General features: G+C 42.5%; 1 protein-coding gene across 3 annotated transcripts; it reads right to left on the reverse strand.

Moving 5' to 3' along the window:
• Positions 1-19,690: 19,690 nt before the first annotated feature.
• Positions 19,691-35,109, reverse strand: KRR1 (KRR1 small subunit processome component homolog). 3 transcript variants are annotated; one of them, XM_036300369.1, is made up of 11 exons: positions 34,963-35,108; positions 30,574-30,746; positions 28,889-29,023; positions 28,537-28,662; positions 28,358-28,441; positions 27,269-27,325; positions 25,044-25,214; positions 22,825-22,902; positions 22,623-22,716; positions 21,411-21,549; positions 19,691-19,882 (listed from the first exon to the last, which is right to left on the reverse strand). In XM_036300369.1, the coding sequence occupies exons 1-11, from the start codon at positions 35,045-35,047 to the stop codon at positions 19,879-19,881; spliced, it is 1,146 nt and encodes a 381-aa protein (XP_036156262.1). In that variant the 5' UTR covers positions 35,048-35,108; the 3' UTR covers positions 19,691-19,878. The 3 variants fall into 3 exon arrangements, with proteins under 3 accessions (XP_036156262.1, XP_036156261.1, XP_036156263.1); XM_036300368.1 differs by lacking the exon at positions 19,691-19,882 and having other exon boundaries at positions 21,222-21,549; XM_036300370.1 differs by lacking the exons at positions 19,691-19,882; positions 28,358-28,441 and having other exon boundaries at positions 21,222-21,549; positions 34,963-35,109.
• Positions 35,110-72,089: the final 36,980 nt, after the last annotated feature.

Consider the following 72,089-nt stretch of genomic DNA (forward strand, 5'->3'; position numbering starts at 1 on the left):
TATATGTTGCCACGCAAAATGAATAAAGAACAATCACCCTTGAGAGAAGACATAAACTCCAATGAAAGGTTGGGTTCAGAGAGGTGATCTTAATGGAGAATTTTTTGACGGACTTGAACTCTGGATCTACTAGATGTATGCTATAATTTAGCTAAAATTTTAGAAAGTTTCAGTCTTAAGTCATATATTTTTCGTCTCTCATAAAATTGCTTTCAATGGTTGCACTATGGGACATGCCTCACGTTTCATGGTATAAGACACAGCTTTAGAAAAGCCCGATTGAATTAGTTGTAACAATATCATTGAGGACATTACACATCACTCAATGTCTCAGATATAAAGCTCTGCATCAGCTCAGCTGGTGTGGTTCGGTGGTTGAGCATCGACCCATGAACCAAGAGGTCATTGATTCAATTCCTGATCATGGCACATGCCTGGGTTTTGGGCTTGATCCCCAGTAGGGGGCATGAATGAGGAAGCCAATTGAGACTTCCATCTTTCCCTTCTTCCTCTCTCTCCAAAAATAAATAAAAATATATTAAAAAATATGAAGGTGATAATGCTCTATGAATGAGTCCATAAAAAAAAAGTGAGTCCATAAACAAAAATGTGGGAAAAAAGTAAATAATGACACAGTCAGCTTTATCTTTTTTTTTAATTAAATCTTTATTGTTCAGATTATTACATTTGTTCCTCTTTTTTCCCCCCATAACTCCCCTCCTCCCAGTTCCCACCCCACCCTCCGCCCTCACTCCCTACCCACTGTCCTCATCCATAGGTGCACGATTTTTGTCCAGTCTCTTCCCGCATCTCCCACACCCCTTCCCCCCCCAAGAATAGTCAGTCCATTCCCTTTCTATGTCCCTGATTCTATTATGATCACCAGATTATTTGTTCACTTGATTCTTAGATTCACTTGTTGATAGATGCATATTTGTTGTTCATAATTTGTATCTTTACCTTTTTTTCTTCTTCCTCTTCTTAAAGGATACCTTTCAGCATTTCATATAATACTGGTTTGGTGGTGATGAACTCCTTTAGCTTTTCCTTATCTGTGAAGCTCTTTATCTGACTTTCAATTCTGAATGATAGCTTTGCTGGATAAAGTAATCTTGGTTGTAGGTTCTTGGTATTCATCACTTTGAATATTTCTTGCCATTCCCTTCTGGCCTGCAAAGTTTCTGTTGAGAAATCAGCTGACAGTCGTATGGGTATTCCCTTGTAGGTAACTGAGTTTCTTTCTCTTGCTGCTTTTAAGATTCTCTCTTTGTCTTTTGCTCTTGGAATTTAAATATGATGTGTCTTGGTGTGATCCTCTTTGGATTCCTTTTGTTTGGGGTTCTCTGCGCTTCCTGGACCTGTAAGTCTATTTCTTTCACCAGGTGGGGGAAGTTTTCTGTCATTATTTCTTCAAATAGGTTTTCAATATCTTGCTCTCTCTCATCTTCTGGCACCTCTATAATTCTGATGTTGGTACGCTTGAAGCTGTCCCAGAGGCTCCTTACACTATTTTCGTATTCTTTTTTCATTTTGCTTTTCCAGTTGGGTGTTTTTTGCTTCTTCGCATTTCGAATCTTTGACTTGATTCTTGCGCTCCTCTGGTCTGCTGTTGGGTGTCTGTATAATATTCTTTATTTCAGTCAGTGTATGCTTAATTTCTAGTTGGTTCTTTATCACAACATTGAGGTTCTCATTAGATTTCTTGAGGATCTCACTACATTTATCAGCAGTTTCTAGAAAATTATTGAAAGACCTTAAAATTGCGGTTTTTAGCTCTATATCCTCCATTTCTGTCATGTTCCTTTGTCTCCGCATTTTTTATGCTTTCTTGGTGCACCACCTTGTGGTCTTTGTGTGCAGTCTTGTTGTAGTTAAGCCTTGATTGTTGTCGGCAATACTGGGGGTGATTTGACCTCCAGGCCAACTGGCTATGAGAGTCAGCTGTGTCTGCAGTGGGAGAGCTTCTGTGCTGGATCTCTAGGGCGGTGCTAATCTAGCGTTTGCCTGAGGCTATCCAGCAAATGGCTCTGCGCAGGGCTTGGGCGGGGCGGGTCCCTGGGGATCTACAGGGCAGGCGGAGGGAGCAGTTATGGCTGCTCTCAGTTCTGTCCCCAGAGGCTCTGCCTCTCAGAGTCCCAGCAACCACTGCAAACCTCAGAGAGAAAGCTGCCTTCGAGTTCTGACTGAAGCCAGACAGTCCCGCTTCTCCCGTTTGAGTCTGGGTCCCTAGAGACTCGCCCGGATCTGGAGCTCAGAGTCTGAAACTCCCTCCCGATTGAAAACAACAACCGCGCCCTCCGCTGCCAGCCTGCTCCGCGCGCACTCCGCACCTTAGTATTTCACTTCAGCACTGTGCCTCCTCTGAGTCTGGGTATGATATTCTCTTTCCTCCTAGTTGTAGAATTTCCACTCAGCCAGCCTTCCTGTGGTTCTGGATGATGTCCATTCCGTCTTTTAGTTGTATTTTTGATTGGTTGTTCAAGGCAGCAATCTCTGGAGTTAACCTATGCCGCCATCTTGGTTTCTCCAGTCAGCTTTATCTTAAGGACAGATTCTGACCCAGTGTGTGGTGGGCAATGTGACTGAGGGCAGAGAAGGCAGTCAGATTGAGAGCTGCTCTCCTTATTGACTCCCGGAGTAAACTGCAGAGGCAGGCTCTGTGAACAGCTGCTGTAATCACAGACCAAAAGACAGTACTTCAATGAGACCTAATATAGAAAACCATTGGTCGCGCACCAGTTGTTTCAGCAACACCTGCACCTCCATGGCCTTTGAGCACAAATTTTAATTCAGGCATCAATGTTATTTACATAAACTGCTCTACAAACATGAGAAGATCAGAGGGAGATGCAGAAGTTATAGTTTATGATCCCCACGTATCGTTTATTACTTTTTTGAAGAAACCAGAAGAGGGACGATCATGTGTGTGTGTGTGTGTGTGTGTGTGTGTGTGCAGGGAGAAAGGGATCCTATCTCTGTATAAGAATTTCTTTTAAATTATGTTATCAAGATAACTCATTGTATAAACCTTAGTTCTTGAAAATCTGTCTTTCCTTTTAAAAAAAAAATAGAGATAGAGTCGATACCCCACACCCCACATCACTGATGCAGTTCAACCCAGAAGTAAACAGTCTGATTGCATCGCTGATGCCATCCCACTAGCTTCTCAACTGAGATCTGCCAAGGTGTTAATTGCAGTTGTGAATTAATCATTATTCTAACTGAGCCAGACTCTTAATTTCCTCTTGAAGCTTCTCATTATTAAGTTTTCTTGAAGTGGTTAATGTGAGGACATCACTAATGCAAATTATCATTTAGCAATACACTATAAACTTGCAGGATTGTTTTTATTATGCACTTTATAGTGTGGAATTTTATATGTGGAAAAGTCATAATCAACCACTTATTCTAAAATTCTGTTTTCATTTTTTACTATAGTTCATTTTTGTGAGATCAGGATTTTTATCAGGATCCCCTTTCCCTTTTACACCCTGAAACCTGAAATGAAAGCCACAGTGGTTTCAGGCTTTTCAGAAAGTCGCCTATTTCAGAAAAGAATATAAATAAATATTTTGTACAAGTGCTTTTCAGAAGTAATTCTCTCCTCTGCCTTCATGTACATTAATAAAGCTATTTTAACAGTCTCATTATGGTAAAAACAATTCAGCAAAACTGGTCATTAGTCTGTCAAGAGGAGGATGTATAATTCCTCTATTTTCCAGGATTGGAACCAATATGCTTAGCAGGTACCCACTTTTTCAAAGAGGTAAAATCCAAAAAGAGTCAGAAATCTGAGCAGGATGTCAGCATCTAGCTGATTTATGAATGAGTCACCAACCTGGGATACAAGGGTCAGGGCTCAGTCTTTAAAGGCCAGGTTCCAGGCCCAGCAGAGAATTCTAGAACCTCTGCTCGGTACACTCACACTCATAGGACTCCACGCCCGCCTATTGTACTTGCCCCAGCTGTGAATGCAAACTTTGTGTCTTCCCTGTAAGCTCCACGAAGGTAGAGACTCAGCCCGTCATGTTTAGCTCTGTCACCCTCTGTCACATTCTGCACTGGGTTGTGCACTGTCACCACCCCAGTCCAAGCTATTATCAGCTCTTGCTTGGATCATGGCAATAGCCTCCAGACTAGTCTCCCCATTTCTACTCTTCCCAGACTCTGCCACCTCCTCCCCATCCTCCCCTTCCTCTAGCTAATTCCTTCTCACTCTTCAGCTCTCTCCTTAACTGTCATTTTCTTGGGAAATCCTTCCTTGAAACACTGGTGTTCCTGGTATTCACACCAATAGCACCTTGTGCTTCTTTATCGTAGCACTTTTCCTAGCTTGTTATTTGTCCATTATTATCATTATTTGGTTAATGTTGGCTTCTCTAATATGACTTGTAAATTCTATGAGTACAGGGAATGCACACATTTTGCTCAGTGCCTGGAACATACTGGGAACTCTAAATATATGTTGAATTAGCTCATAAATACTTGATGAATCCTTAATTCGAAGAGAATTAAAGCTAGGAGAGGACTTAGAAGTGGAGGGCCTTGGGGTAGTGAACAGGGAAGAGAGTAGTTATCAGAATTGGGGGAGGATGGAATTAGAGCAGCTGGCATGAAGCCACCGAGAAGTGGCCTGGAAGGGTGCAAACACCTCCTGCCTCAGCTCTGGAGGGGTCTCACTGAACTCTCCCAGCAACCCTGATAGTACAGACTGTCAACTGAAGGTCCTTGGTACCAATTCAACAAACAGGAATCCCCAACATGGGGTGCAACGAAGAAGGAAACATCAGTGCAAACAGCTCAGATGTGAAAAAAAGCACCGCTGTTAGGAAGCCCTGGGGCTAGGCCCCTCTCTGACTAGACAGCTCTGCACCAGTCTGCTCTGCCCTGCACTGCGCTGCTCCAGTGAGACATCTTCAGGCCGGGAAATATACTCTTCAGTCTTTGGTGGAAAGGTAAAGTGAGCTCACAGGGCTGGAGGGAGCTGATATAAAGACAGACTCCTCCGAGCTGTGTGGGACCCTAAACAAGAAGACTGTATCATCGTGGGCAGCATGGCCTATCCACGGCAGGTGGAAATCTTCCACGAGACAGGAAAACGGGTGCATTCTTTTCTCGGTGGAGAATGCCTAGTTTCTGTGTGCTCCATCAATGCTATGCATCCGACTCGGTATATTTTGGCCGGAGGTAATTCCAGTGGAAAGATACATGTTTTTATGAATTAAGAAAGTTGCTGGGTTTTTGCTTTAGCAATATTAATTTGTTCAAATTAATTAGTGTCTATTTAGCAAAAATAAATTGCTTTATTAATAGGAAAAAAAAAAAAAAAAAAAAAGACAGACTCCTCACCTCTGGTCCCTGATTGGTTTATTCTCATGCAAATGAGGACTACAAACCCTCAAAGTTTGATTGGTCCAAAAGGCACTGTCCTGATTGGCCAGAATGCTCTTGTTGGTTGGAGCTGCACAGCTCCAGTTAGATGGGGAAAGCCTCAGTCCTACTGGTTGAAATAGGATTCCAGGAACGCCTTTATAAAAGGGCTGGCTCAGATGTCATGAACGCAGTGCAGGCAGGCAGTTCAGTGCAGGCTTCTCCCTGAAGTGCAATTTGCATAAGAGGTCCCTGTATAGAAATGGCTGCTAGGCTCTGTTTTTAAAATTTGAGCCAAGTTAGCCACCAGGATCTCTTCTTAGTAGGTGTCTTCTTTTTCAGCATCCACAAGATGAATAAATTACACCTTGACCAAGATCACGTAGTTGGCCAACGGAAGACCCAATATTCAAACGAGCTCTAAATTCAGGTGACCCCTTTTACACCAAAGAGCTACTTTTCTTTTGTGTAAGAACGAGCAGGTAGCAGATATATTATTACTAAAGTGTTTGCCTGGGAGTTCTCCTGTCTTGCTTCTGCCTGTTTCACGCCTGGTAACAGCAGCATTTGTGTTACTCATTTATTCTTCAGTGATGTCCACTTTGGGGACCAAATTATGATAGATATTACCTAGAGGTTTGTGCAGAACATCTGTATTCCAGGCTTTGCTGGTTCCTGTGGGCTCTGTCATGGCCAGGATGCTGATGGAGCTGCTCAGAGCCAGATGGAAGCTTGGTCACACTGTGGAGCTGCCAGTGGCAGATATGGCAGAACAAGATAGCAAGCAAGCTGGAGTATGCATGCTCCTGTCTTGGGAAAGGCTTCAGATAGGAGCAAAGAAGCAGGCTCAGATGACATCCTTCATGTTTTAAGACAGCATAGCATTGGTTGCCTATCGCACATGCCCCAACGGGGGTCAGGGATTGATCCTGCAACCCAGATATGTACCCTTGACAGGAAAATTGAACCCTTGACCAGTCAGTACATGGGTGATGGTACACTGGATAGGGCTTATTTTATTTTTTAAAATTGAATTTACTGGGGTGACACTGGTTAATAAAATTATACAGATTTCGGGTGTACAATTCTATAATACATCAACGATATATTGCATTGTGTGTTCAACACCCCAAGTTGATAACATTTATTACCTTTTAAAAATTTACCTAGAATTCTTATTTCTGTTTATGCAAAAATGAGTTTTTGCACTTTTGTTCCTCTCAAACAATTCTAAAAACTTTATTTCAAATATCTTTGCTAAATTTTTCTCTTATTTATGAGGTTTTGTACTAAATGACCCACTCAGACAAATGCCTTAAATGAAAAATGTAAATGACTATAGGAAGATAAAGATAAATTATCTCTTAATTTATAGGCTGTAGAATATTCTTCATGTGTCCTTGGTGTGCTTTTTTTTTATTTGTTAATCCTCACCTAAGGATATTTTTTCCATTGAATCTTAGAGAGAGTGGAAGGGAGGGGGAGAGACAGAGAGAAACATTGATGTGAAAGAGACACATAGATTGGTTGCCTCCTGAACGCGCCCTGACTGGGGCCGGGGATTGAGCCTGCCACTGAAGTACATGCCCTTGACCATAATGGAACCAGAGGCCCTTCAGTCTGTGGGCCGTTGCTCTAACCACTTAGAAAACTGGCTAGGGCTTTGATATTCTTTAGTGACGTTTGTCTTTATATCTATGTAGGCAACATCTGAAATGATATGTGAATGTGTTTAGAATCAATCTTTAAAATTTTGAACCATTGACTTTATTTTTAAAATATATTTTTATTGATTTCAGAGAAGAAGGGAGAGAGAGATAGAAACAGCAATGATGAGAATCATTGATCAGCTGCTTTCTGCACACCCCTTACTGAGAATCAAGCCCTCAACTCAGGCATGTACCCTAGACTGGAATCGAACCTGGGACCCTTCAATCCGCAGGCTGACACTCTATCCACTCAGCCAAACTAGCTAGGGCAAATCACTGACTATTTTAAATACTAAATCAATCACATATTTGAGCTATTTTAGAAATGAGGGTTGTATAACACACAAATTCCTACCTACTATGTTTTTGGAAGCTATTACACACTTAAAATGTTCTTTGCATAAGGCATTATATTATTCCTACCTACTATGTTTTTGGAAGCTATTACACACTTAAAATGTTCTTTGCATAAGGCATTATATTTACCATTCATCTCAAGACATTTTTCCCCTTAGCTGTGCACATTCTTGAAGCATGAAATTTACAAACATAACATCGGTTCACTGATTTGGGGTTTTATTCCTGAAATGAAAGCTTGTACTTTCTCAGTCTTTCCAATTTTTTGAACTGATAGTTGCTATTTAAATATGTGTTATAGAATCTCAGGGTACAAAGCGCCCTTTTGGAAGTTGCCTGGACAGCATACAAGCCTTAACACCCTCCCTGCTCAGGAACTTGGCCTTGGGCATCAGTGAAAGGCTCTCAGTTCTGGGAATGGAAACTCTTTAAGCCTCCCTCTGAACTTGCTTCTTGTATTTGTCTTGCAAACCCAGACTACTATTGTTCTCTCTCTGGTCTCCAGGATTTGAAGCTTTAGACCTCTCTTTGGCTTCCCAGCAGGCCTCTCCAAATGTGTTTCAAAAGTGGGACCCTGGCCGCACCAGACCTTCCCAGGTGGCTGTGGAGAGAGGAGTGTTGGTGACCTTGTGTAAAGATATGGTCTTGCATGGACAAGGGGGCTTAGAGCTCAGGAGTTGGGAGGACTATTTGGATACCTGTGATTTGAGGATCAGGCTCAAGAAAGGAACTTCAGGAAGTGAAGTCACTTCCTTGGTGACTGACCCCAATAGAACTTGGAACCCCTGTTACCAGGCAACCCACATTCTAGTAACAGCCTCATAGCCAGCTTGCTTGGCAAGAGACACTAGGTAGTGAAAGATGTTGTCTTGCTGTTTTCAGAATTCCCAGGACTCTGGCTTTTGGAAACTCCAACATTAGAGCCTTCCCAGATGCTGAAGAATTGGCTGGACTCTTGTCCTCCAAATCTCTGGCCATTTTCCAGGCAGTCCCTAAAGTAACACCAGGCAACCAAGGAGTAGAACCCACAAGTTTGGTGGACAGGGACTGAACCCACAGCCCATAACCTGGGCATGTTCCCTGACTGGGTACCAAACTGAGCCACACTGGCCAGGGCCAATTTTGTGGATTTTAAATCACTATTTAATTTATTGTCTCAGCAGATATATGGGGGAAGGGAGAAGAAAATACACCAAAATTCTCCCACTGCTTAAAGTAGGATAGTGAGTTTATGGATGCGTCTTCCTTTTTCTTCTTCCTTTTATTTCTCCTTCAAATGTTTAATAATATGCTCATATTACTTTCAAAAGGGAAAATGTTTTAAAGATAACAAAGGTATAGCTTGCAAGGGAGGCAATCAGTCAATATTTCTCTCTCTTCATCTCCCTCTAAAATTAAACATATTAAAAATAAAATCTACAAAATGTTTTTATACAAATTATATATATTGTGTAATATATATCACATAAATTATATATTTTTTGGATTGAGAAAACACTCTTGAATCCTGTGACCAACTCATGCTCCATCTCCCTCTCGCCAGTTCAACACAGATTCCTATCTTAGCACTTGGTCAAGAATTGCTCTCTGGCTTGAAGCCATAACACTCGGCTTGGTCAAGGTCATGATGACCTCCTGCCAAACTCATACTCTTCAGTCCCCATTTAACTGCTCTCTGCAGCATTTGTCACAGTTGAACACTATCCCCTACTTGAAGCCATTATCTCTTGAGTTCTGGAACACCATTTCCTACCCTATTTTTTCCTCTTTCTTGGAAAACGGGGATTTGGTGGCTGAAGAAAGATGGCAGCAGGAATCGTGGAAGCAGGTCACTTGTATAAGATTATAATGGATACTATGCAGCTATAAAACATTTATATGAGAACTCAATAGGAATGGGATAATTGCTTATATGACGTGAAAAAAATGACTGGGGATGTAGGATAATCCCATTTAAAAAAACAACTCTCAATTTAGATGGTATTATAGAGATATGTGGAGTTGTAATCTTCCAATTAAAGGTATTTTCTTGTTGATATGATTGGGAAGATTTCATAAATATGCTTTGGTTGTTATACTAATATACTTTTAAAATCAAGCACACTGTGTGGTATGGTAGACAAGTCATTTCCAACACTTTCTTTTTCTATTTGCTGTGGCGGGACTCCGGGTATGACCCAGGTGCCCAATGAACACTCGCAAAAATACTGCACTTGAGAAATGGCCTCTGTTTTTTATAGAGAGAAATGTTAAGACAATGAGTTGCACTGGAATTCAGTAAACACTGAATCTTACAGAATGTAATTCTGTCTAAAGGCAAGCCTGAAAGATGTCTCAGTTTGGGGATGGCTTCTATTGCTGACAGAACCATGAGCCCTGCAGCACTCCATTCTCACTGAGCCACCAGGGAGCAGTGTCTGTTTGGAACAATGACACTGCTGTGGCTGAAGGTACTTTTATTAGCTAACCCTTATCGGAATGTGATATTGGACAACAGAGAATTTCTCAAAGGAATATTTATGTGCTTTTCTTCACCAATTTCACTTGGAAGCTCATGGAAATCCACTACCAGTAACACATATAGGTTGAGGCACTTGAGAGGAAAACAGATATAAAGTGCAATGCCCTACCCCTGTCTATGTCCACCTCCATCCTTTTCACTATCTCTTTGGTCATGTGTAAACCTCTGAGCAAAATAAAATTGACCCTCTGTGTAAACTACTAACTATTATGTGACCACTTCTTTGTGATATGAACCTTTGAGTAGCAAGCAGCCCACTCATAAGATTGTGGAAATGTTGCTGAAATTTGAAGAGAAACAATGAATGTGTTGGCAGGAAATCTCAGCAGAAGTCTGTCCAAGTGGGAGGTCTTTTCAGCACAGTCAAGGGTGGGTCCATACTATCTACTCTCCCAGCGCTGAGTCTGCTTTGCCCTGAGGAACATGAATTAAGTCCTTAATATCCCCAAACAGCATCAGGGTGAGAAGAGTAAAAAAATGGTTATAATTGTGCAAGAAAGAGGTTATTGTTTAATAACCAGGCATCCTGCCTACAGCAGGTCTCCACACTATACAATATTTTCATCACTGCTCAGCCATTTGTGAGTCCACACCTTGGTTCTGGAATATTTCAGGCCCTAGCCCAGCACCTGAGAGTGAAGATGTGGCACACACCTTACAGTGAGTCAATTGGGGACGCAGGGTCACAGGTTGAGAATGTATATGGAATTTAGACACTCCAGAGTTGTTCAGAGGTGAGGTGATAAAGAGGAGGCTCTTTTATAAAGACTGTCCTTCCCAGTGCACCTCAGGCCAGGACAGACCTGGGCCCAGGGGTTTCCCAGAATCACCACTCTGCGTTGCCTTCTCTTGCTTATTCTGGCCTTCCTGATTGTCCTGATCCTCCTCAGCTCTAAGGGTGCACCTCTGATTCTCTTGAAGAGTCCTCTGTGTCTGTCACCTCTGGTTGACCTACTGTCACCATGTTTGTGGTTCTGGTGCTGTTGTGATTGCCGAGTCACCCACAACTCCAGGAAAGACACAGGCCCTGCTCTCTGGCAGTAAACACACACACACACACACACACACACACACTCGAAGTGTTGGCTCAGACGTCCACTAAAGTGGGAAGAGACAGGACAGATTCAGGGCCTTGCAAGTGCATTACTACAGAGAAGAGGCCCATCAGTAACCCCCATTTCCACTCTGCAAACCCTGTCCTGGGATGTAATTCGGACAGGACCACCAGGTTATATACCTGTTCTTGCTCAAGGCAGGCCCTATCTTTATGTCCCTCTCTGTGGCACATACAAGGGATTCTATGGGAGCTGCCCAGAAAGGACTCACAAAGGCAGCATGGTCTGAATTGGCCTGTTCATGGTCACCCAGTGCTACCTTAGGATCTCCTGGGAAATGGGCAGATATTTTGAGAGGGTCCAGCCAATCTGCAGCATCAGGGAAGGCTCTCACGCTGGGGTTTCCAAAAGCCAGGGCCTTGGGAATTCTGAAAACAGCAAAACAACATCTTTCACTACCTAGTGGCTCTTTCCAAGTGAACTGGCTGTTACTGGAATGTAGGTGCCTGGTGACAGGGGTTCCAAGTTCTGTTGGGGTCAGTTACTAAATACCAAGGAAGTGACTTCACTTCCTCAAGTTCCTTTCTTGAGTCTGATCCTCAAATCATAGGTATCCAAATAGTTCTCTCAACTCCTGACTTCTAAGCCCCTTGTCCATGCAAAACCATCTCTCTACCGAGTATCAACACTCCTCTGTCCACAGCCACCTGGGAAGGTCTGGCGCAGCCAGGTCCAGTTTTGAAACAGACTTGTGTTCAGATTCAACCTTGAATTCTTACCTCTTTGGATTCTGGATAAGCCATTGTGTATCTCATGGCTTGTCTGTCTCCTGTCTGCACAATGGAGATTATTCTAGATGCACTCTTTAGGGTCATATGTTAAGTAATACCTATAAAATTGAAGGAGAGCTATCACATGTACGTAGTTCTTCCAACCTTTCATTTCTTCTTCTTGTTAATGTGGGTGTATGCTCCTCCTCATGTGTGTGTGTGTGTGTGTGTGTGTGTGTGTGTATGTTTCGAGGCCAATGATCTGGATGCCCAAGGAAAACAGCCCCACCTAAGGAGGAATAGGCAATGGCTTCCTCAAACATTCAGATTTCTGATTTTTAATGCCAAACCAATGGTAGGGTACAGAGCCTGAACTTGGCAGGTTGGAGCACACTCTTATCTGGAGTCTGCATGTCATATACCCTGTCCAGTCGCAAACTCTATGTGGGATTCGATTACTTAATTATGGAATAAGGAATAAGATTCAGAACTGCATAAGTGTGAGCTCAGCATAAAGGTGTCACGACTGGATTTACACTGGTGAGGTGCTAGCAAGGGTCATGACATCTCCATGTCTGTACCTGGTTACAGCAGCACGGCATTATTCCGAGCCCCTGAGAAGGCCCCAGGTGCCAACGGAACTCCACTGTGAGAACACAGGGCAGGATTCATATCTGGGCTGCACTCTGACCAGTCTGTGATCCTGGGCATGGCATGATACCAAGTATCACCAACACTCCAGTCCACAGCCGCCTGGGAAGGTCTGGTGCAGCCAGGTCAGTTTTGAAACAGACCTCCCTTTGGGTGCAGACTGTTTTAAGTGATTCTAGAGAAACAGAAAAATTACCAAATGTTATTTCTAAAATGTGGTTATACAAAGTCTATACTGAGCCAGTTGATCACACAGACCTGTTTTCTCTCTAGAACTCTCTCTCAGACCCGTCAACCTGGGAAACGAGCTTCTATGCTAAGAGTTGCTGTCAGGTGAGAACCAGGCGGCCTCAATCTGAGTCAGACCAGAAGACAGAGCGAGGTCAGGTCTCCAATCCACACTGAAGCCCACTAGTTCCCTGAGTGAGCTGAGGCCCTGAGTGAAGCACAGTTGAGACCAGTGCTTCAGAAGCAGAGACACTGGCAGCAGCCTCCACTGAGCCGCGCTGGGTTTCTCGTCCAAAGAAATGGCGAGAGAATAGGTGTTTGTAGGTGAAGACACCAAGTGTGGGGTAATGTTTCCACACAGCAATAGATTAGTATGTGGCTGTACCCACTCTGGGCTCTAACCTTGCTCACCTCTGTTTACCTGCTTTTTCTTCCCAAGCTCTCTGCATCCACAGTGGCCTGTTTTCTGTCCAAATATATTTTTTCTTCCTAGTCTTTGCTCAGTGTGACTTCTTTTCAGGGTAAGTATTCTCAGCCCTGTGTAGCGCTGGCTCCTTTCTCTCATGTGGCTGAAAATATAGATCTTATCTTGGAGTTTTTTCAGACTCCCTCACCTGAGGGAACCCAGCACCCCTGGTGGCTCCCTGCTGCATTCCTAAGTGGCACTGAATACTCTGTGTTATTTGATTTTGTTCATGGATTTGTCCATCTTGCCAGCCAGACTGTGGTGGGCAAGGACATTCCTTTAGGCAGCGGTTCTCAACCTTCCTAATGCCGCGACCCTTTAATACAGTTCCTCATGTTGTGATGACCCCCCCAACCATAAAATTATTTTCGTTGCTACTTCATAAGTATAATTTTGCTACTGTTATGAATCGTAATGTAAATATCTGATATGCAGGATGTATTTTCATTGTTACAAATTGAACATAATTAAAGCATAGTGATTAATCACAAAAACAATATGTAATTATAATGTGTTTTCCAATGGTCTTAGGCGACCCCCGTGAAAGGGTCATTCGACCCCCAAAGGGGTCGTGACCCACAGGTTGGCGACCCACAGATTGAGAACTGCTGCTTTAGGGTGAGCCACTGTTCATTTACTTCAGCACGAGCACATTTTGTATGCTCTGAGCATGGCTGCTGAAACAAGAAAGATGATACACCCCACTACTAACCAGATCATATATTAGGAAGGGATGCTAATATTAAGAGCCACCCAGCTGGTGTGGCTCAGCACTTGAGCGTCAACCCATGAACCAAGAGGTCATAGGTTCAATTCCTGGTCAGGGCACATGCCGGGTTTCTGGCTCAATCCCCAGTAGCGGGTGTGCAGGAGGCAGTTAGCAGATCGCTGTTTTTCTCATCCATGTTTCTATCTCTCTATCCCTCTCCCTTCCTCTCTCTAAAATCAATAAAAACATTAAAATAAAAAAAAGGAGCCATATGTCGTGCAGGAACAGGAAGAGGAAAACAAGGGGTCAGGCGACACTCCTGCTCCATTTACTTCAGCTGTACCCACTGGACTCAGGACGCCCCTGGTGGTCGGCGCTAGTACTGCACTCTGATTGAGAATTTTTCCACCCTGTGGCTTCTCCATTCCTAGGACACCCAAGCCTTCTGCATCTAGTAGACCATGAAGAAATGTATGAGAGCATTTCTTTTTTTAAGTTGAACTTATTGGGGTGACACTGGTTAATAAAATTATAGGTTTCAGGTGCACAATTCTATAATGCACCATCTGTATATTATATTGTGTGCTCACCACACCAACTTATGAGAACATTTCATAAGCCAGGTTTTCACTGGCACCAATTTTCTTTTTCATTGGCAACAAATGACACTGGCTTGTGGCCACAAGGAAGGCCAAGAGAGGCAGTTCAGCTGTACTTCCTCAAAAGAGAAAAATGGATTTCGTGGATAGCTCAAGTTCTCTGCCACAGTGAGTAACTCATTCAGATTCATAATATTTTCTAAATCAGTAATGAGTATTCACCATATGCCAAGAACAGTAGCAAGGGCTGAAATGCAATTTGACTGAGCATTTTTCCTTAGAGAAGCTCCACATTAAATGAAAACAATAAAACATGGTGTGAAGTGCCTGACATCCTGGGAGAAAATGATTGGATGGCTGTTGGTTAAGTCCATGTTCAAAGAAAAAAGGAGATCTGGGCTTGGCTGGTGTGACGCAGTGGTTGAGCATCGACCTATGAACCAGGAGGTCAGGGTTAGATTCCTGGTCAGGGCACATGCCCGGGTTGTGGGCTTGATCCCCAGTGTAGAGCATGGAGGCAGCCAATCAATGATTCTCTCTCATTATTGATGTTTCTCTCTCCCCCTCTCCCTTCCTCTCTAAAATAAAAAAAAAAATTTAAAACAATTAAAAAAAAAAGAAAAAGGGGATCTGGTGGAAGATGGCAGCAGGAAACATAGAAGCAGGTCACTCAGGTACAAGATTTTAGAATAAATACTATGCAGCAATGAAACATTTATTTTGGAAAAAATAATAAGGATGGCATAATTGCTAATGTAAAGTGAAAAACAGACTAGGAATATAGGGTAATCCCATTTTTAAAAAAACTATGAATTTAGATGGCATTAGAGATATGTTGAGTTGTAATCTTCCAATTAAAAATATTGTCCTGTTGGTATGATCAGGAGGATTTTGTAATTATGTTTTGGTTATACTAATACTAGAGGCCCGGTGCATGGATTCATGCACCTGTGGGGTCCCTCTGCCTGGCCTGTGCCCTCTTGCAATCCGGGACCCCTTGGAGGATGTCGGATAGCTGATTTTGGCCTGATCCCTGCAGGCCCTATCCAGACAGGAGGGAGCCTAATCCTGTGCATTGAGCATCTGTCCCCTGGTGGTCAGTGTGCATCACAGCAACAAGTAGACCGGTCATTTGGTCACTTAGGTGTGTGTGTGTGTGTGTGTGTATATATATATATATATATTTTTTTTTTTTTCAAAGCAAGCACACAGAGTATTGAGGTAGACAAGTTATTTCCAACACTTTCTTTTTCTATTTGTTGTGGTGGGACCCTGGGCATGACTCAGGTGCCCATAAAATAATCCCTGAAATACTGCACTCAACAACTGTCTTATGCTTTCTATGGTGAGAAATGCCAAGAAAATAACTTGCATTGGAATGTACCCCTATAAACATTAAATCTTACAGAATGTAATTTGATCTAAAAGCAAGCCTGAAAAGATGTGTCAGTTTTGTGTTTGCCTCTATTATTAACAGAACCATGAGTGAGCCCTGCATCACTCATGTCATTTCTCACTAAGCCACCAGGGGTCAGTGCGTGTCTGCTTGGAACAATAACACTGCATGGCCTCAAAGGTTTCTTTACTAGGTGGCTTTCTTTTTTAAAAAAATATATATTTTATTGATTTTTTTTACAGAGAGGAAGGGAGAGGGATAGAGAGTTAGAAACATCGATGAGACAGAAGCATCGATCAGCTGCCTCCTGCATACCTCCTACTGGGGATGTGCCCACAACCAAGGTACATGCCCTTGACCAGAATCGAACCTGGGACCCTTCAGTCTGCAGGCTGGCGCTTTATCCACTGAGCCAAACCGGTTAGGGCTAGGGGGCTTTCTTTATAACGTTTTCTGATATCAGAAGATTTATTTTTTATATTTTTAATTTTTATTTATTGATTTGAGATGGGGAGAGAGACACATCAGTTTATTGTTCCACTTATTGATGCTTGATTCTTATATATAACCTGATCCGGGATCAGACAGACCCCCAAACTTGGAGAATTGGGACCACTCTAACCAACTGAGCTATCCGGCAAGGGCAATGTAAGATTTCTTGAGGAAATATTTACTTGCTTTTCTTCATTTATTTCATTTGGAAGCTAATGAGAATCTACCACCAGTACCAAATATAGGTTGAACCATTGGGCCAAAAATGTCCCTTGTGAGTAAAACAGACATGAAAAATAATGTGTTCAACCCTTGTCCTTGATCATCTGTCTTTTTCACTATCTCAACAGTCATGAATAATCTTCTGGGCAAAACAATATTGACCCTCTGTGTAACGAATTAGAGATAACTGTCCATCATGTGTCCACATCTTTGTGATAGGAATCTTTGAGTAGCAAGTGACCCACTCATAAGATTGTGAAAATGTCACTTAAAACTTGAAGAGACACAATGAATGACACGATGACCAGATCTTTGTGGAAGTCTGTCCAAGTGGGAGATCTTTTCTTTTTTTAATATATTTTTATTGATTTCAGAGAGGAAGGGAGAGGAAGAGAGAGATAGAAACATCAATGAGAGAGAATTATTGATCGGCTGCCTCCTGCATGTCCTCTACTGGGGATCAAGCCCGCAACCCGGGCATATGCCCCTGACTGGAATCAAACCTGGGACCCTTCAGTCTGCAGGCTGACGCTCTATCCACTGAGCAAAACAAGCCAGGGCAAGTGGGAGATCTTTTCAGCACAGCCAAGGCTGGGTCCATACAGTCTACTCTCTAAGCACTGAGTTTGCTTTGCCCTGGGGAATGTGAATTAATCCTTGATATCCTCAAAAAGCATGAGGGTCAGAAAAGGGAAAAGAGGTTATGATTGTTGTGGAAGAGAGATAAGGTTATGATTTTAATTACTTGGGACCCTGCCTAAAGCAGGTCTCCTCTCTGTACAATAATTTCATCACTGCTCAGCCATCTGAGAGCAGAGTCCACACCTTGGTTCTGGAATATTTTAGGTGCCTAGACCATCACCTGAGAGTGAAGACGTGACATATACCCCACAGGACACCTACTACATAAGGACACACTACCATGACTGGGAGATATAGCAGCTCTACCCAATACATAGACACAAACACAGGGAGGCTGTCAAAATAAGGAGAAACATGTCCCAAATGACTATCTACAATAATAAAAGAGAAACATGCAAATTAACCATCACTCCATCATCCCACTACACCCACCAGCCAATCAGGATCGAGTATGCAAATTAACCCAACTAAGATGGTGGCGGCCACTGAGCTGGAGTGAGCAGGAGGCTTGGATTGACCCCGGTGATGGAGGAAGCCAAGCTTCCCGCTTGCCCTGGCCGGCCCTGGGCTCCGCTCAAGGCTACAAAGTTTCAATTGGGTCGCCGGGGGGTGTGGCCAACCTGAAAACGGCCATCAGCCCCTCACCCAGGCTGGCCGGGCACCCCAGCGGGAACCCCCCGCCCCGACCCTGAAGGGGCTGTGGGCAGCCTGAAAACGGCCCTCAGCCCCTCACCCAGGCTGACCACACCCCCATGGGGTGAGGATCCCTGCTGGGGGGCTTGGCCAGCCTGCAAACAGCCATCAGCCCCTCACCCAGGCTGGCCAGGCACCCCTGTGGGACCCCCACCCTGATCCGGGACACCCTTCAGGGCAAACCAGCCGGCCCCCACCCGTGCACCAGACCTCTATCATATATAATAAAAGGGTAATATGCAAATTTACCCTAACAGCAGAATGACTGGGAATGACTGGTCACTGTGCCACACAGATCACCAGGGGGCAGACGCTCAATGCAAAAGCTGCCCCCTGGTGGCCAGTATGCTCCCACAGGGGGGGCTCTGCTCAGCCACAAGCCAGGCTGCCAGTACAGCGGTGGTGGTGGGAGCCTCTCCCACCTCATCAGCAGCGCTAAGGATGTCCAACTGCAGCTTATGCCTGCTCCCCACTGGCAAGTGAACATCCCCTGAGGGCTCCCCAGCTGCCAGAGGGATGTCTGACTGCCAGCTTAGGCCTGACCTCCTGGGGAGTGGGCCTAAGCCAGCAGGTGGACATCCCCTGAGAGGTCCCAGATTGCGAGAGGGCACAGGCTAAGCTGAGGGACCCCCTGAGTGCACAAATTTTTGTGCGCCAGGCCTCTAGTCCTACATAATAAAAAGGTAATATGCAAATGGACCAAACGGCAGAACAACCAAAGTGTAATATGCTAATGATATGCTAAGGCTGCTCAACTGCTTGCTATGACATGCACTGATCACCAGGGGGCAGATGCTCCAACTGGTAGGTTACGTTGCTGCTGGGGTCTGGCCAATCGGGACTGAGAGAGATGGGCCAGACATGTCCTGAAGTCCTCCCGTGGTCCCTCCCTGGCCCGATTGAACACTGGTGGGGTCCTTCAGCCTGGCCTGTGCCCTCTCGCAATCCAGGACCCCTCAGATGATGTCAGAGAGCCTGTTTCAGCCCCATCCCGCAGGCCAATCCCCTTGGGATGGCGCCAGATGCAGGGCTCATGGATGGTGAGCGCTGGTGTGGCAGCGCGAGCCTCTCCTGATTGGGACTGATTGGGTGCAAGCCCGCGGCAGGCACAGTGGGGCCGGGATGAGCAAGAGTGGCAGGTAGGAGCTGCAGACGGCGTTGGACTGTGGGTTTTGGCCCTATCCCTGCAGGCCATCCAGAGGGACCCCACCCATGCATGAATTCGTGCACTGGGCCTCTAGTTTCCTCAATAATAAAATATAGATGATAGGCCTCTTCACAGGTTTGGTGAAACAATTTAAAGAAAAACAAAAACAAAATATATGTATATATTTAGAATATGGACCTGGCATACAGTAGCACTCAATAAATATTTTCTACTATCCCCAAATTTGTCCTCCCAAATCTTGAGTTTATTCTTGGTGCTTTGGTAGGGTTTTTAATTGTTGCCATTGGTTAGTGTCTGTCTTTCTCACTAGACTCTAAATTCCAAGCAAGTAGAAATTATGCCTATTTAATTCAGCTTTTAGCCAAGGTACCTATTCTGGCTGGCAAATAAACACTAATAGAGTGCATGTTTCCTAGAAACCAAAACCAAAATAATAATAAAAAAACCCTTCCTTTTAGTAACAATACAATGATAACAACAAGAAACTTGCTGGAGTTTTAGCTTTTGATATGGATCCAACTTCAAATGGTCTCTAATCTTGTGGAATAAAGTTCAGAAAACTGAGGCTTGCAGTCTAATAATAGAAAACCCTGGGCTCTTAAGAGAGATAAAGGGAAAATACATGCTACCTTACATGGGGTGTAAAGGTTAAAAGGAAAGATTTTATTCAACAGATTCTATTTATGAACAAATCATGGCAAATACTGGAGGAAAAAATTCCTTTGTGGTCTTCTAGATACTGTTGGTAGGCTCAATAAATACTGATGGGGGCCATTTCAAGACAGTTTTGCAAAATGTGCTTGGCATACTGGATGGTACACAAGATGATTTTACCTAGTACATGGATACACTTGTTTCAATATTCAAGTTGAATATTTAAAAAATATATATGCAGAAAACAATATAAATAGCACATCATATTCTTTTTATAAAAAATTGATTTTGGAGAGTAAGGGAAAGGGAAAGATAAACATTGATGTAAGAAAGAAACATTGATTGGTTGCTTCCTGCATGCACCTCAACTGGGGACCAAACCCACAACCTAAGTATGTGCCCTGACCTGGAATCAAACCTGAGACCTTTCAGTGCATGGGACGATGCTCAACCAACCGAGCCACAGCGGCCAGGGTACACATCACATTCTTAATTTCGCAGATATAATTGTCAAGAAAAGTTAAAAAGCTCAGCCGGTGCGGCTCAGTGGTTGAGTGTTGACTTGTGAACCAGGAGGTCATGGTTCGACTCCCTGTCAGGGCACACATGCCTAGGTTGCAGGCTCTATCCCCATAGAGGGCATGCAGGAGGCATGATTCTCTCTCATCATTGCTGTTTCTATCTCTCTCTCCCTCTCCCTTCTTCTCTGAAATCAATAAAAATATATTTAAAAAAAACAATTGTGTTTTGTGTACTCACAACTGTAACCTATTTTTGCCCAACCCTGTATATAAAAACTAACCAATGGTGTCAAGATATTCGATTTGATGAATAATTACAATAGCCAAATTCCCAAAATCTCTATAAACAACCTAAAGAATTACTCTTAAAACCATGCTAGACCAAAACTGCCTGGAACAGATTAGGTGCAATGTATACTAAGACATATATACAACTCTCTAGTATAAAATTTTTCAAAAAAACATGGATAATATAATCTATATATAGAAAAGTCTAGTCTGTCTGACCAGTAGCTATGATGTGCACTGACCACCAGGGGGAAGATGCTCAATGCAGGAGCTGCCCCTGGTAGTCAGTGCACTCCCACAGCAGGAGTGCTCCTCAGCTGACTGACGGGCACCAGATGGTGAGCTCACGCGAGCCTCTCCCACAGACACTCCCCCTGCACGCCCCCCCTACCCTGCCCCCCATCCAGACCGGGTCCAGGATTGGGACTGACTGGGTGCGAGCCTGTGGCCGCTTCTCCGTCATGGGCACGCCGGTATCACCCTAGGACGGGTGCGTGGAGACCACAGTGGAGCAGCAGCGAGCCTACTGAACAGCAGGGCTGGGATGAGCAGGAGCGATGTGGCTCCGACCTGGGTTTGGGCTCCTCCCCAGCCGCCTGCCACTTCATGCACTACTACATCCCTTGGGGGATGTTGGACTGCTGGTTTTAGCCTGATCCCTGCAGGCCAGGCTGAGGGACCCCACCAGTACATGAATCCATGCACCGGGCCTCTAGTAATTTATATTTATAAAGAATAGCCATATATAAAAACATTGTTATGAAGAACAAACAAACTCAGAAAAAAGTAATCAGAGTATTACTTCCTACACATAAGGCAACTAATGCCCCAGTACCTCAAAGTCCTTTATGAAAGGAGATAGCTTAATAAGTTCTAGGTTCAGGGGTTTTTTGTATTACTTTTTTTTCTTCTTTTTCTTTTCATCTACTTCCATTTTAAGCTTAACTTCTTCAGCTGTGAGAGCTCCCAGTTTCTTATTCTTTGCTTTCTTAACCTTTTCCTTGATGGCAGCCACGTCAATTTTAGTTTCAGTAGAAGCTAGACAAATAAAAACACAATATGTGTAATTCTTTAGATTTTACCAAATAAAATATAAAGTATTTATGTATTTAGTATAAATACATAAAATATATATGTATTTAGTACAATAATTTCAGAATATTTTTATAATTGGAAGGTCATGTTATAAAATATAAAACATCTGCCATAAGCCTAAAGGAAAATTAGAAATTTCTTTAAGAGGGAAAAAAACAACAACTTTAAAAACACATTAGTGAAAATATATGTGAAAATGGCATTATAGTTTAGCTATGTGAACCAATTACTGGATTCAACTGGATTCAACTATATTAAAACTACATTCCTCACCACCCCCAACCCCTTCAATCATACTTCAAGTTAGATTATTTTTACTTATATTCTTTCCCACATTTTGGAACTTTACAGCACTTATTAATATGCCAATTTTCCATCTTACTTGTTAAAATAATTTAGAATTCTATTTCATGAAGAATATTACATGTCATCCTTCCAACTTCCATAATTTTAATTAATTAATCATGAAGTTATAAGTCAAAATCATCTCTAATACCACATAAAAACTTAAAAGCTTTCCCAATGTTAGTTCAATGAATGACTAGTATTATTTTGTTGGTGTCCTTTGGCTGAAGATAATGAAAAATCCATGGTAACAATATAGGAATCAAACGTAAGCTATAGATTACATGAGAGAAGAAAATCACAACCTCTGCTGAGCTGTTTTTGAAAGGCGTGATAGCAGAGCTCAGGGATCTCGAGGCTTTACTCTTATTTGTACAGAAGAGTCACTCTCTGGTTTATATCTTTCAAACAAAAGGTCCTTCCCAAGCACATCGAGAGCCAGGAGAGGACTATCAGCCTGGGTACTTACACAGGGAATAGCTGTTACCAAAGTACAATTACCCCAGTCGTTTCCTGTCCCTGGGATTAGTGATTAATGACATGCTAAGTGAATTAACAGCAGATATGGTTATTTCCTTACTTAACACTGACATTTAGGTAAATTCTCTTAGGGTTTACTTTTCAGATAACAGATTTTTATATCACACCAAGAATTGGAAAACAAGCTTTACCTTCCTTAGGTTTCAAAACTGGCTTTTCTTTAGGTGGAATGAAAGCTTTGTTTCTTTCCTCTTGTCTCTTACTGAGAGCTTCTGCTTGTTTAGCCTATGTTAGTAATAAAACATACATTAGTGAAACACAATTTATAGCTAATTAAGAATTTAAGTTTCTATGAACTTTGTTATTGATGTTGTGAGCTAAATACAGTCTTACCTTTATTGCTTCCATTTTCTGTCGCTTCTTTTGACTTGCCTTCAGAAAGTATTCACCACTAGCCAATTCTTTATCAATCTGTTGAAATCAGTATTTACAATTACTTCAGAAATAATGTAGATGAAAGTCATTTTCTAAGGAAGGAATGTTACGAGGTAAAGATAGAGGCTCAGAAATCTATGATTAATTCATAAAGGGAATGACAAAAAAGAAGGAAATGTACTCTAAGTTGAAGGAAATATGTCCACAAAAGCATGGAGGTAGGAAAGCTGGTGATGTGTTCAAGGAATACACAAGAGACTGCTTTAAGGAGGGTGGAAGGTCAATAATTCAGAAAAGTGTAATAGGAAACTGGAAAAATAGTTTGAGGAAGGTTGAAGAAACTTGAATGTCAGGTGAATGAGGTGGGACATGATTTAGAAACGATTCAAGTTTCTGAGAAGAGTGAAGAGACCAAAGCAGGATTTTATTTTTAATGTAAGCTATTTTTACCTCTCAATCCTCACCAGATGACATGCATACAGAGAGGAAAGTAATGGGAGGAGAGAGAGAGAGAGAGAGAGAGAGAGAGAGAGAGAGAGAGAGAGAGAGAGAGAGAGAAACGCTCCCCAACTGGAGATGAAACCCACAACTCAGGTATGGGCTCTGAGTGAGAATCGAACCGACAACCTTTCGGTGCAGAGGACCACACTCAACCAATTCAACCACTCAGGCCGGGCCCGAGCAGCATTTTTTAAAGTACAGAAGAATAGAGAAGAGATAAAAACCTGGAATAAAGGGTAGTGGCATGCAAAATAAAAAGCAAGATTGTCAGAATTTGGTGACTAAAACACTAAGTAGAGAAAGCTATGGCTCATTCATTCACTATATAGTCGACATTGATAATTTATCTACCTTGCATGTACATAGCATTATTATATGTAAGACAATGTTCTAAATTCTTTATAGATGAAAGCACTTTACAACTACTAATTCATTTAATTCTCATTAACAATTCTTTGAGATAGGTGTTATCATTATCTCCATTTAAATAAGTTTTTAGCAAATAAGTGGCAGAATAAATCAACTGACTATTGAATCACTGTTTACAGGTATAGGGGAGAAAGACAATTACTAACTATAGGACAGGGCTATAAGAAGTACAGCAGCTGGCCCGGCTAGCGTGGCCCAGTGGTTGAGTGTTGACCTATGAATCAAGAGGTCATTGTTTGATTCCTGGTTAGGGCACATGCCCGGGTTGTGGGCTCAATTCCCAGTAGGGGACGTGCAGGAGGCAGCCAATGATTCTCTCATCATTGATGTTTCTCTCTCTCTCCCTCTCCCTTTGTCTCTGAAATAAATAAAAATATATTTTAAAAAGTTAAAAGAAAAAGAAAGAAGTATAGCGGGTGTTATGGAACATGGTTTAGTATCTGGATCACTCCACTTCCCCCCAACTATCAGTTTCTTTCTGGCTTCCCTTTCTTCCTTTCCCCGAGGAAACCTCATGATCCAGCACTTTCACTGTTTTTTCACCATGATGAACATCATTCCTTTCTTCCCTCTGACCTTTAATCAAACCTTCACTGAAAAACTTCAAACACGGGGCTGTGGAGGAAGACAGTACCCAGAAAGGGATGGGTTTACATGCTGAGCCTAAAGAACTAGCAGAAAGGGAAGAGTTTCCAAGGGAGGGAATAATGAAGCAAGAACCCTCAACAGATAGATGAAAAAAGAAGTAAAAGAGTAGGTAAAGAAAGAATTGATACACATGGGAAAATGTAGGTGAGAAAAAAGGAAGTTGAAAGAGTTCTTGCCTGATGGTCTAAAATATTTCAGTAAAATAAAATTAAATGACATCTGCTAGGAGTGGGAGAGTGCCTAGACAATTAAGAGGATTCACAGAACCACCAGACAATACTGAGCACCTATCTGAGGTTGGAAACATACATTTAGAATGGATATAATCCTTAGTTATGGCTTCTTCCATCTATGTGTAGTAGCCACATTATGAAAAAGAAGTCTTGGGACTGGTCCAAGTTTAAGAGTTTGCTGGGCAGGTATGATAGAAGGAAAAAGGAACATGAAAGAAAACAATGGGCAAAATAGGAAAGGACATTTCGGAAAGGAAACCAGAAGACAGTTGACAAAATTCCACCTAAAATACCCTCAATAAAGTTTCTTACAAAATTGATAACAGTTTCTCCATCATATAATGAAATTCAACATTTAATACTTACCTGACTTTCTGGTTGTGGTGGTGGGAATGGTGTATACTCTTTCTTAACAGTTTTTTTCTTTGGTTCCTTGCGTTTATTCACATTTTTGTGCTTGAACTGTGGCAAAAATCTTTCCCAACTTTGTGATCTTAATTCAGAATCTTTTGCCAACTCTCGTTTAATCATTAAGGTCTTTAGTCATGCAATATACAAACAAGGTAAAAAATGTTAATTTCAGATGTCATACATTTGTCAAATTAAGACATCATAAATACTGTTCTTATACTAAGTAAACTAATTCCATAAAGAAAAGAATATGTAATCTTGATTTTTAACCAAGCATAAGAAAATTAGATAAAGAAATTTCAAAATTATTGAAATAATTTGAGATGAAAGAGACTAAGCCAGCTTTTCAACCATTATTTCTTTAAACCTTAAAACTCAACTGAATAGCAGGGAGAATCCTTAATAATGTTCCCTGAAAGCAGGAAGCTTTCAGTAGCACCCGAAATATCACAAGGGGAAAAGCAAGCCTTTTCATGATTGGACAAAACCAATATTCTCGCATTTCCTCCACTCCATTTGAATTTTATAGACACTGAAACACAGGAAGATGCAAACCAGGCATTAGATGCATGACTAGCTCTCTTTATCGTTAATGTCCCAATGTAACTGAAAACTGTTCTTCCATGCCAATCTAATAAGAGGCTTTTAAACTTAACTTCACCAAATTTAACTGGACTGCTCAACAAATACTCATCATAAATAAAATAGCTCATTATAGCATGGTTACATTTCCAAGAACAGTCATGAACTTTGTGCACACAGTGATGTAACATCTCTCTCAAAAGGCTAACATACAAAACAGATAAAGCAGAGCTATTTTGGGTAAGCTAAATAATTTGAGTATTAAGTCCTCTCCTCCCCCAAAAGTTTTAATGCAATCTAAAATATCTGAGGTTTTATTTAATAGAAAAAGGCAGAATTCTGAAAGAAAACATCTTTAAATATAAAGATGGGCTCACAACCTAAGAAAACAGGATTGATATAATCTATCACAAATTCTGTGAAGCCTTTCTTGTATTAGAACTATATAATACACTAGGGGCCCAGTGCACGAATTCATGTACCTTGAAACGAACTGTGGGCTGCGAGGCTGCTGTGGGCACAGGGGTCTCGGCCCATCCTCTGTGCCCCTGCCCGGCCCCTCCTGCCGCAACCCTGCTCCCACCACCACTGCCGCTCCCATGCACTGACGGCGCTGGTTGACAGTGTGGAGCGATTGGAGCCGGCGCCAGCAGCAGGTGCAAGCGGGGCTGGTGCTGTCAGCAGGTATGAGCAGCAGCTGCTGCCCCAATTGCCCTTCAGGAGCAGGGGGAGGTGGAGAAGCCCTTGGGCGAATGGGGCCGGCAGCCGCTGCTCACACCCACTGATGGCGCCGAGTGATCAGAACCGGCGCCGGGCACTGGCAGATGTGAGCAGTGGCTCTGGCTGTGGGTATGAGTGGGGCCATTGCTGGCAGTGAGTGCGAATGGGGCTGGTAGTGGGTGCGAGTGGCAGCTGCTGGCCTCGATCGCCCCTCAGGAGCAGGGGGAGGTGGAGAAGCCCTATGGGCGATTGGGGCTGGCAGCCGCCACTTGCACCTGCTGATGGCGCCGAGAGATGCCGGCAGTGGGTGCAAGTGGCGGCTCCGGCGTTGGCAGCAGGTGCGAGTGGGGCCCGCGCCAGCAGCAGGTGCAAGTGCCTGCAGGACCGTGGCACATGGGAGCAAAGAATTTTCAGTAACCACCAGAGGCTCACCCCAAAGACAGCGACAGGCGCCCCACCTTGGTCTGGTGCCCCCTGCTCACTTGCTCCACCATCCCACTGTGGCCAATGCCTGCCATGTTCCGCACTCTGCCGCCTGCTGCCAATGCTTGCCATGTTGTGTGTGCCCCCTGGTGGTCAGTGCATGTCACAGCGACCGGTTGTTCTGCTATTTAGTCTATTTGCATATTAGGGTTTTATATATATAGATTAGTGTCCCTGTCAATACTGGACTCTACAGAGACCCAAGCTTTTAAGGAAGTAACTTGAGGATGGGGTAGAGTTGAGTGGATTGAATTCTACCTCTAATTTACCCAAAATATCTCTACTTTATCTGTTTCGTCTATTCAACTTTTATAAAAATTTAATTTCAAGAAAGTTTTCTGTAGCTAAAAGAAGTTTGACAACCACTGTTACAGGAATATATAATTAACACTCACTTTAATATTATAAATTGGATGAATATTCTTCATAGTATCTAGGACTACTTTTCGAACCTGAAATTTGCAAAGAAAAATGTATTAGTCATTTATAAATATCTTAATGAACCAGGTAGAAAGGAATTACTATATTGCAAAATATCCTACAAACCAGATAATGGCTGCCAAATTGAATAGTTCCTTCAATTGCTCTTAGTGGCTGCTAGCTCTTTCATAATAGTTAACCCTCGGTACAGTGACGTTACTCAATTGTACTGTGAAAACACGACATATTGAACAAGTGTAATACTCTGCAACAGTGATTTAGGGGGGAGATGGATTCAGAGTCAGAAAATGTGGGCTCAAATAATGGGACTGCCACTTTATTTGGAAAGATACTTAATTTTCCTGTTCCAGCTTTCTCATTTGCCATGTGGAAATGAAGATACCTCAAGGGTCTGTGCTAAGAACTGAATAACGTATTTACACTTTATAGAATTACAAAGTATTCAATGTATTTAAGTTATTATTGCCCCATGAGAAAAGGGTAGATCATTTCTAAGAATGAGGTCCAAGAAAGTTCTATTAAAGGCCCTGGAAAGGAAGAAGCAAGACCTCACAGCCAGATCCAGATAACAGTATCAAAGGGAGTCAATTGGAACAGTATCTGCTCAACAGATTTCCTCATAACAAGTTAAAATAAATGCAAACAAAAGAAATGTATCATAAAGGAAAATTTGAGTTTGACCTCGACTGTATACGTTTCTGCAAATAACATCTGTTCAATTCCCTAATATTTGAGCACATGTAACTACGTCATGTTTCTCATATGTGCTACGGACTAAGAGCTTAAACACCCATTTAAAATTTGTAGTGGAAGGAGAGATGGTGTGAAGACCTAATTGAGATGTGTATAACTGTCAAAGGTTGGTCATAATATGTTAGTGTCCAGGAGCAATGACTCTCTCAAATTCCATGAAGTACAACATATTTACTAATGGAAAAATCAAACAAAGCACATCCTAAAACAATACAATAATCATAAAACAATATATTATAACCACATTATTTAATTTGTTCTCTGCTGAAAATTAAGATATTAAGTCTCACCTCTTTTAAGCCACTAAAAGGTCCAATGGCTGAAACCGTGTTTCCCTGAACCATAATGTAACAGTTTGTTAAGAGTTCCAATGCCTACATCAAAGAACAGTAAGTTGAAATTCAGTTGAAATACGCTGAAAAACTAATGACAAAAACAGATACTCAAGTTTTCTACTGGTAAAAAGTACCTTTAATGTAGATCCTTTGGGACCAATAAGCCGTTGTCTTCTTTTTACAAATCTTTCTTTATTTCTTACTAAAGAACCTATTTTAATGATGTCGCATGCAATATCGTCCTGAAGAATTCGTACTGCCTTTTGAAAACATAAAGAAAATATTCTTTACAAATACATTTCTTTTCAAAGTCTACACTGATATCTAAGCAGAATAATGAAAACTCTACAGAGGGAGGGTGGGAGGGAATAAGAGACACCGAGAGGGAGGGAGGGAAGGAAAGAGGGAAGAACGGGTGGGTGGATACAGTGCTGTGTTATCTCTAATGGCACAAATAAAGCAGAATCTCTGTAACTGTAAATTTACCTGTTCAAATGAAACACTTCTTGCTAGTAGTTTTATTAGGTCTCTGGCCCTAATGATGATGTATGGATCAAAAGTCTTCTTTGTTGTACAAACAGTCATGCTGCCCTCGATCAGGTCCAGGGTTGCATTAACATGCTACAGAAAGGAAAGAGCAAACAAGCAGCCGCCTAAAAATGAATTCAGTTTAGATACTTACATAACCTATCCTAATCTAACCATTAATTACTATGAATTAATCGCTCTCTAAAATTCTATCAACTCTCTCCTTGAAGAAGCTGGGTAGTTAATATAAAGAATGCTTGATTACTTTCATACTTCAAAGAATATAGAAACTCAGGCAATTGAAACCATTTATATTTATTGGGGTTTAGAATACTTTGTACTTACTGGAATAAAGATAATATCTAGTTTAAAAAATATGTATCAATCCAAATGAGGCCAAACTTATACTCACATGCTATTTTCTAACATATGAGCATATTTTGAAGAATATGTAAACATAGCGAGTGAAGAACTATTTAACATAAGGCTGGGTCTGTATAAGTTTATGAGGGGGGGGAGGAGAGAGAGAGAGAGAGAGAGAGAGACCAATCTCAGATGTAGACAGCTATGAAACATTGCTTGCAGTTTGCCGAGTCACTCTCATACTCAATGGGCACAAATGAGTCCAGAGCAGTCCCTCAGTTTGAGAAATATATTTCATGTCACAACCTAGTATACATACATATCCTATACAATAAAAGCCTAATATGCTAAGTGTCTGGTCAACTGATCAACCAATCAAAGTGTAATATGCTAATGATATGCTAAGGTTGCTCAACTGCTCGCTATGATGTGCACTGACCACCAAGGGGCAGACACTCCAACTGGTAGGTTAGCTTGCTGCTGGGGTCCGGCCAATCAGGACTGAGCAAGATGGGCCAGACACGCTCTGGAGCCCTCCCGCGGTCCCTCCCTGGCTGGCCAACCTCATGTGTCCCTCAGCCTGGCCTGCACCCTCTTGCAATCTGGGACCCATCAGGGGATGTTGGAGAGCTGGTTTCAGCCCTATCCCGCAGGCCAGGCTGAGCAACCCTACTGGTGCACGAATTTGTGCACTGGGCCTCTAGTATACACATAAAATGAATCAAAAGTTTCATAAAATCATCCTTACCACATGTGACACATTCATATTTTAAAGACTCCTTATATCCACTAAATTGACTTCTGGATCCACTAATGGATTTCAACCCACATTTGAAAAACAAAAACAAATATACCACTCGAGGGGCATGGTAGCAGCAACAAATAGGAAAAAGATGGCACATCCACATCTTTTATTTAAGATTAAAATTAAGCAATTAGACAGAAACATGCCCGGCTCAAACTGTGCAGGTTTGTGACAACCACCACAGTACAGAATAGGCATTCTGAAACTTGGGAGTTCACAGATGAGTTTCAGACAGTCCATCAAATCCCTACAATTTTAAAGGAATGTGTATTTTTTCAGTAATCTATTATTCACAAAATTAAAAACACATGTATTACAAGAATAAAACTTATGTAGGCTGTTTAAAATACCAAAGGAACCAAATTAGTCAATTATGCTGGCACCTTAAAAAAATTCACCAGCACACATACATTTACTTAAAAGTCAAGGTATAAGCAGGAGCAAAATCTCAAAGAAATATATGAAATATGCATACATGTTCATTCAAGGCTTTTTGAACCAACGGCCAGCACTCTTTCAAGTAAGCTTCTCTATATTTTGGGAACAAAGTTGCAAAACTGCTTTCCTCCAGGAGTCCTCTGGGATTGTCCTCTTTGGAAAAAGCTGGTTCCTTCCAACCATCAGGAACAGTGAGGAGTTCTGATTCATCTAGAGAAAAAAACAAAACAAAACACACATCAGATTTTAGCCCACTTTTGGACGTTTATATGCATAGTAGGGTCCCTAGGTGTGGCTGGCAATCGGAGCCGATGGGGGCCTTCCTTTGTTCCATGCCGTCCCCTGGTGGTCAGCGCACATCATAGTGAGCGATCGAACTCCCGAGGGGACACTTTGCATTTTAGCCTTTTATATATATAGATAAGCAACCTTTCAAATTTTACAGAAGTGAAGCCTAAGTATGTGTATATATGTATATACTATATTTGCATATGTGTGTATGTACATAAAATTTTTAAAAGTTGATACTCTGATGTACACTTTCAGTTAATAATCACTAGTATAGGGTTTCCAAAGAGTTTTCATGAGCCTTATTTCTGTATACCCTTCATGATAACCATGAAAGGTAGGAAGAATCAGTATAATTTTTCCCATTTCATAAAAGACACTCAGACCAAAAAGATGAGTGATTTGCTTAAGGGACATAAAGGTCTCCTTTCATCAAAACAAAATGCCTCTGAAGGGCCATAAATTATCTCCCATAGCATTTATTTAAAACTCTTGGTCCTGGATTTCAGGAACTTCTTAAATCCAACAGCTACAACTTACATTAGTACTATTCAAAGGTATGCTACATAGGCCTGCAGCAGGAGCATAAGCTGCAAGTGTGTTAGAAATGTAATTCTTGCCCTAGCCGGTTTGGATCGGTGGATAGAGCGTTGGCCTGTGGACTGAAGGGTCCCAGGTTCGATTCCGGCCAAGGGAACATATTCGGGTTGTGGGCTTGATCCCCAGTGGGGGGCGTGCAAGAGGCAGCCAATCAATGATTCTCTCTCATCATTCATGTTTCTCTCTCTCTCTCTTCCTTCCTCTCTGAAATCAATAAAAATATATTTAAAAAAAAAGAAAGAAAGAAATGTAATTCTTGGCCTCCACCCCAGACCTATTGAATCTGAAGCTCTGGGCTGAGGCACAAGAATCTTTGTTTTAACAATCTTATCAGGAGATTCTTCTGCAGAAGCAGGTCTTGATAATCCATGTTATCCACCCCAGTGAGGTACACCTGCTTTCTGCTTCTTATACTTTGCTGTTTCTGGATGAAATCACAGAGAATTAGCTAATCTTAATATATCGTTCACTTCCCAATATCCTTAATAAAAGCTTGAAATGAACAATTGTCATTATTTAAAATGCACATCTGACCAAGTCCTTCCCAATTTAAACACTTCAATGGCTATGAATTTAAAAAATGGCAAAAAAAAAAAATACAGAGAAGTTTCACAACAGAGGAAGTAAATACAAATAGCCTTAAAACATGCGAAAAGATGTGCAACCTCATTAGTAATAAGAAAAGTTCAAAAGAAAAACCAATTGATACCATTTCATACTTACAAGATGACAGAAATTCATAATTCAGATAATACCAAGTGTTAGTTACTGTGGATATAGAGCTAAGAGAACTCTCATCCCCTGCTAGAAGTATAAACTAGGACAAACCCTTTGGGAAAGAATTAGCATTGTTACAGGATTCCAGGGCAGGAGGAATGGGGAAACTGAGACAGAAAGTCTCAGTTTTACAAGACCAAATAGTATGGGCAATTTGCAGCCAGCTTTTTTTTTTTTTTTTAAAATAATATATTTTATTGATTGTTTACAGAGAGGAAGGGAGAGGGATAGAGAGCCAGAAACATCGATGAGAGAGAAACATCGATCAGCTGCCTCCTGCACACCTCCTACTGGGGATGTGCCCGCAACCAACGTACATGCCCTTGACCGGAATTGAACCTGGGACCCTTGAGTCCGTAGGCCAATGCTCTATCCACTGAGCCAAACCGGTTAGGGCTGCAGCCAGCTTTTAAATAACAAGCCATTATCTTCTCCAGCCAAGGACACTTGAAAGCAAATGGTTAAAAACCTCCCTAATGGGAATGCAGAAAGGGAGGGGGGAAAGGGACAGGAAAAGGGGGCAATGTTACTCCCTAGGCAGAAAAGCCAGCAGTCTCTAGGTTATAAAATTACCAGGGGCTTCTCATGAATTCTGGGAAGGCCACAACAAAGTAAAAAGGGACCTTGAGAATTAATCTGCACTAATAGGTTCAGCAAAGAAATTTTGAGCCCTAGCCGGTTTGGCTCAGTGGATAGAGCATCGGCCTGCAGACTGCAGGCTACCAGGCCCCATTCAGGTCAAGGGCACCTATCTCAGTTGCAGGCTCAATCCCCAGCCCTGGTCAGGGTGCACGTGGGAGGCAATGAATCGATGTGTCTCTCTCTACCTCTCTTCCACTCTCTCTAAATATCAATGGGAAAATATCCTTGGGTGAGGATTTAAAAAAAAGAAGAAGAAAGGCATCTTTAGCAACTACAAGTTGAAACTAGTACCAAATGACTGACTACAAGAACCTATACAGTGAGGGAAAAAAAATAAATTTTGAAACCTATAGACGGGAGGGTCTATCAGCCTGAGACCCCCACCCAATTTGCTTTTCAGATTAGCTGCCCGTCTGCACTTCTTAAGCCAGATGTATAGGTTTGCTTGCTTTGCTTCTTTATCAAAGGTGCATGTTTTAATAAGTTGGCTTTTCACAACCCAGTCAAGGTCCTTGTACACATTCATTTATAAGAGAAGACAAGGATGGAGGCTGTTCCCAGGGGGAGCTGTCCGGGAACAGCTCTCTGGTGCTGGTGAGATGTGCCTCTAACAGCACCACCTGCGCAGACCCTACACTTCCAGGATTCCAATCCCGTGGACACACCTAGAGAAACTCTTGGACATGTAAAGCTAGAGATGTGTGCAAACATGTCTATAGCAGCACTGTTCATAACAGCACACAATGGGAACAATGCACATGTCTATCAATGGGAGAATGAAAATATAAATTATTTTAAAAAATATTTTCTTATTGATTTCAGAGAGGAAGGGAGAGGGAGAGAGAGATAGAAACATCAATCTATTGATAAGAGAGAATCACTGACAGGCTGCCTCCTGCAAAGCCCCCTATTGAGGATTGAGCCTGCAATCCAGGCATGTGCCCTTGACTGGAATCGAACCAGGGAGCCTTCAGTCTATAGGTTGACGCTCTATCCACTGAGCAAAACCAGCTAGGGCGAAATATAAATGAGCGTACATTCATACAAGTGAACATCACAGCAGGAGGGAAACATACAGCTTCAAGTATTGTCCTGATTAAATAACAAAAACAAAGTTAAGCCTAAGATGCAGGACACAGAACCACGCCCACAGTGCTCTCCCAGTCACATAAAATTAAAATGTAGGCAACAGTACATCGCTTTGAGCATGGTTGGGAAAGACTATGAAGAAAAAGCACAGAATGATCAACACGATTTAGAACAGTTACTTCATGTCTCAAAGAAAAAGGGTGTGTTCTGAGAGGAGCTTGCAGGGGGCTTTTCGGGTCTCACAACGTTTTGTTCTGCTCAACGGTCTGAGCGCTCCTTTCTCACGTGCTGGCTTTAAGCTGTACATGTACCATACTCCACTATGTACACTCATAATAAAAAAAACAAAACAAAACGCCGTTTATACCTTTCTAATGCCTTCAGAATGAGAGTTCACGGTTTTTAACACTTCCCATAAGAATGGTTTCTGAGGTCCTGGGCTATTTCTCTAGCCTCTCTTCCTGGCATTCATACTGACGAAAATGGATAGAACCAGAATAAAACAAGACGGCAATTTAAAAGCAGGGCAGTCTAAAGGGGAGGAGCCGTGTCGTCTAATATTTTAACAATTTGATAATAATAATAAATGATGCAAAATTTCTTGAGGAGCTCACACACTAGCATTCAGGACAGCCAGACATCTCCTCCTCATCACTCTGTCTCACCCCTTATTACCAGCGTCCACTCAAGTAAATAATAACCTCCTTCTCCCACCGCATCCCTCATCTGTCAGCGACTTCCGCCCAGCGCCGCAAGTCAAGGGCTCTGCGACGCCCTCCAAAGTGTCTTAATGATGATCACTTCACGGAAAACGAAGTCCGCAGGACCTGCGTTCTGGGAGCCTTTAGCAAAAGTGATTATTGGGAACACGTGACCGACACCATATCCGCCAGACGGTTCCGCAGGCCCGGCCAATACCCCTAAAAAGCAGCTCTTATAGGCACTCAACTTCAGAGAACAGACTCGAGGCGGCGTCACACGATCGCAACTGAACCTCCACACCCGGGCTTCGGTGCTCACACCATCTTACCTCGGTTCTCCTGCTTCTGCTTCTGGTTACGAAATTCACTCTTCCCAGCCGCCGGGGCTAGCCCGTTCGCTTGGGAGGTCGCCATGTTCGAAACGCTCCCGTTACTTCCGGAAGTGGAACGGTTCTTTAATCCTTCCGGCTAAGATCCCTGTACTCAGAGTTCCGCAGAACCCAGATGAGGAGATCTGCGCAGTCTCTGTGCGTGCCAACGCTAGAACCCGCGGATTTGTGTCAACTACAACGCTTCTTTCACGTAGCTCCGGGCTTCTTCCCAGGATGCAGTGCAACCACGGAGTTTGACTGCATGCTGGGAATTGTAGTTTAGCTCTGTAGGCAAGTTGGAAACGGTCTTGTCTGTAATTTTCCCATGGCTTCAGAGTCTAACCCGGGCTCACCCACTCTAGGGTTTGGCCGCAAAGTGCAACCTATCATTAAAGTCACTCCTTTGGTAAATATTTATATGATAGTCAAATATGTGGTAGACGTTGGGAGAAGGTACTAATATGAGAAGTATGGTTCTCAGTGGCAGGAGGTGACAGTAATAGCTACCATTTACTGTGAGATTTCTTTGTGCAAGGTACGTTTTGTGTATTGTTTCTAATCCTTAAAACCAAAGGTATACATTGAGAAAACCAAAGTTTAAAACCCCCCCACAAGATTTATGATTTTTTTGGAAGATTAGTTTCCAAAGCTCTTGTTTTGGATGGTGATTTTCTAGGTTCTTGGTATTTCTCTTTCTAAGCCAGAAGGATAGCAATTAAGCATTACTTCTGAAATATTTCACATAGCCTAAGACTTCCCAAAATGACTGACTCCAGGCCACCCCAACACTGCATATTAGATGACTTCATGGTGTGAGGTTCACCACTACTACAAACCTTACACTTCTAGGAATCTAAAAGTTCTTTGACTCGCTAAAGATAACTTGTTTTGATGATTGTTTTTGCTTGCTATTTAAAATTTTTTCTGCAGAATAGAGGAAGTTTGATAGGTTGAATTCCTCACATCAGTGACATGGGAAACAATGATCTGAAATCTACCCTTGTGTATCTTCTAGAAAGGATTCTCATGAGGTACATGTAGAAGAGAGATGGTTACTTAGGGATAGAAGATCCCAAGATTAGATTAAGATTTTTGCTGTTAGCCTATGTGTCTTATAAATGACAGGCAATGATTTCATCTCTATATTCTTATAATCTGCTAAAAAAAAGTTGACAAATCCCTGTAACAGAACAAATAACAGGTGAAAGTTATAAAGTGAGACGCAATCCTTCAATATTCCCAGAAGACCTCGGAAGCAGGTTTTTATTACCCTATTTAAGGAACTCAGTGAACTTAAATAATAGTGACTTAGACTTCAAGTCTAGGCAGTCTGACCACTAGTGGCTCTGTGCAAGGAGGGCTGGATTTTCAGCCTCATTGCTTTTGGACTTGAGCTGCATCAGCAACCCTTCTCTGTGTCTTCAGCCTGCTGGCCCACCCTAAAGATTTTGGACTTTCAGGCCTCCGTAATCACATGACTATTATATAAATACTTTGGAGAACCCTAACTAATACAGCAATTTGTAGTAGAGTAAATACAATGGCTAATAAACATATTACACTTAATCTTTTTTTAAAAACATATATTTTATTGATTTTTTACAGAGAGGAAGGGAGAGGTAGAGGGATAGAGAGAAACATCGATGAGAAAGAAACATCAATTCAGCTGTCTCTTGCACGCCCCCTACTGGGGATGTGCCCACAACCGGGGTACATGCCCTTGACCGGAATCGAACCTGGGACCCTTCAGTCTGCAGGCCAACGCTCTATCTGCTGAGCCAAACCGGTTAGGGCTACACTTAATCTTATTACTGTCAGAGAAGCATATAGATATCACTTTTCAGCCACCAGATTGGCAAAAAAGAAATAAAAAATATTTTAAATAATATTCTGCTGGAGGAGAGAGCAGTCTTATACAGACTGATAGAAATGTAAACTGTTACTGCCTTCTTGCAAAGCAATCTATCAATATAAAATATATACATATTCTTCCACAATAATTTCCCTCTGGGGAAATTGTCAACTAGAAATAAAGCACCATTTCATTAGGAAATATGTACAATTGTGTTGATTATTGTCTTGTATAGAAGTAGTTCAGTGAATGGTTCTTTAGAGACACACTGACTAGTTTAGTGCCCACTGGCTGTATAGGCTTGGGCAAATTTCTTACTCACTCCTGTTCAGTTTCCTACAATGGAGAGAATAACCTTAACTCAGTGAGTTTTTACATGTCAAGTGCTAAAAAAGTGCTTTGCATATGAAACACAGTCAATAAGTATTAGCTATTATTTATTTAGAGTGGCAAAAAATAAAAAACAACTTAACTATCAATTAGAGATAAGTAAATTGATGTTACCTTCATAACCATGAGGTATTATGCAACCATTCATAAGAATTAATTAAATTTATGTGGAGAACCCAGCTGGTGTGGCTCAGTGATTGAATGTTGACCTATGAACCAGGAGGTCACAGTTTGATTCCCGGGCATATGCCCGGTTGTGGGCTCAATCCCCAGTGTGGGGCATGCAGGAGGCAGCTGATCAATGGTTCTCTCCCATGATGGATGGTTTTCTCTCTCTTCCTCTCCAAAATCAATAAAAATATTAAAAATATAAATATATGTGTGGAGAGTTTACCCAGGGTCATTGAATGATAAAAGTTAAATACAGAAAGATGGGATAATTATAATTATCCTATATAATAAAAGGCTAATATGCTAAGTACCTGGTTATCTGGTCGTCCATTCAACCAATCAAAGCGTAATATGCTAATGATATTCTAAGGCCACTCAACCACTCGCTGTGATGCGCATTGACCACCAGGGGACAGACACTCTGACCAGTAGGTTAGCTTGCTGCTGGGATCTGGCAGATTAGGACTAAGTGAGACCAGGCCAGATAAGACCTGGAGCCCTCCCACGGTCCCTTCCTGGCTGGCCAACCATCTGCATCCCTTCCCAGCCCCGATTGTGCACCAGTGGAGTCCCTCAGTCTGGCCTGCGCCCTCTTGTAATCCAGGACCCCTGGGGGGATGTTGGATTGCCGATTTCAGCCCAATCCCACAGGCCAGGCAGAGGGACTCCACTGATGCATGGATTCGTGCACCGGGCCTGTAGTATTAAAATAATTAGATTAGGAGGAACCAAGATGGCGGCATAGGTACACACTTATACTTGCTGCCTTGCACAACCACATTAAAAATACAACTAAAAGATGAAATGGATATCATCCAGAACCACTGGAAGGCTGGCTGAGTGGAAATTCTACAACTAGAAGGAAAGAAAAAAGTGCATTGAAGTGGGTAAGAGGTGCAGAAGTGCAGAGGTATGGAGGTGCGTGCGGAAACAGGCTGGCAACTGGGTACACTGTTGTCTTTTTCAATCAGGAGGGAGATACAAGCTCCTAATTCCTCTGAACTCCAGTTCTGGGTGAGATTCTGGGACCCAGACTCATATGGAGAGAAACTGGACTGTCTGGCATCAGGCTGGAATGTGAGGGCAGCTTCCTTGCAGAGGTGCTTGCAGTGATCATTGTTCCTGCACAGGGCTGTGGGACACAGAGACTCCAGAACCTCTCCAAAGTGGGGCTGATTGGCAGCCATTAAGGATTGCTCCGCCCTGATGATTCCCTGAGACCCCGCCCCACCCAATTTATAACCCCACCCAAGCTATGAGCAGAGGCTTTTTCATATGAATGGCCAGTTCCTTTGCAATCTAAAACCTAACAAACTGCAACTGGGTCAAAGAGTGCCAAAGTCTCCAAAAAAAGGCTTAGACATCAGCCTGCATTGCTTCAGGGCTGGGCCTCATCCAAACCCCAAACAAAGAGGAGAAATCTGCAGATCTCTCTGTAGCTACTGCTGGGTGGCCTCAGGCAGTGGGTGACTTTGCACCTCCTTGGAGATCCCAGAGCCAGTGTACCCAGTGGTCAGTGAAACCATACCAGAGTGCAACTCTTCACATCCATAGGCGACACATTCAAGGGGAAGACTTAGTGAGCACCAAAGTCCCATTGAAGCAAGTCCTGCTCCATGAGGGTGTCTCCAGCACAGCAGGTCTCCTATTGTAGACACAGCTGGTCCTCACAGCCAATTGGCCTGGTGGTCAATTCCTCCCAGTGATACCAACAGCAATCAAGACTTAACTACAACAAGACTGTGCACACAGCCCACAAAGGGGTGCACCAAGAGTGTCAACCTTGCCCTAACCGGTTTGGCTTAGTGGATAGAGTGTTAGCCAGTGGGCTGAAGGGTCCCAGGTTTGATTCCAGTCAAAGGCATGTACTTGGTTGTGGGCACATTCCCAGTAGGGGGTGTGCAGGAGGCAGCTGATCAATATTGCTCTCTTATCGATGTTTCTAACTCTCTATCCCTTTCCCTTCCTCTCTATAAAAAAATCAGTAAAAGATATATTTTTAAAAAGAGTGTCAACCTCAGGTAATTAGGGAGGCTGAGCCACTGGACCCTACAGGACACCTAGCACACAAAGCCACTCTATCAATACAGGGAAGCAGCCAAAATGTAGAGACAAAGAAACACGTCACAAATGAAAGAAATGGAGGAAAGTGAACTACTGGATATAGAGTTCAAAACCACAGTTATAAGGTTATTGAAGAATCTTCTAGAAACCTCCTAGAAATTTAGTGAGACCCTCAAGGATATGAAAAAGGACCAATTAGAAATTAAGCATACACTGACTGAAATAAAGAATAATATACAGAGATCCAGCAACAGACTAGAGGACCCCAAGAATCAAGTCAAAGATTTGAAATACGAAGAAGCAAAAAACACCCAACCAGAAAGGTAAAAAAGAAAAAGAATCCAAAAATATGAAGATAGTGTAAGGAGCCTCTGGGACAACTTCAAGCGAACCAACATCCGAATTATGAGAGTGCCAGAAGAAGAGAGAGCACAAGATATTGAAAACCTATTTGAAGAAATAATGACAGAAAACTTCCCCCACCTGGTGAAAGAAATAGACTTACAAGTCCAGGAAACACAAAGAACCCCAAACAAGAGGAATCCAAAGAGGACCACACCAAGACACATCATAATTAAAATGCCAAGGGCAAAAGACAAAGAGAGAATCTTAAAAGCAGCAAGAGAAAAACAGTTAGTTACCTACAAAAGAGTACCCATACAACTGTCAGCTGATTTCTCAACAGAAACCATGCAGGCCAGAAGGGAATGGCAAGAAATATTCAAAGTGATGAATAGCAAGAACCTACAACCAAGATTACTCTACCCAGCAAAGCTATCAGGTAGAATTGAAGGTCAGATAAAGAGCTTCACAGATAAGGAAAAGCTAAAGGAATTCATCACCACCAAACCAGGATTATATGAAATGGTGAACGTTATTCTTTAAGAAGGGGAAGAAGAAGAAAAAGGTAAAGATAAAAATTATGAACAACAAAGTGACAACAAATACATAACTATCAACAAGTGAATCTAAAAATCAAGTGTATTAAAAATCTGATGAACAGAATAGCCTGGTGAATATAATAGAATCAGGGGCATAGAAAGGGAGTGGACTGACAATTCTCCGGGGGAAGGGAGTGTTGGGGGTAAGGGAAGAGACTGACCAAAAATCGTACACCTATGGATGAGAACAGTAGGGAGGGGTAAGGGCAGAGGTGGGGTGGGAACCGGGTGGAAGGGAGCTATGGGGGGAAAAAGAGGAACAACTGTAATAATCTGAACAATAAAGATTTTTAAAAAATAATTAGATTAAAATTGTGTATACATATACAATCCTATTTTTATAAAGCAAATCAATAATTCATTCAACAACTATTTATTGAGCATCTGTAATGTTTCAAGTACTGTTCTGAACATTTGGTTCTGTTCTATGTGCTGGACATAATAATTATAATTATTATTTTACTTTACACATTACTAATGTAATATATATATAGATATGAATATATGAGTATGATTTTACAATAGAAAATTATTTGGAAGGATATATGTTAAGCTTTCAAGGCTGCCTATCTTAGAGATGAAGGCAATTAGAAAAGAAAAAGTAGGGAAAAAGACTAAGCACATTAGGTATTCATGATAAAACATCAGGCTTATGACCCCGTTTATGTAAAACTGTGTGCGTGTGTGTGTGTGTGCACACGCACACAAGTTTCATGGCCAATAATCTGGATACCAATAAATAAATAGCCCAACCTAAGAAGGAATAGACAAGAGCTTCTCAAAACACTCAGATTTCTGAATTTTAATGCCAAACCGATGGGAGCGGATAGAGTCTTAACCTCCCACTTCAGAACACACCCTTACCTCTGGAGCCTACTTGTCATGTACCCTGTCCATCCTTCGTTTTTCAAGTATAAAATAAAGAATATAGAACTGCATAAGTGTGAGCTCAGCATAACGGTGTACCACTGGGTGAGGTGTTGGCAGGGGTCATGCCATCTCCATGTCTGTACGGTTTTTTTCCAGAGCCACTGAGAAGGCCCGGGTGCTAAAGGGACTACACTTTGAGAACACAGGGCAAGGTTCATATCTGGGCTGCACTCTGACCAGTATGTGATTCTGGGCATGGCATGAATCTCTAGAGGCCTTCCCCTTTAATACTCATGGGCTCTCTGTGTCTCCAAGTTCTGGCTGGCACATCCTCTTGCAATTCCCTCCCTTTGAGTGTAGACTGGTTTAAGTGATTCTAGAGAAACAGAAAAATTACCCTATGTTATTTCTAAAATGTGGTTATAAAAAGTCAATGCTGAGCCAGTTGATCACGCAGACCTGTTTTCTCCCTAGAACTCTCTCTCAGACCCATCAACCTGCGAAACGAGCTTCTATGCTATGAGTTGCTGTCAGGTGAGAACCAGGCGGCCTCAATCTGAGTCATACCAGAAGACAGAGCGAGGTCAGGTCTCCAATCCACACTGAAGCCCATTAGTTCCCTGAGTGAGCTGAGGCCCTGAGTGAAGCACAGTTGAGACCAGTGCTTCAGAAGCAGAGACACTGGCAGCAGCCTCCACTGAGCCGCGCTGGGTTTCTCGTCCAAAGAAACGGCGAGAGAATAGGTGTTTGTAGGTGAAGACACCAAGTGTGGGGTAATGTTTCCACACAGTGATAGATTAGTATGTGGCTGTACCCACTCTGGGCTCTAACCTTGCTCACCTCTGTCTACCTGCTTTTTCTTCCCAAGCTCCCTGCATCCACAGTGGCCTGTTTTCTGATTTTCTTTCTGTCCAATCACATTGGAGATATCACCTCTTCATCCACCATGCTCTATACAAAGATGTCTCCCAGAAGTGAGAAGTGACATATCTGGGTTTATTTTAAACATTGAATTCTTCCACACAGAGCAGAAAATCCAGAAGAATACAGGCACAGACAAGAGGGTGATTCTTGTCATTGTTATGGAAGAGAGCGCTGGATATGGACAGTCTTTGCTGAGCATTGACTGCCAATCCCAGCAGGAGGCCATCATCTTTTTCTGCCTCAGCACAGACTAGTGCGTGCCCATTAGCAAGGGTGGCTGCTGGAGGAGCAGCTGAACCATGTCTACATTTCAGATTATGGTGCATGACCACATAACTCCCTAAAATTTTTAGGACACCACTAGATATGATTGCAAATACCATTGCTGAGTGGGTGTTGAGCTAGGAGAGACTGTACTTTTTTACGTTTTGATATAGAAAACAGGAGTTCTTCCACCATGTGGCATCTCCATCTTTAGGACACCCATGAGTTCTGCATTTCTCCTCTGATGTGGGGAGATCATGGACGATGCATGAGAAAGGATTTCCTGGGCCAGATCTGCAATGACACACACCAGTGTCTTTTCTGTTTCATTGGAAACAAATGACACTGTCAAGTGGCCACACGTGAAGCTGGGAAAGGTAGTCCAGTTGTGGAGAGGAAGAAAGTGGGTTTTGATGAAGAGCTAAAATTTACTGCCACAGGGAACAACTTATTCAGATTCTTAGTATTTTTTAGTTTTTAATATATTTTCATTATTTTAAAAAATGTTTTTATTGATTTTAGAGAGAGAGGAATGGAGAAGAATAAAGAGATAGAAACATTGATGAGAGAGAAACATCATCATCTGCCTGCTGCACGCCTGACCCTGGGGATCAAGCCTGAAACCCGGGCATGTGCCCTGCCCAGGAATAGAACCAGTGACCTCTTGGTTCATGGGTCTACGCTCAGCCACTGAGCAACACTAGCTGGGCAGATTCTTAGTATTTTTTAGAATTAGGAATGAGTATTTTCTGTATGCCAAGCACCATACCAAGGGCTGGAGTGTGATTTGACTGAGAAGCAGTTGGCCTGGGAGAAGCTCTATATGGAATGACGATGGTAAGACATGGTGTGAAAGGCCTGGCAACCTGGGAGGAAATGATTGAGTGGAAGGGCTCTGGGAGTTTTGTTGAAAAATTCTAGATTTAGAAAATAAGTCCACATTCAAAGAAAAGTGATATATGGTGGCTGAAGGAAGATGACATCATAACAACAAATCACTCCTGTACAAGATTTTAGAATGAACACTATGCAGCAACAAAACATATATTTTGAAGAAATTAATAGGGACGAGATAATTGCTCATATAAATTAAAAGAGCTCACCAGGCATATATGCTGATCATATTAAAAAACTTTTTTATGAATCTAGATGGCCTTATACAGCTATACCGAATTGTAATCTTCCAATTTAAAAATTATATTTTCCTGTCGATATGATTGAGAGGATTTCATACATATGTTTTGGATGTTATCGTAATACATTTTTTAATGCAAGCATATACTAGTAGTGCGTTGAGGCAGACAGGTTATTCCCAACACTTTCTCTACTGCTTCGGTGGGACCCTAGGCGTGACTAAGGGGCCTAGTACTCCCTGAAATACTGCACTGGGAACTGGCCTCTGTTTTTTACAGTGAGAAACGTCAAGACAATGACTTGCACTGGCGCTCATCTATAAGCATTGAATCTCACAGAACTTAACACGATCTAAAGGCAAGCCGGATACATGTCTCAGTGGTGCTGACTTTCACTGCTGAGAAAACCCTGAGCCATGCAGCACTCATGTCATTTTTCACTGGGCCACCAGGGGACAGTGTGTGTCTGCTTGGGACAGTGACACCGCTCTGGCTCCAAGTTTCCTATGTTAACTGGCCTTCAGAACGGTGTTTTCTGACCTCAGAATATTTCTTGAAGGAATATCTACTTGCTTTTCTTACTCAATTTCATTTGGAAGCTAATGAAAATCCACTACCAGTAGCAAATATGTTTTGAGCCACTGAAAAGAAAATGTCCCTTGTGACAAAAACAGACATGAAATATGATATGTCCAACTCTTGTCTGTGTCCACCTTTGTCTTTGTCTTCATCCCTCTTGTCATGTGTAAACCTTTGGGAAAAATAAAATTGATCTTCTGTGTTATGTATTAGAGGTAATTGTCCATCCTATGGCCCTTTTCTGTGATATGAATCTTTCTGTAGCAAGTGGTTCACTCATACGATTGTGGAAATGTCATTAAAAGGCTGAGAGACACGATAAATTTGTTGGGTAGTGGATCTCAGGGGAAGTTTGAGCAAGTTTCATCGTGGTTATGGTAGTTTCCATACTGTCTACTATGTTCCAAGCATTGAGTTGGTTTTGCCCTGGAGAATATGAATTGAGTCCTTGGTTTTCTAAAAATAGCATTAGGGTCAGAAGAGTGAAAAATGGTTATAATTGTGAAAGGAAGATAAGGCTATGACTCTAATAAACCAACATCCTGCCTACAGCAGGTCTCCATTCTGTGCAATATTTTCACCACTCAGCCATCTGAGAGCAGACTGAACACCTTGGTTCTGGAATATTTCAGGCCCTAGCCCAGCACCTGAGTGAAGACGTGGCAAATACCTTACAGTGAGTCAACTGGGGATGCAGGGCCACAGGTTGAGAATGTATATGGAATTTAGACACTCCAGAGTTGTTCAGACGTGAGGTCATAAAGACGAGGCTTTTTGTCCTCTGCCAGGCTCTTTACAAACACTGTCCTTCCCAGTGCACCTCAGGCCAGGGCAGACCTGGGCCCAGGGGTTTCCCAGAATCACCATTCTGCTTTGCCTTCCCTTGCTTACTTGGCCTCCCCGATCATCTTGATATGTAGCTATTTTCTTTAGCCCTAAGGGTGCACCCCTGGTCCCTTTGAAAAGCCCACCGTGTCTGCCACCTCTGGTTGGCCTACTGTCACCATGCTCATGGTTCTGATGCTGTTGTGATTGCTGAGTCACCCACAACTCTAGGAAAGAGACAGGCCCTGTTTTCTAACAGTGAATACTCGAATTCTCTCTCTCTCTCTCTCTCTCTCTCTCTCTCTCTCTCTCTCTCTCTCTCTCTCTCGGCTCAGACGTCCACTAAAGCGGGAAGAGACAGAACAGATTCAGGGCCTTGCAGGCACATTGGTACAGACAAGAGGCCCATCAGCAATCCCCGTTTCCACTCCGCAAGCCCTGTCCTGGGCTGTAATTCAGACAGGACCACCAGGTTTGTGCCGTACAGCAACCCGATCTTGCACAGGACGGGCCCTCTCTTCATGTCCCTCCTCCTGGCATATGAAGGGGATTCTAGGAGCTGCCCAAAAAGTGCTCACAGAAGTAGGGTGACCTGCATTGGCCTGATCTTGGTTGCCTACCATTTCCGTAGCGAACCTCCTAAAAATTGTCCAGGTATTTTGAGGATGAGGATCCAGCCAAAGTCCATAGCATCTGAGAAGGCGTTCATGTTGGGCTTGTCAAAAGTCAGAGCCCTGGTGAATTGTGAAAGAGCAAATTAAAAAAATCTTTTGTTCTCTAGCATCTCTTGCCAAGTGAGCTGTCTATGGGGAAGTTTCTAGAATGTGGGTTCCTGGTAACAAGAGTTCCAAGTTCAGTTGGGGCCAGTTACCAAGATAGTGACTTCACTTCCTGAAGTTTCTTTCTTCAATCATCTCTTCAAATCACAGGTTTCCAAATAGTTCTTTTGGCTCCTGGCTTCTAAACCTCCTTGTTTATGCAAAACCAAATTTTTAAAGTGTTCCCAGTTCTTGCAGAGTGTTCCTCCTACTCCCATTCAGCTAATGAGAACATTCTGAGTCAGGGACTTAATGCTAGGCTGCCTTGATCCTAGAGCCGTGGTCGGCAAACTGCGGCTCGAGAGCCACATGTGGCCCCTTGGCCCCTTGAGTGTGGCTCTTCCACAAAATACCACGTGTGGGCGCGCATACAGTGCGATTGAAACTCCGTGGCCCATGCGCAGAAGTCGGTTTTCGGCCTGGGCGAGTCTATTTTGAAGAAGTACTGTTGGTATTTGGCTCTGTTGACTAATGAGTTTGCCGACCACTGAGCTTTAACCTAAATGCACACTCCAAACACCTGCCATCTCACCAAGGTAAGGTGCACTCATCCTCCTGTGTTGACAATCATCCCAGATCCTCTTCGTTGGCTCCTGAACTGCTTCCTCTCCATGTTCTTCCCTGTTCCGTTCTCGAATGTTCCTTGACCTCGGTGCTTGCTTTGGATCATTCTGATCCTGATGTTTGCCTCTCTCTCAAGGGCTCTGCCAGCCCTTTGGTCCCCACCAGCTTGACAGCCACTCTCCTGTCTGCTTGATGCTATCTGCTTGATGAGCGGGGCACACAGGGCCGCAGAATGCTGCGTTCTGTACATCCATGGGGTTTTTAATTCTCTGAGAGAAATCTAAATGGAAAAGCACACAGTAATTAAAAATGAGAGTCGTGCAAATAAAAAGAGCCAGAAATCTGCCAAGAGACTCACAGAGTAATGGCTACCTGATGGGTTTCCATGGTGCAGGGTCCGACCTTGCAGGTGACTGTGTGCAACCTTGTCCATTAGTTGTAGTTAAGATGTTGGCTTCACTACTGAAACTTCACAAGAGATTGAAAACTATAAATAACAATGACAATTTATCATTTTACAGAGGAAATGTAACCATGAAAGGAACTAGATCCTTGAGCCTTCTTGCTAGCATATTCTCTCCTTTTTTGAAAACTTGCAAATTTGGCTCATTCTATAAGGTGATAAGGAAAAAGGCAACCAAACATGAAAATGATTTCAGTAGTCCTCAGAACAGCAAGGTTGCCACCGGTGAACTAAACCATTGGATGGCAGGCAGTGCCACCTTGTGGTAGCTCCAAGTGTCCACTGAGTTAAAAAAGGGCACGTTCAGTATATGAAATGGTGATTTGAGTGTCTTAGTAATACACAAAAGTGTAGTTTGTGTAACATACACCGGAAAGTCAAGGACTACCTCTACTTTTTGCATTGTATTAACGTGTTTAGATTTCTTACTGCCCTCAGAGCTGTCCTGGTCTCGCCTACCTCAGAACCATTTTGTTTCTCTGAGTTGATGTGTATCTCTGAGCAGTTAATGTAGTGTATATAGTTATGGAAATTTCTTTCCAAGTGCTCAGGGGACAATTCACCATCTCTCCTGTGGACAAACTGAGTGGCTTCCTGCTGTTATAAGAGTCCAGGAGGTGAGACCAGGCCAGCACTTTGTGATGCTATTGGAGGCTGTACCATGACCAGCCCCTTTCTTCCTGAGTCTTTTGAATAATCCATGTGGTTCTGCTGTGCCATCTTCCAACCCCCAAGTATTGCTCTGGACTGCCAGAGACCTGTTTCTCTCTGAAGGACATTTCTAGCCCCCCTCCCCACCCCCCTTTGCTTCATATTTGGATCCTTGAATTACCTGGCTCATCCCCATCATGATTTTTCAGCCGGCGCCTAGCTATGTGCTGCATGTCCACATGCCCTGTGGATCCAGTTCCTGTTCAGACCTGGGGTGGCAGGTCTAAAACGGGACTGAATCTCTTAACCCGTATTGGGCCTTTGATCGTCTCTGCCAGGAAGGGTGCTGGCTCTGACCTCCTCCCAGTGTCCCTGCTTGCTTCTCTCCGGCTCCCTGCAGCCCTGCTCCAGGCATGCTGTGGGCGGGCGTTCCACATGGAAGATTCCAAACCTTTGATGGGCCAAACTTTGCCCAGGCCCAGAAAACAAATTTCTCTTCAAGCCAAACCAAGATAATATCCCTGTCCAGATGCAACCTCATCTCGTAGCATGGCTCTCCAGGGCTGTGTTTAATGTCACAGTGGAGGACCCTGCATTTTCCTGTTGCAATAAAACAGGACGTGAGAGTGCTATCTTGCATGAATCACTAGCAACTAGCAGGTGTAATATAGTGCACTCAATTTATTCTTTAATCATTCTTCTCCATTACTGGGTAAATGATGAACAAGATAAGTGAAGAATATGGTGCATTTTTGGCATTGTAGAGGAACATCAGTTTTAATGCATTAAAATTCTACATTAATTTATTACTTGTGCCCATTGAGCACTTTTGCATGCTCTATTTGCATCTACCTGTGGAAGTATTCTGCAGTGTCGGAAATGCTGGTAGCATTCTCCTGCATTACCAGGCTCCTCTAGTTTATATCTTCTTACTTCCCAGCTCAAATTCTATGACCCAGCAATACCAAATGCCGTTTATTGTCTCAAATATGCCATGCTTGCCCTAGCGGGTTTGGCTCAGTGAATAGAGCATTGGCCTGCCCAACGAAGGGTCCCAGGTTTGATTCCAGTCAAGGGCACATGCCTGGGTTGCAGACTTGATCCCCAGTAGGGGGCATGCAGGAGGCAGCCAATGATTCTCTCTCATCATTGATGTTTCTACCTCTCCCTCTCCCTTCCTCTCTGAAATCAATAAAAATATAGTTAAAAAATAAAAAATGGGTTTAAAATTAATTTTTTCATATCCCTACTGCATGAATTTAAAAGTTGTCCTGGCCGGTGTGGTTCACTTGGTTAAGCACCAAAAAATTTTGGGTTTGATCCCTGGTTGGGGTATGTATGGGAGGCAACCAATCAATGTTTCTTTCTCTTTCTCCCTCTTCCTTCTTCTCTATCTAAAATCAATTATATATATATATATATATATATATATATATATATATATATGTAAAATGTCAACTTAATAGTCTCCCCAGGAAGCACACATCTCATTCTTGCCATGCCCAGGGCATTTTGTACTTCCTTTCTCTTGGCACTGACCACACTGGACTGTATTTAATTAATTTATTTTTTGTTGTTAATCCTCATTCGAGGATATTTTTTCCATTGATTTATAGAGAGAGTGAGAGACAGAGAGAGAGAGAGATAGAGCTAGAGATAGAGAAACATCAATGTGAGAGAGACACATTGCCAGCATTGCCAGCATTGCTCAGTTGCTAGGGCCAGGGATTGAACCTGCAATCCAGGTATGTGCCCTTGACCTAGAACACAACCCCTGACCCCTCGGTGAGTGGGCCGGTGCTCTAACCATTGAGCAACTGGCCAGGGCACACTGGGCTGCATTTTATTTATTTATTTATTTATTTATTTATTTATTTATTTATTTATTATTTACTTTTTTCCCTTAATCCTTACCCAAGGATATTTTTCCATTGATTTTTAGAGAGAGTGGGAGAGGGGAAGGTGGGGTGGGAGGGGGGGAGAGAGAGAGAGACATCAATGTGAGAGAGACACATTGATCAATTGCTAGGGTCAGGGATCGAACCTGCAGTCCAGGTATGTGCCCTCGACCTGGAATCCAACCCCTGACCCCTCGGTGGGTGGGCCGGTGCTCTAACCATTGAAGACACTGGCCAGGGCACACTGGACTGCATTTCATTTATTTATTTATTTATTTACTTACATTTTTTTCCTTAATCCTCACTCAAGGATATTTTTCCATTGATTTTTAGAGAGAGTGGAAGAGGAGGAGGTGGTGTGGGGATATATATATATATATATATATATATAGAGAGAGAGAGAGAGAGAGAGAGAGAGAGAGAGAGATATCAATGTGAGAGAGACACATTGACTGGTTGCCTCCTGAACACCCCCTGACCTGGGCTGGGGATTGAGCCTACAACAGAGGTACGTGCCCTTGACCGGAAACCATACCCGAGACCTTTCAGTCCTTAGGTCAATGCTCTAACCACTGAGCAACCAGTTAGGGCTGGACTGCATTTTAATTGTCTGTATACTTCTCTTTCTCTGTCTCTGCCAGTGGACTGTGAAACTCTTCAGGGCAGAGGTTGCCAATTCTTCACTGTTGTCTCCTTAGCCCCAAATGCGCAATGCTAACACAGAATTGGAGGTTAATAAATATTTGTTGAATGGTAGGCGGCTGGAAGGATATAGGGTAGGGTAATGTCCTTAAAGCAGTCAGCTAAGCAGTGCCGAAGTTCCAGCGCATAGGTTTCTGCCATTGACTTCTTCTCTCACCCCCACTTTCTCCTAAAAGTATTCTCAAAGGGCTGCTTAAGTAATAGGTCACATAGAGAATATGTTCAAATGACAGCCTTATCCACAACTATTATTCCCTTCCTAGGGTTCATATAGACTCAGGTTACTCTCCTGAGTGACCTTGGAGAGAAAAGGTAGAGGTAGAGGTGCTCCTATTTGTTCATTATCTACCATGTGCTTAGAACCATATGAGACGCATTCACATACAAAACTCTCATTTAGTTCTCGCAAGCATGCTGTGAGGGAGGTGTTCCTATCCCTGTGTGTGCAGATGAGACAATGGAGCCTCAGAGAGAGGATGGACCTTGACCAAGTTTCATGCAGTCAGAACTGGAGCCCAGGCTTATCCTCAGGTCTGCCTGGCACCGAAGCCCAAGCATGCTCCTTCTGCCACGTTCACCGTGCTGTTGGAGTCATGGGGTGCTTTCACCTGAAAAGAACCTGTCCACGAAATCCACTTTTTGGTACTAAAATAATTTTTTTTGAAAAGTAATTTGGAAGAAAAAAAAGTAATTTAGGAACATTTCTCTTGCCAAATAGGATTTTGCAAATGATGGTTTTGCCAAGGGAAACAAAGAATGCTCAATTATCTTTTAACTAGAAGCCCATTGCATGAAGATTCGCACAATAGGCCTTCCTTCCCCTGGCTGCCGGCACCGGTTTTCCTCCGGCACCCGGGACTCAGGCCTTTGGTCCGGCCGCAGCAGAGAAGCCAAGCCTTGAGGCTAGGCTTCTCCCCTCTGGCCACAGCAGAGAAGCCAAGCCTCTTCAGTCTTCAGTCTTCAGACTTCACTCTGGCCAGAGCCACCTGTGTATGCAAATTAATCGCCATCTTTGTTGAGTTAATTTGCATAGTCACTCTGATTGGCTGGTGGGTGTAGCAGAGTGACACCAATTTGCATGTTTCTCTTTTATTAGTGTAGATACTGTAATTGATTAACTCTTAAAATTAGCCAGGAACTTATTTGGCCATATTGGATGAGTGGGGTATGCCCTGCCATTTTACATATCTGGGGCATGAATTCTGGCTTAGTTCCCCGTAATACAGGGATTTCTTTTGTTTATCTCCAAGGGTAGATCTCTGGCCTGCTTCACCATTACTTCTCCGGCCAGGTCAACTCACTTACTTATTAACTAATATTTATTGCACACTTGCTGTTTGCCAGGGCCAGGGCTAGGTATCTTGCCTGGATTCACTCAGTGAATCCTAATTGTGACTCTGTGAAGAGTGTAATATAATTTTAAGCCCCATATTTTGTTTTCTGTTTTTTACTGATTTTTTCTTTTTCTTTTTTTTTTGAGAGAGAGAGAGAGAGAGAGAGAGAGAGAGAGAGAGAGAGAGAGAAACCTCCCATACACACCCCAACAAGGGATTGAACTCTCAACCTGGATAGATATCTTGTTTGGGAATCGAACCAGCGACGCTTAGGTGCACAGGACATGGTCAACCAACTGAGCCACACTGGGAAAAAAGTAACTTGCCCAGAGACTAGTACTGGTGGAACTGCATTGAGATCCAAATCAGTGTGAATCCAGAACCAGTGTTGTCACAGCCTCATGAGCCTGCCCACAGGCAGTACTGCAGTCCTGGTGTCTGGCACAGATGCATTGCTCTCTGAACAGCTTGCAATATTGCCTCCCTCTGGTCAGCATTTCTTTGTTGTCTGACATGCGTGCTACAGGTTGACTCCCCCCGCCCCCCCCCCCCCCCCCCCCCCGGCCAATAATACAGCTATGGTTTGTGGAACTAGGCACATCTCCAGAGTCACAAATCCCTTTCCTAAGTAGAAAGGATTTCCTTTGTCTGAATTTTTTAAAGAGACTTTCCTTAGACAGATCCCCTCTGTTGGGCAAATGCAGAGAATTCTTTCTGTTTTCAACGTGGGCCCTTGAAAAAAAAGGGAACGCAAGTCCTTTCATGTTAGTGGCTGTTACCAGATGGTTCTATAATATAAGCAGAATGGTCCAGATTGAAGCCATTTTTGGAAGATCTTAGTGAACACGACTAATTTGGTGAGATTTATATGGTGCCTAGAACTTTGCCACCACACATTGTTTATTTGTCTTTAAATTAAGAGGATCTATTTCTTAGGTAACACAAGTATAAACAGACAGTAGAAAACACCCTGAGGACTGAAACTGGAGAAGCAGTGCCTAATGGAAACCGCTGTCAGAGCAATTTCTTGAAGCTCTGTTTGTGATCACCTCCGTGTGGGAGATGAGGAAGGGAAAGCAGATGTCAGCCTGTGAAATATTGTACAGATAATTATTTATGATTATGTCGCCTCGAGTAAAAGGAGAGGTAAAAGAGAAACTTAATGTTTCGTTGGAATATAGGTTGAACTGGGGATTGCTTGGCATTGGTGAACAAGACCTGGTTACGTGGACTATTAAACGAATACCAATTAGGGAAGGGGGATTAGAGGGAAATTGGCCCTGCTCATATGGACAGGAGCCTGTGTGTGTGTGTGTGTGTGTGTGTGTGTTGCCAAATACTTCGTATACCTCTCTCTTAGCCTGACAATTTTTTCTTTTTAAACAGTCTGTTGTTCTTGATTAGATCTTACTGTATGAGCGGACTGAGGATTGCATTTTTTTTAATCCTCACCCGAGGATTTGTTTTTCATTGATTCCAGAGAGAGAGGAAGGGAGAGGGAGCGAGAAAGAAACATCGATGTGAGAAAAACATCGATTGGTTGCCTTCTGTGCATGACCTGACCAGGGGTCGAACCCACAATCCTTTGGTATATGGGATGATACTCCAACCAACTGAGCCACACCAGCCAGGGCAAGGATTTTTTGATATCTATTTCTTTCTGCAAAAACATCTCCAGCTAACTCAGAGATGCCATGTGAAATTTAGCACGAGAGAATCAAGAGACCCTGGGCTTTCTCCCTCTGCCACAATTAGCCGTGTGGCCTTGAGCAAGTCACTTAAACTCTCTGGGCGTCAGATATGTTATCAGGAAAAGCAGTGAATTGTTAAAAGCATAATTTCTAAGGTCCTTGTCAATGCTAAATTTACAGGGCCAGCTTTCCCATAGAATTTATTTGCAAGTTTCTGTGTCTGCCCATATGTTGTATTTCAATGGCCATGAATGAAACTTGGTAAAGGATGGTAGTTCTCTGTGGTGAAAAAACAATGGTGGTTTCTGTCTGGAAGATTTTCTGCCCTTATTTACACTACCTAGCATGAAGAAGTTTCTTCATTCTGTAAGTTGAACTTTGACAAATATACTCCTATCTCCTTAAGACAAATATTTGTGGAGGATTCCTGGGGTTGTTCATTCATTATAACTTTACTCTTTTTAAATGCCACATTTATTAAATAGGCTCAGAGCTGGATAATCATTTAGATCTTACTGCATTTTAAGATCTTACTGCATATGATAATGAATGGAACCTAACTCTTTATATAATCATTATCTCACTTCATTATAACTTATCTGTTTTCAAATCTGCTTTGCCAACTAAATGGGGAGCCCTTGAAGGTAGAACTCATGTATTATTTTCTTTCTAGTCCCTACTGCTGAGTATAGTATTCTGACTCAATAGTTATCTTTTGAATAAAAGATAATTAATTCATTACTGTTAATTTGTAAATTACAGTTTAGGCTTAGCTCCCTCCCTAATGTTAACAAGGGCTCAGTAATGTGGGAGCCATGAGGTTCACCTGAAGGCCTTCTCTGGCTCTTTCTCCCTCCCCATTCACACACTTCATGGTAATGGAAAGGGTGTATTTAAAAAAGATGCCACAGGTTATTATAATATACACTTAGAGGCCTGGTGCATGAAATTCGTGCACCGGTACTGTCCCTGCGATCAGGGCCATCTTTCCCGGCTGCCTGCAGACAGCCCTGCCCCCCAGTCACCACACCTCTGGTTCCACGTTCGCCATCGGGTGATTGGTGCCTAACGGCCTGGTGGGAAGGGACCGAGAGGTCGGCTGTTCCCACCTGCTCGCCCCTGCTGTGGGTCGCCATCTGTGTGTGGGTGACTAGTGGGGTGGGGGCCTTGGCCTGGTGCTGCCCGCATCCCCTGCCACCCAACCCCGGTTCCCTATTTGCCATCAGGCGATGGGAGCCTGCTGGGCAGCAAAAGGGAACAAGATGTGGTCAGTGCACCTCATAGTGACTGGTCCAGTGGTCGTTCTGGTTGTTCCACCCTTAGGGTCAATTTGCATATTGCCCTTTTATTATATAGGATATTTCTCATCTTCAGGAGGGAAAAAGATACACTCAAAAGTCACACATTTCTGGGCTCTGTAGTTCCTAGGCTGCTCCATACACTAAATAGATCAGTGGTTCTCAACCTTCCTAATGCCTCGACCCTTTAATACAGTTCCTCATGTTGTGGTGACCCACAAACATAAAATTATTTTCGTTGCTACTTCATAGCTGTAATTTTGCTACTGTTATGAATCGTAATGTAAATATCTGATATGCAGGATGTATTTGCATTGTTACAAATTGAACATAATTAAAGCATAGTGATTAATCACAAAAACAATATGTAATTATATATGTGTTTTCCGATGGTCTTAGGCGACCCCTGTGAAAGGGTCGTTCAACCCCCAAAGGGGTCACGACCCACAGGTTGAGAACCGCTGAAATAGATGTACTGGTATAGCAACACACTTTGGGAGAGAGTGGAGACAGATTCTTTCCCACTGTGCAAGCCTGCCTGGGGACAGAGAGAGGGAAAATAATACACCCTTCTCTGAATGCCTGCTTTCCTTCTCACCAGGCAGGAAGCCATACACACCCAAACTGAAGTCTCATGCACTGAGAATGAGCATGTGTTCAAGGCCAGTTTGTTGATGCAGCTGACACAGACATACTGAGAAGAAAAAGGGGAATAGAGAACTATTTCATATGAAAATAAATCTTACCAATCTGCCTTTCAAGCATCAAATTAATATAGAACTGTTCACAAAGAAACGTTGCCCAAGGAGAAAACTTCAAATATTTGGAAATAGTAAACCAAAGCAATGAGACGGCATGAAGTAGAAACATTTGGATTGAATGTTAATTAAAAACAAACTTGGGATCCATTAACTTTATGGAAGTTTGAGGTCTTCAGCTCAAATACCAGCTCCTGGGAGCCCTTCCCTGACCACCCACTCCAATGCCGCCTCCTGGTCCGCAGTCACTCACTCTGTTTCATGTCACTCTATCTCATCCTATTGCCCTGTTCCATCCTCTCCCCTCCCCACCGCCCCCCACCCCCCCAGCATGTACAATGTCCTTGAGGCATCCTGTCTTACTTTCTACTGGGCCCCAACTCTTTGGCATGAGTAGGTGCTTGGTAAATATTTTTATTTTTATTTATTTTTCTTTATTTTCACCCCCTACCACCATTTATCCCTCCTATACATTTTTCCACCACCAACAACCAATATTTATTAACTAAGTGACAGAATGAACATTACTCATGGTCCATTGAAGATAGTTCTTTAAACTATTTTTCAGGATAGAAAACTGTCAGAAAAAAAAAAAAATCACTGTTTAGGATTTGCCTCAAAAGAATTCTTGGAGAGTTGCCATAGCATAGTGGCTAATGGCACAGAATGGAGAGTAAGAATACCTGAGCGTGTCTCCTTAGAACCCTGAAAAGCACCCACAAAATACCTATAGAATGAAGTTTCAAGATTTAGTCCAAGTTTTTGCTTACAACATTAGAACGTGCTATTTAGCTAGAAACACTCATGCAGTGGCGCCCAGAATCAATGTGAGGTTCTTTTAGAAATAAATTCCATGCTTAAGGAATGCCTACATTGACTAACCTCAAAGAATATTTCTTTCTGTCCCCCATGAAATCACGAAGCTACTGAAGTCTAAAACCAAGCACGGCACCAAATCTGTCCTCTTGGTAGTTTCACGCAACAGCACAGAAGGTGGCGTCAAAGATGTGAGTTCTGGTGCAAACCTTGCCACTTACTAGCTTGAGTAAGTCACTTAATCTCTGTGAGCCTTACTTTCTTTATTAAAAATGGAAAAGGCCTGGCCAGACAGCACGGTTGGTTAGAGAATTGTCCCGATATGCCAAGGTTGCAGGTTTGATCCTCGATCAGGGCACATACAAGAATCAACCAATGAATGCATAAATAAGTGGAACAACAAATCGATGTTTCTCTCTCTTTCCTTTCCTCTCTCTAAAATCAATAAAAATTAAAACAGCAATAATACTCAACATTTTTCCCCTCCTAAAGTGGCAGTTAGTCTCCAGGAATATAACCTATGTGAAAGTGCTTAATATAGTTCAAATTATTAAGGGTTGTGAAGATATTAGCTATTCTTTACGTTGACGGTGGAAAGATGTCAACTTAAATAAAGAAGTTAATGGAGGCAAACTCAAATGATCCAAAATTGAATTCACTTGGGAATAGCAGAGGAATTGCAGCTCAGGAAATGCATGCCTTACAAGCTACAAGGGAGTCCTTTGAGGGGATGGGGCAGGCAATATTTATGGGCAAGGAGTGCAAAGAGAGGGAAGTCCAGCCCAGGGTCCAAGTAGTAAGTTTATTGGCTTGCAGATGGGGAGAAGTTCTTGGCAGATGTTCATTGGTCAGGAGACAAGTCTCAATCTTCTGTAAATTGGGCATTTATGGGTAATCAGCCTTTAAAAAACATAGCTCAAACCCTCCTGCAATCTATAACACTAACTTTATTTTTTAAAATTTATTTTTATTGTTGAGGGTATTACCTTCTGAGTGTCTCCATTTTATATTCTCCAGTTCCATTTTCGATTGAAATCTTTTCACAGCCCTGGCTGGGTAGCAAAGTTGGTTCGAGCATCCTCTCCATATGCCAAAGATGCAGGTTCCATCCCCAATCAGGGCAATACAAGAACCAACCAAAGAATGCATAAATAAATGGAATAACAAATCTCTCTCTCTCTCTCTCTTTCTCTCTCTCTCTCTCTCTCTCTCTCTCTCTCTCTCTCATCAATAAATAAAAATAAATCATTTTTTTTAAAAAGAAATCCTTTTACAGATGTAAGCATATTACGACTTTGTGACTGATGGAGAATTCTATTTCAGTGATTACAGTGAAATACTCAGCTGCCTGAACTAGCAAAACTGTTTGCCTTCAAGATGAAATGAAGTGGTAAATGCCAGGAATAATGATAGAGTAGACACTGAAGAGAGAGCTATTTCTGTGCTAATTGAGCGGTATGTTTATCAGAAACTTAGCAAGTGGACTAAATATCTAGAAATCTAATTATATGGTCTCTTAGTACAGTAAGAGACACTAAATTGGAAAATTATCTTCTGATCCCTCTTACTTACTTCTACTAACATTCAAACAATTAAATCTTTTTTTCACTCCACCCTTTCTCTTCCAGCCCATTAAGACTCACTCTCTTCTTATACTTAAAAGTCCCATTTTCCTCATAAAAACATTTTCATTTCCTGAGCCACCAGCCTTCATAGTTTAGAATAGGCTAAAATGTTAACAGAAGGTCCTTCTGGTCACGAGATTATGAATAACAGTTTCTTATATTTTTCTGTGCCTAACAATTTTCCATAATGAGCATGTTCTTTTCATGGTAATAGGGAAAACAAGGAAATGGATTTATTTAGGCAGCATTACTCAGAGTATTTTATTTTATTTTTATATTTTTATTGATTTCAAAGAAGAAGGGAGAGAGAGAGAGAGATAAATATCAATGATGAGAGAGAATAATTGATTGGCTGCTCCCTGCACTCTCCATACTGGGGATAGAGTCCACAACCCAGTCATGTGCCTTGACCGACCTCCTGGTTCATAGGTCAATGCTCAACCACTGAGCCACGCTGGCCAGGCACTCGGAGTGTTTTAGATAATACTAATATTAGGAGATATCTTGCAAGGAGTAAGATAGCTGACCAAGTAAATTTGGGAAATACTCCTTTGGGGAGAGTCCCAAAACACAATAATATATTAAACACTTGCAAGATCCAACAGAACATAAAGCCGCTTAACTTTGTTTATTCCAGCATTTTCTTTTCTATAAAACATGTCTTTCATGCAAATTCTGTAAGTATTTGTGAAACTAATGGCCCACAGAATGGAAAGTGCACAAATGCAGCATCTTGGACATCCTTATGCTAAAAAATTGTTGGTTATTTATCTGAAATTCATATTAAACTGAGCATCATGTATTTTATCTCACAATCTTACTTAACTCAAATTTATTAATACCAGGGCTATGAAGCACACTATGAAAAATGCCTTTTTATTCAAAGTATGGTCCATGGGGCATCAACATTACCTGGAAACTTACTAGAAATGCACAATGTCAGGCTCCACCACAGACCTGCTGAGTCAGAACCTGCATCGTGTCAATGTCTCCAGGTGAAGTGTTCACATGTTAAAGTTTGAGAAGCTCTGATAAAAAGAATTCCTGACATGAGGTTTTCAACCTTGGCTGCACAAGCTTTAAAAATATGCATGACTGGACCCTTGCTGGTGTGGCTCAGTCGTGAGAGGATCTACCCATACACCGAAGTGTCGCAGGTTTGATTCATGGTCAAGGGCAAGTACCTGGGTTAGGGGTTCGATCTATAGCGGTTGGGGCACAGGCGGGAGGCAACTAATCAATGTGTCTCTCTGACGTCGAGGTTTCTCTCTCTCCTCCCTTTCCTCCCTCCCACTCTTTCTAAAAAACAAATGGAAAATATCCTCGGGTTGAGGATTAACAAAAACAACAACAAAAAAGCGTGCCTGGGCGAACTCTCAGAGCATCAGATTTAATTGATCTGAGGTACAATTTTAGCTATTAATCTTTTTAACACCCCCTCACTAATACCCTAAATGATTCCAGAGAGTAGCTACAATATTGTGATTTATAGGAAATATATGAAAATTTAAAAAAAGAAATATATGTTTGATCATTCAGATAACTAAAATATATTTCTCATATATATAGTTAGTTTTCATCCATAGTTCCTGGCTCAAAGCTCTCCAAACCCTTGGAATTCCCTGAGCGATAAGAGCGATGAGAGCATGTTTTATTGTAATATTTGGCCTCTTGTCCTCGGTTCCTGAAATCACTTCAGAGCTATAAGGTGGCTTGGGTGTTATCACAGTCTCTCTCCAGCACAACTGGGTTTAGGTTAATAGTGTGACTCTCAGAAACACCTAAGGATGGAGACTGGTTGCCAGAGGAACCAACCAAATGATTCGAGGGGTGAAACTTTCAGTGCCACCCGACAACTTCCGGTAGGGAAGAGGGCCTGGCGGTTGAATCTATCTCCCTTGGCTAATGACTTAATGAAACCTCATAAAAGCTCTAAAGGAGCCCTGACTGGTTTGGCTCAGCAGAGAAAGCATCGGCCTGCGGACTGAAGGGTCCCAGGTTCGATTCTGGTCAAGGGCATGTACCTTGGTTGTAGGCACATCCCCAGTGGGGAGTGTGCAGGAGGCAGCTGATTGATGTTTCTCTCTCATCGATGCTTCTAACTCTCTATCCTTTCCCTTCCTCTCTGTAAAAAATGCAATAACATGGCTCAAAAGGAAGAGTTCAGAGAGTTTCAGGTGGGTGAACGTGTAGAAGTGCTGGAAGTGCTGGGAGAGGCTCCCAGAGAGCCTAGGTGCTCCGTGCCCTCTCCCCATACCTTGCTCTAGCACCCCTTTCATCTGGCGGGTCCTCAGTTATATCCTTTTATAATTAACCGATAATACGGTAAGTTAAATGTTTCTCTGAGTTTTGAGCCACTCTAGCAAATTAACTAAACCTGAGAAGAAGGTCATGGTAATCTGGTTGACAGCCAGTCAGTTAAAAGTACAGATAACTATGTGGACTTTCAACTGGCATCTGAGGTGAGGGTAAGGGGGCACCTCTTGCAAGACTGAGCCACTAACCTGTGGGATCTGATGCTATCTCCAGGTAGATAATGTCAGAATTGAGCTGAGTTGTAGCACACCCAGCTGGTGTGAGGAACTTGCCCCCAATGGAATTGGGTGTAGCAACTTTAGTAGCCAAGGTAGAACCTTTATTTAAAGTTGGGGACCCAACCACGATGGACTCTATCAGAACCTCCTAGAGAGAGTTTCCCAACATTTCTGTGCCCAGCCAGGTCTACTGAACCAACATCTTTAGGTGTGGCTGCAACTTAAGAAAGCATCTGCTAGGTACCCTTTCTCCAGTTGAGAACCATTAATGTTGAGGACACCCTAAAATGGAACTGTTCAGCTGCTATCTGGCCTCCACATTACGGAGGGACGAAGGTCCACCCATGGGAACTTGGCATTCAACTTAGGGTAGGCGTGATTTTCCTCCTGTTCCCCTGGCAGCTACAGACCCACAAGTGGGAGGACACGAAGAGCAAGGTAGAATGGCCTTTGCCCACCAGAGGGAATTTCATGGATGTTCACATTTCTCTGAAGAATTGCTGTGATGCCCTAGGATGAAGGTGTTTATTGACTCTGACCAGATTAAATCATTTGTTTTCACTCTTGGATGTGATATGGCATCCCACAAGTCTATTCAGGATACTAAACGGATTATGAAAATGGTTCTAGCAGAAGTGGGGAGTGATTTAGATAATTCTGAGTTAGATTATGCAGCACAGGTGGTGACTTGTTCGCCCACTGATAAGGTAACACCCAGCTGCAGACAGTGGCACAGTGCTAGGCAGGTGTGTTGGACCCCTGGGCTGACAGATGCGCTAAGCAGTGACAGTTAAGGAAATCTCGCCCTTTCTCCAGCAGCACATGGTAATTGAGCACAGAGCTTGATAAGAGGCAGGCAGAATTTTAGTCAAAGAATAGAACTTGCTCAATTGTATGAAATCCTATGGATTTCATCTGAAGTTGAGCCTTTAAGATGTCTTTGTCTGTCTTTTAGTTAGTTATATCTCAACTTTGTAAGAGCTGAGAAAGTGTCTTTGATAGAAGCAAATAGGCCTGTTTCTGGGTTTATGACCAAGTTGGTGGCCTGGAGACTTCATGGCAAGTTCATCTACCTGATGACATTGATACAAGGCAGACAGTGGGGCTACTTAGTTCAAAGGAGGTTAGCTGGCATTTTTATTCTTTTTCAGGAATCCCATTGAATTGACCTCAATGCTGAAATGTTTGAGGATTTTTATTCAGGTTAAATGCATGTGGTTTACTATCTTTATGTTGCATGAAAGTAGTAAACCCTCCTTTAACTTTAAGGTGCTTACGGATCATCTGGGGATCTTGTTAAAATGCAGTTTCTGGTTGAGTAAGTCTGGTGTGTGGCTGAGGTTGTGCATCTCTAACAAGCTCCCAGCTCCTGTTGCTGCTGCTGGCCTGCAGACCGCACCTCGAGTAGCAGGGCCATAGAACTTGTGTTTAAGCCACGTGTGTCAGCCAGGGCGTTCCAGACAGAACCAACAATACAGATGTGTGTGTGTGTGTGTGTGTGTGTGTGTGTGTGTGTGTGTGTGTGTGTGTACTGACAGGTATTTATTTTAAGGAACTGGCTCATGTTATTGTGGGAATTGGCAAGTCCAAAGTTCGTAGGACAGAGGCTGGAAACGCAGGCAGGAGTTAATACTGCAGTCTCCAGGCAGAATTTCTTCTTCTCCAGAAAACCTCGGTTTTTGCTCTTACAGCCTTTCAACCGATGCATGAGGCCTACTCACATCATTGAAGGCAATCTCCTTTATTTAAGGTCATCTACAAAATGCCTTCGCAGCCACACCTAGATTGGTGTTTGGTTAAATAACTGTAGGGCAGCCACGTTGACCCATAAAACGAACTATCACACATTGCAACCCTTTCTTTAAAGGACCGTTTCCAAATATGTCTAATACGAAAAACAAATAAAGGAGTCAGTGCCCTGTTTAAATTAAGAATCTGATCCTGGAGCCTGGCCTCTCATTCCTCAGCTCCTGCCGCCTCCCAGCTCCTGCCCACTCCCCTAAGGAACATAATTTCAAAATCCGTGTCTTATATTTCTTCACCTGTAGACTGCAGATGGTAGTAGTACTTGACTTAGGATTAACTGAAATCATCTGATAAAAAATCATTTAGCACAATGTCTGGCACTATTGTGGGCATTTATTTTTTGAGGAAAATACAGCTTTTATTACTGAAAAGTCCAGAGTCAGGGCAGGGTTTGCAGTGGTTTGATACAGGATTGTGGGCATTTTTTACACATGCAGTGGTTCTCAGCCTTCCGGCCCTTTAAATACAGTTCCTCATGTTGTGACTCAACCATAAACTTATTTTCATTGGCCCTAACCGGTTTGGCTCAGTGGATAGAGCATCGGCCTGCGGACTGAAGGGTCCCAGGTTCGATTCCGGTCAAGGGCATGTACCTTGGTTGCGGGCACATCCCCAGTGGGGTGTGTGCAGGAGGCAGCTGATCGATCTTTATCATCGATCTTTCTCTATCATCGATGTTTCTAACTCTCTATCTTTCTCCCTTCCTCTCTGTAAAAAATCAATAAAATATATTTTTGAAAAAAATTATTTTCATTGCTACTTCATAACTGTAATGTTGCTACCATGATGAATCATAATGTAAATATCAGATATGCTGGATGGTCATAGGCGACCCCTGTGAAAGGGTCATTCGACTGCCAAAGGGGTCGTGACCCACAGGTTGAGAACCGCTGGATTAGAGGCTTTTAGTACGATTGATAGTAATCAAAACAATTGAAAAATAATCTTCCTTGCAAAGAAAGAAAAACTTGAAACATTTTGGTATAAGGCTTAATATGCTCCTAGGATGTATTTCTGCCTCCACTTTTTTTTTTTTTTATTGTTTCAGAGAGGAAGGGGGAGGAAGAGAGAGAGAGAAATATCAATAAATGTAAGACACTGCTCTTGGGTTGGGAAAAGAGAACTGGAACAAAGCCAGACCAGGTCCTCTCAGGGATCATCAGGCTATGGTGCCCATGGGTACTGCAAGAAAGTTCTAAGTGAATCACATGCAATCCTGCTGGATTGTCCTAGGGCCTACTGGGATAACCTTCCTTATGGCTGTCATACTATGGGCAAGGTAATCTCTCTGAGCTCCTGTTCTCTGTAAATTAGCATCATAGAACCTACCTCATGGGGATTTTTTTTCTTTTTTTTTTTCTTTTTTTTTTTTAATTAAATCTTTATTGTTCAGATTATTACATTTGTTCCTCTTTTTTTTCCCCCCATAACTCCCCTCCTCCCAGTTCCCGCCCCACCCTCCGCCCTCACTCCCCACCCACTGTCCTCATCCATAGGTGCACAATTTTTGTCCAGTCTCTTCCCGCATCTCCCACACCCCTTTCCCCCCCAAGAATAGTCAGTCCATTCCCTTTCTATGTCCCTGATTCTATTATAATCAACAGTTCATTCTGTTCATCAGATTATTTATTCACTTGATTCTTAGATTCACTTGTTGATAGATGCATATTTGTTGTTCATAATTTGTATCTTTACCTTTTTCTTCCTCTTCCTCTTCTTAAAGGATACCTTTCAGCATTTCATATAATCCTGGTTTGGTGGTGATGAACTCCTTTAGCTTTTCCTTATCTGTGAAGCTCTTTATCTGACCTTCAATTCTGAATGATAGCTTTGCTGGATAAAGTAATCTTGGTTGTAGGTTCTTGGTATTCATCACTTTGAATATTTCTTGCCACTCCCTTCTGGCCTGCAAAGTTTCTGTTGAGAAATCAGCTGACAGTCGTATGGGTATTCCCTTATAGGTAACTGCGTTTCTTTCTCTTGCTGTTTTTAAGATTCTCTCTTTATCTTTTGCTCCTGGCATTTTAATTATGATGTGTCTTGGTGTGGTCCTCTTTGGATTCCTTTTGTTTGGGGTTCTCCGCGCTTCTTGGACCTGTAAGTCCATTTCTTTCACCAGGTGGGGGAAGTTTTCTGTCATTATTTCTTCAAATAGGTTTTCAATATCTTGCTCTCTCTCATCTTCTGGCACCCCTATAATTCTGATGTTGGTACTCTTGAAGCTGTCCCAGAGGCTCCTTACACTATCCTCGCATTTTTGGATTCTTTCTTCATTTTGCTTTTCCGGTTGGGTGTTTTTTGCTTCCTCGCATTTCAAATCATTGACTTGATTCTTGCGCTCCTCTGGTCTGCTGTCGGGAGTCTGTATAATATTCGTTATTTCAGTCCGTGTATGCTTAATTTCTAGTTGGTTCCCCAATATAAGATCGAGGGTCTCATTAGTTTTCTTGTAGATCTCATTAAGTTTATCGGCGGCTTCTAAACAGTTCTTGAGAGACCTTAAAAGTGTGGTTCTGAACTCTATATCTTCCATTGACAATTTTGTCCTGTTTCTTTGTCTCCGCATTTTGTTATGCTTCCTTGGTGCACCCCCTAGTGGTCTTTGTTCGCAGTCTTATAGTTAAATCTTGATTGTTGTAGCTAATTCCAGGGAGGGTTTGACCTCCAGGCCAAGTGGCTATGAGAATCAGCTGTGTCAGCAGTCGGGATTTTTTTTCTTAACAAACTTTTAATTTTGGAGAAGTTTTAGATTAACAGAAAAATTACAAAGATAGTACAGTTTTCCTGTAGGCCCCTCGCCCAGTTTCCTTCATTGTTTACATCTTATGTTATCATGGTACATTTGCCAAAACAACAAGCTGACACTGGTACATTATTAGCAACTAAACTCCAGGCTTCATTCCTACTTCCCCAGTTCACCACTGATGGCGTCTTTGTGTTCCAGGCTGCAGTCCGGGAAACCACAGTGCATTGTGCTGTCTTTTCTCCACGGTATCCTCTAAGCCAGTGGTTCTCAGCCTGTGGGTTGCGACCCCTTTGGCGGTCGAACGACCCTTTCACAGGGGTCGCCTAAGACCACCCTGTATATCAGATATTTACATTACGATTCATAACAGTAGCAACATTACAGTTATGAAGTAGCAACGAAAATAATTTTATGGTTGAGTCACAACATGAGGAACTGTATTTAAAGGGCCAGAAGGTTGAGAACCACTGCTCTAATCTATGACAGTTTCTCAATATTTCCTTTTCCATGACCTCGAGAGTCTTGAGGAGTATGGCCAGGTGTCCTATAGAATGTCCCCCAGTATACTAGTAGCTTTGTCTGATGTTTTTCTCAGGGTTAGACTGAGATTACCCCAACAGAGTTTTAATGGAGATATAAGGAGATAATCTATAAAGCATTTAGGATCCTATTTGGCAGGCATTTTCATTACCAATGTGCTTTTTAAAAAATCCTCGCCAGAGGATATTTTTCCATTGATTTTTAGGGAGTATGGAAGAGAGAGGGAAAGGCAGAGAGAAGCACATAGATTGGTTGCCTCTTACATGAGCCCTGACCAGGGCCTGGGTGGGGGAGGAGCCTGCAACCAAGGTACGTGACCTTGATGGGAATCAAACTCAAGACCTTTTGGTCTGCAGGCTGATGCTCTATTCACTGAGCCAAATTGGCTAAGGTCCAATGTGCAATTTTTAAAATACATTTTTATTGATTTCAGAGAGGAAGGGGGGGGAGAGAGAGAGGGAGAGAGAGAGAGAGAGAGAAACATCAATGATGAGAATCATTGATTGGCTGCCTCCTGCACACCCCACACTGAGGACTGAGCCCACATCCCGGGCATGTGCCCTGACCGGGAGGAATCAGACCGTGACCTCCTGATTCATAGGCCAATGCTCAACCACTGAGCCATGCAGGCCGGGCCCAATGTACATTTTTAATGCAAAGGGGCAAAGCCGAGTTGGGGTTGAGAGCAGAGACTACAGCCAGCAGCCTGGGTCCAAGTCCTGTTGCTTTCTAACTGTGTGACCCTGGACGCGTTATTAACCTCTGTTTTGCTCTTCTCTCAGTAATGATAATAACAGCACTTTTCTCATATGGTTGTTGTGAGGCTTAAACTGATGGACATATGAATTGATTGATGTAAAGTACTTATTACGTTCTGGGCACTTTTTGGTAAAAAAGCTCCCTTTACTCTCTTTTTGCTGTTAAAATTATTAAGAATAATAGTGTGAGGCTCTCTCTCCCTCATTTCAGGATAATCCTGGATCTTCATGTAGTTGTGTATCTATAGTGAACATGTCTGTGTGAGACTCTGTCTGCCTGGAGGGTGCCAATCCGAAGTGTCATTGTGAACCCAGGTTCTCGGGCAGCTTTCAGATTCATAGCAAACACCCTTCGGTAGCAGCCCTCACGTGCTTCCCTGCAGAACCCTCTGCTTCCATGCCAGCCCCATCCATGGGGAGGAGCAGGTAAAAAGGTGGAGAGGGCGCCTTCCTAGGACTTGCAGGGGGGGGGGGGTTCTGAATCAGACAACAGCAGAGCCTGGAGAGGCGCAGGGGTGAAGAGTAGAGCCCCTGGCTGCAGGGCTGGGAGCCTGGGATCCGCGTTACCTCTCATCTGGTCATCGCCAAGGTCAGAGTGCAAGTACAATCCCTTGTTCAGCACACACGAAGGATGACTCAGTTACACCACAGTGTAGTTTAATCCGGGAACAAGCCTAAAATTATGCAATTAAAGACTTGAATGAAGTGTTGGAGTATACAATTTTAACAATGAATCAAAAGGGATATTTAAAAAAGTAAAGCAAAGGGAAAGAGTGAAACAATAAGCCTGGGAAGAAAAAGAAAATTGAAACCCACAGCCTCTCTGCCCACTTCCTGCTGTCTCATTCCTGCGTGCCGTTTTGTCTGGTCTTATTTGTCTTTACTTACATGATAATCCCCCGGAGCAAGGAAGGAGTCACCTTGATTTCAGTGCAGCTCTAACACTGAGCAATTCCCTGGATGTTAAAAATGGCAAAAACGATCGCATCGCACTCAGTTACATCCTCAGGGGTCTTCCTTGCCTCTTAATATTTTACCCATTCTTGAAGCACTGTTTTGAAGTGTGTTATAAATTTGAAGTATTTAATCTTCCCAGATATCTTAGCATATCTGGGTGGGTGGTATTTATTTAATAAATACTGAGTGCTAGACACTTGCAATCCCTCAGGAACAAAACAGACCGAGATGCATGCTCTTATGTGCTTACATGTTAGTGAGGGCAGACAGCACTCATGAGCGAAATGAACAAGTAAGAGTGTATGGTATGTTAGAAGGTGACAGTGCTATGGAAAAGAGAACAGCAGGGGGGAATCGAGGGTGGAGGGGTGGCTTCTCAATTCTCCCCATTTGCCAATGGTGGGGGCTGCACTCCCCTACTTTTCCCAGTCTCGGCTCTACATTTTGTCTAGCCATCTCTGACCCTTTTTTATATCCCCCTTTTTAATGGGAAGAGGATTAGATGCAGTTCAGCACTCCGCTCTGGAGCCAAAGTGTCTGGAATTGATCCGTACCTCAGTGGCATGCTTCTCTAGGTGACCTTGGACAAGTGAACTTCTCTCTGCATTTACCTCCCCAGCCATAAAATTTATGCACCTCACAGGGTTGCAGAGAGGATTAAATGTGCTTAGAGAAGTGTCTGGTACATAGTAAGTGCTCAGATGTTAGCTTTAAAAATGTGGTGCCCATGTGTTGTGGAGTCGGGGGGAGTCATGAGTAGGAGACTCTCTGCTACTTAGTAAATGATGGACAGCATATAGTGCGAGATCCATTCCTATCCCTAAGCACCGCTAAACCCAGCTGCATGGGGCTCCCTCCTCCGGAACTTCAGCTATGAAGCGTGGAGTCCCCTCTTATTCAACAACTGTAGTGAGACGTATTCATATATGTCCAAGGCCAGAGGCTGCTTCAAAAACGCATAAGTGGTTCCTCTCTTATCCTTTGGTTCGTTCCCAAGAAACACTCTTCTTTTCTGATAGTTTTCTGTATTTTTTTAAAAATATATATTTTTATTGATTTCAGAGAGGAAGGGAGAGGGAGAGAGAAATAGAAACATCAATGATGAGAGAGAATCATTGATCGACTGCCTCTTGCACGTCCCACACCGGGGATCGAGCCTGTAACGCGGGCATGTGCCCTGACCGGGAATCGAACCGAGAGCTCCTGCCTCATAGGTGGAAGCTCAGCCACTAAGCCACGCCAGCCAGGCAATTCTCTGTGTTTTTTAAAAATAAATTCTCGCATTGTTACTTCATTTTTAACTTAAGCTTAATCACACACAAAAATAGGCCTTTGCTTTGCTGTGCAGCTGCCTGAAACAGTCACCACTTTGATCATTTTCTCGTGTTTGGCCTGTACTTTGTTACTATTAACAACCACGCCCCATACCCCACTTTCATAAACTAAAATAAATAGCAAAACTTAAAATATTGAAAAGGGATGAGCTAGGTCAAACCATTATAGGCTGGAGAGAATATTCATGAGTTCATCTATTCTCAGGGGTTTCTACAAATCTAGTCTTCAATGCATTGAAGACAAAACTCAAAGGGGTAGCTCAAGAATTACACACACACACACACACACACACAGAGAATTCACACAAATGTTGGCAAACAAACTCAATGTATCTAGACAACTTCCCTGGCGTAACTTATTTCCTGAGTGTTGAGTCTCAAGGACTCTCCCATAGTAAATTATTAAGCTTAGTACAAGGTCTAAGATCGAGATAAAAGAAAAAGGAAAAGAATGTTGTTTAAAGTGGAAGATCAAACACATTTAATGCATCCCTGTGACAGGACAGTTTAGCCTATCCTTTATCACGATGATAAAAACAAGGAGTTAGACCAACCGTGGGCAAACTACGGCCCGCGGGCCGGATCCAGCCCGTTTGAAATGAATAAAACTAAAAAAAAAAAAAGACCGTACCCTTTTATGTAATGATGTTTACTTTGAATTTATATTAGTTCACACAAACACTCCATCCATGCTTTTGTTCCGGCCCTCCGGTCCAGTTTAAGAACCCACTGTGGCCCTCAAGTCAAAAAGTTTGCCCACCCCTGAGTTAGACAAACAAAACATAGTTGCAATGATTCCTTCTGTAGCCCTCTAGTTCCACACAAGTGCTTATCGTCATCTTGTGGCAAGTGCAGGAAGTCCTCTTTGTCAAGGGGAAATTAAGGACCAGATAATATAGCATCCGGTCAGTCTTGGTTAGGCGTTCACTGACCTTCTACCCCATTTTCCAATAACTGAATTCTTATCTTGGTTTCTTACTTGGTACCCCAATTCCTCGAAGACAGCCCCTAGACTGCTTGCTTCCACACCCTCCCACAGGCCGGTGTCCTGACAATCTTGGGGGAGGCCCTTTAGACTCAGCCTGCCTAGATCTACACCCGACTTAGATTGCCAAGACTGTCTCCATCACTGTTCTGTCCACTCACTAGGCCTTCCTCCTGTCATGGACCTCTCCAGCCAACATCCTGCCATCTCGGACAACCTCCTGCCACCTACATCTCCCACACTGTGTCTGGGCTTTCTCGATTGCACCTGCGTCAGCCCCTCCTGCTCTAGCTGATTCCACTGCTCACCAAGTTCCAGACATGAGAACTGGAAACTGGAAACAGTTGTAGAGGCAGGAAGAAATAAGGCTGTACGTGTTAGATGTTTAGTTCTGACCCAGAACGCCAGCACCTCTTCCTTATGAGGTTGTTGTGAGGCTGAAGTGAGTATATGCATTTAGCTGGCACCTTAGAGGAAATCAGAACATGAGAAGGACTTACCTGGTTGTGGAAGAGAAATGGAGGCGTTCCAGGAAGAGGGAACAGCCTAGTAAAGCCCAGATACCAGTGTCCACACTGCCGGAGCTCCCTGGGTGTCCCTGTTGGATCAAGGAAGCTGTCTATTGCTGTGGGCCTCAGGGGCTTGGAATTCAAAATCTTCCCAACAGGGTTCCCGCACAGGAGACTGCTCAGCCATCTTTTGCCTCACTTCCTTCCCAGCTAATCCGAGACATTTTTGATTAGACTGTAAGGTGCTAATTAAAATCACCAAGTGAACCATTTCCCATTTACTCTTAATTTTCACACACCACCATGACGATGCATGTTATTAAATGTGTCAGATTAGTTTGGCTCTAAGTTTTAATTTCCTGCAATGTTGAACTCCACTTATGTAAGTTCTTCTCAGTGGGCTGTTCATATAGCAAGATGATATTTTGTAAAATTGTGAGCTTTGGTTAAACATGATGAGTTCTGTATTCAGCTACTCATTGTCTTATCTGCCTACCTATAAGTTTAAGGAATTATTTATGTAACCAAAGGTCTTATAAAATGCAGCGATACTTCTTTAATCCTCATATCTAACCCATGTGCTTGTTATCTGCCTTTTCCCCAGGATCATCATAAGTTATTTACTATATAGCAGGCTCTTGAATAGCATTGTTTCATTACAATGTTGATAAAATGCTGTGGGAAATTAACTCTTGTTTAAAATAAGTTAGCCTATGGTAAAATTGTCATTTTGCTTAAAATTGCAGAACTTATCAGCAATGTTAAGTGCATACCATCCTGTTTTTCTTATGCACATGTTTTAGAATCTAGTAATGGCAGGAAGAATGTTCAGTAGGAGAAAGTTGAGCTATTAAATTATTTTCTAATGAATTTAGATCATACATTTAGTAGCCTTTTCATCATAATGTCTGAGGATTAAGAAACAAAATATTACCCGACATTTCCCAGCCTGTTTCTTTACCCTTCTTCTCTGTGTTTTAACCCCTACTGTATGATGTGTTGCTGCAAGGTAAAAAATCATTTCTGATTAATTCACAAGGAGTTCGAGGCTCTTGTTGTTAATAATATACGCATGGAGCCCCTTGATAAAGCTGACATTAGCCATCTCTTAGGTTGAATAGGTCATATCAACTATAGAATAAGTGGAATTGATATGCTTTTGAGAATGTGATTGGATTCATATAAAAACCATGTTTTAACGGGACATAAAGAATTAAAAGATGAACACTAAATGGGAAAATAATAATACAATATACTGACAAGCAAGGATTAGTATCTCATCATATAAATGTTTTGAGGATTCATTTATCCAGTTGATCAGTCTTCGTGCACTCATTAATTCAACAAAAATTCATTAAGTGCCCTAGATGGTTTGGCTTAGTGGATAAAGCATTGGCGTGTGGACTGAAGGTCCCAGGTTCAATTCTGGCCAAGGGCACATGCCCAGGTTGCAGGCTCGATCCCCAGTAAGGGTCGTGCAGGAGGCAGCCAATCAATGATTCTCTCTTGTCATTGATGTTTCTAACTCTCTCTTCTTCTTCCTTCCTCCCTACAATCAATAAAAAAAATTCATTAAGCACTGTATGTGTTTAGTTTCCCCCCACATTTCTATGTTGAAATCCTAGCTCCCCTATCTCAGAATGTGACCTTATTTTGAGGCAGGGTCTTTACAGAAGTAATCAAGTTAAAGTGAAGTCATTTCACTGGGTCCTAATCCAATGTAATGGGTACCCTTATAAAAAGGGGAAATTTGGACACAGTGATATACTAGAGGGAAGATGATGTAAAGAGACATAGGGCCCTAGCTGGTTCGGCTCAGTGGATAGGGCATCGGTCTTCGGATGGGAAGGTCCCAGGTTCAATTCTGGTCAAGGGCACATACCTCGGTTGCAGGCTTCTCCCCGGCCCAGGCCCTGGTCAGGGCGCATGCAGGAGGCAACCAATCAATGTGTTTTTCTCACATCAATATTTCTATCTTTTCTTCTCTCTTCCACTCTCTCTAAAATCAATGGAAAAAATATCCCTGAGTGAGGATTAAAAAGAAAAGAAAAGAAAAGAGAAGAAAAGGAAAGAAAAAAATATCCCTGAGTGAGGATTAAAAAGAAAAAAGAAAAGAAAAGAAAAGAAAAGGAAAAAAAAGAAAAGAAAAGAAAAAAATATCCCTGAGTGAGGATTAAAAAGAAAAGAAAAGCCAAGGAGAGAGGCCTGGAACAGATCTCTCCATCACGGCCCTCAGAAGGAACCAACCCTGAACATGACACATAAGGGAGCAATAGTTGGGAGAG

Source organism: Myotis myotis, unplaced genomic scaffold, assembly GCF_014108235.1.
Source record: "Myotis myotis isolate mMyoMyo1 unplaced genomic scaffold, mMyoMyo1.p scaffold_m19_p_3, whole genome shotgun sequence".
NCBI lineage: Eukaryota > Metazoa > Chordata > Mammalia > Chiroptera > Vespertilionidae > Myotis > Myotis myotis.

What these genes read in the sequence shown, in the direction of transcription:
- KRR1 (XM_036300369.1), bottom strand. Translation starts at nt 35,047, where the DNA reads ATGGCGACCTCCCAAGCGAACGGGCTAGCCCCGGCGGCTGGGAAGAGT. An exon ending in AAAAAGCCTTGAATGAACAT is followed by an intron (nt 29,024 to 30,573) that starts GTATGCATATTT and finishes TCCTTTCTGTAG; the next exon opens with CATGTTAATGCAACCCTGGA. An exon ending in AGAAAATGGAAGCAATAAAG is followed by an intron (nt 22,717 to 22,824) that starts GTAAGACTGTAT and finishes TTACTAACATAG; the next exon opens with GCTAAACAAGCAGAAGCTCT.